The sequence below is a fragment of the Nuphar pumila genome, chromosome 4, assembly GCF_984573655.1.
Source record: "Nuphar pumila chromosome 4, dmNupPumi1.hap1.1, whole genome shotgun sequence".
NCBI classification, from domain to species: domain Eukaryota; kingdom Viridiplantae; phylum Streptophyta; class Magnoliopsida; order Nymphaeales; family Nymphaeaceae; genus Nuphar; species Nuphar pumila.
This window is the reverse complement of record NC_143252.1, coordinates 104,895,860-104,967,948: the sequence shown is the minus strand read 5'-3', so window position 1 is coordinate 104,967,948 and position 72,089 is coordinate 104,895,860. Positions and strand designations below refer to the sequence as shown.

Sequence of the window (72,089 nt, the reverse complement as noted above, 5' to 3'; positions counted from 1 at the left end):
TGAAGCCTGAGGCAAAACCAGTCAAGCAGAAGTTGAGAAAAATGGATCCTCGAATCAAGCAACAGGTCAAAGAAGGACTTGAGGATCTGCTTAAAGCAGGATTCATTCGAGCAATTGATTACCCGGATTGGTTGGCGAATATCGTAGCAGTTCCTAAGAAGAATGGGAAAGTGTGAATCTGTATCGACTTCCGTGATCTCAATAAATCCACTCCAAAGGATGACTATCCGCTCCCAAACATTGATCTCCTAGTCGATAGCACAGTCGGGCATGCTATGTTCTCCTTTATGGATGGATACTCCGGATATAATCAAATCAAGTTGGCCGCTCGTGGCCAATCCAAAACATCCTTTACCACGCCATGGGGCACTTTTTGTTATACAGTCATGCCTTTTGGGCTCAAGAATGCTGGAGCCACTTATCAGCGCGCTATGGCCGTTATTTTCCATGATCAGATGCACAAGACTATGGATGCATATGTCGATGATATTCTGGTAAAATCCAAAGAAGAGGAAGATCACATCGAAGCTTTCAATCAAGTTTTCAAGCGACTCATTCTTTACAAGCTAAGACTCAATCCACAAAAATGTGTCTTTGGAGTCGAATTAGGCAAGTTGCTAGGCTTCTTGGTCAGCAAGAAGGGGATAGAAATGGATCTCGCTAAGGCCAAAGCTATCATTGGCATGCCGCCCCCGACTAATCTCAAAGAATTGCGTAGCCTTCAAGGACGCATGCAATCAATAGCGATTCATTTCTAATTTGGCCATGAGATGTGAGCCTTTCAATCATTTGCTCAGAAAAGGAGTGAGGTTCGAATGGGGACCAGAGTGTCAGCAGTCGTTCGAACGCATCAAGAAATATCTTCTCAATCCTCCTGTTTTAAAGCCGCCAGAATTAGGGAAACCCCTATTGCTATACATTTCAGTTAATCAAGTTGCTTGCGGCGGATTCTTGGCGCAATACGAAGAAGGCAGCTTGATAGAACATGCCATTTACTACGTGAGTAAGACCTTTATTGATTATGAGAAGAAATACTCTCAAATAGAGAAGACATGCCTAGCTCTGGTATGGATGTGTCAGAAATTGAGACATTATCTATTGGCGTCTGAAGTCAAGATTCTATCTAAATTAAATCCTCTCAAGTACATTCTTGAACAACCATTTCTCAGCGGATAAATCGCCAAATGGCAAGTCCTATTAATGCAATACGACTTGGAATATGTCTCTCAGCAATCTATCAAAAGCCAAGTAATTGCAGACCAATTAGCAGATTTTCCTCTAGCTGAGGATGTTAAAGCTGAGGATGATTTTCTTGATGAGCGGATCTGCAATATTCAACAATCCCCAATTTGGAATTTATTCTTCGACGGTTCCAAGAATATGGCAGGCATAGGAATCAGAATTCTGCTAATTACACTAGAGAAGGAGATGATTCCCTTTTCTCTTAAACTGGATTTTCAGTGCACTCATAATATGGCCGAGTATGAAGCTTTGATACAAGGTCTGAAAATTCTACAGGATTTCAATGTCAAAAGAGTGCATGCTTATGGCGATTCTTTGTTAATCGTCAATCAAGTTCTGGCCGAATGGCAAGTGAAAGATCAGAAATTACTTCCTTACCAGAAGATTGTCTCAGCTCTTGCCAACAAATTCGAAGAATTCCAACTTTTTCATATCAAGAGAGATTTCAATCAAGTTGCAGACAGTTTAGCCAATCTAGGATCCATCATGTCTTTCAGGAGCGGAGAATCTTGTCGCTCATTTAAAATTGGAAGACTCGATCAACCTGCTTTCGTCCCAGTAGAACAGATAAACCAGGCTGAGCAAAAGAAGAAGCCCTGCTATCATGATATCAAGAATTTCATTAAAACTGGCGAATTTCCCCCAGAATTATCAAAGAGAGAACAGCGAGCAATTCAACGCATGTCTGCTCGATATTTTATTCTTGCCGACATCCTTTATCGTCGTGGATTCAGTTCTGAGTATTCCAGATGTTTGGACGAAGAAGAAGCCAAAGAAGTTGTGCAAGAAGCACATGAAGGCGTTTGCGGTGGTCATGTTGGCTATCAGACCCTCGTCAAACAAATCATCCGAGCAGGATATTATTGGAGAACTATGCAACAAGATTGCTATCGTTTTGTAAAGAAGTGCGTTCAATGTCAGATGCATGCGCCTTCCATTCATGCGCCAGCGACATATTTGCAATCTGTCGTCTCACCTTGGCCATTTTCCATGTGGGCTTTTGATGTTGTAGGCCCCATCACTCCTTCAGCCTCCAATGGTCATAAATATTTTCTTGCCGCAACAGAATATTTTACTAAATAGGTAGAAGCAGTCACTCTACGCACAGTAGAAGGTCGACACATGGTTTCTTTCATCCATAAGAATATCCTTTGTCGTTTCGGTATACCGCATGATATTGTGTCGGATAATGGCAGTCATTTCAAGAATGAGAGAACGAGGACATTCTGCTCAAAGTTCAAAATTCATCATCATTTTTCCGCTCCTTATTATCCTCAAGGGAATGGTCAGGCAGAGGCCACCAACAAGATTTTGATTCAAATCCTGGAGCAAACTTTAGAAACGGGCCGTGACTGGCATGAAAAGATTCATGATGCATTATGGGCATACAGAACCACCATTCGAACTCCAACGAATGCTACTCCGTCAGAACTTGTCTACGGAACTAAAGTAGTACTGCCTCTACATGTTCAGAAACCTGCTCTGAAATTTGCATCACTTCTAGAATTACCTCTTGATAAGTATCAGCAACAGCGACTGGTACAGCTTGATTTGCTCGATGAAAGAAGGCTCAGAGCAGCAGAGCATGCTCAATCCTATCGCCAGAGGATAGCCCGACAATATGCAAAATCTGTCCTTGAGAGAAAATTTCGGGTCAATGATCTAGTACTCAGATCAACAGCTTATCTCAGGCACCGCCCGGGTGGCAAATGGTCGCCAAATTGGGAAGGTCCTTATGTTGTCAAAGAGGCACTACCTCGCAATTCATATCGGCTCATCAATGCTAATGGAATAGAATTACCAGATCCCATCAATGCTCGACATTTGAAAAAATTCTATACTTGAACAATTCTCTATTCTTTGTAATTCTTCCAAATTTTCTTCAATAATGATCAAAATTCTTTTTCCCAGTTACACTGGGGCATTTTAAAATTTTGTCTTTATCTACAAATATTCCGTATGCAGGCAGGATAAACAAATCTCTCATTTCACGCACTTGTGCACGCATGTGCACCCATTTACATTCATGTGCATTTGCATGCATTCATTCGCATTCATTTGCATCAATTTGCGTTTGCATCGATTACCCATTCAGGATAAGGGATAAATCCTGAGACCCCGACAGTTGAGTCATCGTGAGGGTGAAGACTGAAAATTTTCCATCAAAATCAATTAGTAATTCTTCAGAATCCAGTGTTGTGCTGGTAATTTTTCAAAAATCCAGTGTTTGTGCTGGTAATCTTCCAAAACACAGTGCTCGTACTGGTAACCATTTAAAATCCAGCACTCGTACTGGTAACCTTTTAAAATTCAGTGCTCGTACTGGTAACCTTTCAAAATCCAGCGCTCGTACTGGTAATCTTTCAAAACCCGGTATTCGTACTGGTAATTTTTCAAAACATAATGCTTGTATTGGCACATTTTCAAAATCCGGTGTTTGCACTGGTACACTTTAAAATTCAGTGTCCACTAATTTAGTTTTCCTTTGGGATTCGAGTTCCGACTCGAATCTTTTTTCCTTCTGGTTAACCTAGTTTTCCTTTGGAATTCGAGTTCCGACTCGAATTTCCTTTCCTTCCACACCGGTCTAAGTTTGCCTTTGGGATTCGAGTTCCGACTTGAATCTTCTTTCCTTCTGGTTAATCTAGTTTTCCTTCGGAATTCGAGTTCCGACTCGAATTTCTTTTCCTTCCAACCGGTTTAGTTTTCCTTTGGGATTCGAGTTCCGACTCGAATTTCCTTTCCTTCTATTTGATCTAATTTTCCTTCAGGAATCCGAGTTCCGACTCGAATTTCTTTTCCTTCTAACCGGTTTAGTTTTCCTTTGGAATTCGAGTTCCGACTCGGATTTCTTTTACTTCCATAATGGACCTGGTTTTCCTTCGAAGATTCGGGTTCTGATCCGAGTTTTCCTTTCCTTCAGAGTTGGTCTAGAAGATCCGAATCCTGACTTGAATCTTCTCCTAAATCCAATTCAGAACTGGTCTAGAAGATTCGAGTTCCGACTAGAATTCTCTTTCAAAATCCAATTCATCTAGTTTTCCTTGAAGAGTTGAATTCCGATTCGAATCTTCCCTCAAAAACGCCAATTTCAAAAATTCAAAAATTCAAAATTCCAAATTTCGACCTTCTGGTCACTCAATACCAATTCCAACAATTTCTCTTGCGAGAGACCCTTTTTATAGGGAGAGTTCGAGGGAGCTCGCTCTTTTCGCATGCTATCCAATTCGTTCACTTAGCCCCTTTTTAGGGAGAGTTTGAAGGGACTCGTGTCTTTGTGAACCGTTTGCAAAACAAAATTCCAAATTTTACACAAGGAATCCTTTTTATAGGGAGAGACTCGACGGAGACTTGCTTTCCTTGTGGTCCCATAATTTCAGACTAGGCCATTTCATCATGAAGAACCCTCTTTTCAGGGAGAGTGTGATGAACTCGTTCCTTCATGACCAATTTACCAACCTCACCAATTCTGGCCCCCTTTCCATAAGAGAAGCCTAATGTTAGGAAGTTTTGACGAAAGCTTAATTTCTCTTCGAAAGTTCATTTTGCAAACACCTTCTCTTCAGGGAAGAGAGGAGTAATTCTCAATTCTAATTTCTGAATCTTCTCCTTTGGGGAAAGGAGAAGAGAATTTCTGTCATGGATGTGTTGCGTTGTGCTTCAAATGCTCGCTTTCACAAAGGATTTCAAGAAAGTTTTGCCAATTTGTCATTAAATATTTGTTGATTTCAAAAATCTTTATTGCACAAAATTATTACCTCAGAATACCCTCAGTATTACTTCCGAAAGGACAAAGCTTTCGCGAAAAAGGATTCAAAGTTCAAAATCTTTCTATTGGCCAACCAAAAGGATGAAGAATAAATCCGCGATATGGCCAGCAAAGAAAATTCAATGTTGTTGCAAAGCCATGAGTGATCGATATTGATCGCAGTCAATGGCACATTTTTAAAGACCATTCTTGAAAAATAAAGCAGTCGAAATATCCTGGGTGATACAGAAAAATCCACTCAATGTCCATATCTCCTCAATCACCTAAACTGCAATTAAATATCTGCAAAAAGGGATCTCTCAATTGTCGTCAAGATGAAGGCAAATTAAGCGAGTCGACCCCCGGGGCCAAAGAAGATTTGGATCATCTCCAAGATGACGGAGTTTGTGACGGATCCTTCCAGGGAAAGTTCAGATCACCGTCAAGATGAAGGCGAGTGTGATGAGCCTACCGACAAACCCTAAAAGATATTTAATTTCTGCTATCATCAAGAGATTCCCAACCAATGAGCCGATAATCGTCAAGATAATTCTTGAGAGAAAAGAAGGATCAGAACATCTCTGAGATGAAGGAGTTTATGACGTACCCTTCCAAAAAAAAAAAGAGAGAGACAAGTCAGGACATCTCCAAAATGAAGGAGGATGTAATTCCCGAAAAATCCAAGAGAGCTCCAGTCTGCTAAAAAGAGAGTGCAGAAAGATCATCATGAGAAAAGAATCCCAGGATATCAGACTGCCGAATCTATCAAGAATCTTCTTTAATTTTGTGAAATTCTTTTATCAATATTCTTTCACCAATAGCTCTCGCAATATCAAAAATACTTTCTTTTCCGTCCATATCAAGGAAATTGATAGCTTCCTTGAAAGAAAGCCAATCGCAAGCAATTTGAATTCGAATCTTGATTCTACGGAGTTAAGCCCAGTCGGAGTTAATACTTCAGGTAGAAAAGAGGGAATACTTTCAAAACAAAGTGCATCATTTTCAATTATTTTGAATCAACAACAATTTTCAACAATTTGACAATATTTTCTGGCTATCCTGGCGTGAAGCGAGAGCTTGAGGTTCATCTTTGGCACATCCTGACATCAGTTGTTATCCCTTTTAGGACTTGATAACGGGAGTTGTCAAGATTCCTTCCCTTCTTTGGTATAATCTGAGCGCACGGGCTCTCAGATTCGCACACTTCCCTGTGTCCCCACTGTCCCACCATAGACAGTCCAATTTTGGCTTGAGGTTAATCCACCAATTTCAGCAAAAGGCAATTTCAAAAGCTATTTAGTCTCAGCAATGAGACGCCCAAAAACAAACCCTTTTCAAGCTTTAGGGACCCCAATTTGCTTCCTTTTGCAAAACCCCTATCGGATTCATTGTGCGGAAATCCGAAGGTTTCATCACGGTCTCTTCTTTCGAGGATTCCGTCCATTTTCTACCCGATCAGGTTAAGGGTACAAACCTGAGCCTCCTTTGATGAGGTATTCTATTTTCTACCCGATCAGGTTAAGGGTAGAAACCTGAGCCTCTTTTGATGAGGTATTCCATTTTTTTACCCGATCAGGTTAAGGGTACAAACCTGAGCCTCCTTTGATGAGGTATTCCATTTTCTACCCGATCAGGTTAAGGGTACAAACCTGAGCCTCCTTTGATGAGGTATTCCATTTTTTTGCCCAATCAGGTTAAGGGTACAAACCTGAGCCTCCTTTGATGAGGTATTCCATTTTTTTTGCCCAAGCAGGTTAAGGGTACAAACCTGGGCCTCCTTTGATGAGGTATTTCATTTTCCGCCCGATCAGGTTAAGGGTACAAACCTGGGCCTCCTTTGATGAGGTATTCCATTTTCTGCCCAATTAGGTTAAGGGTATAAACCTGGGCCTCTTTTGATGAGGTATTCCATTTTCTGCCCGATCAGGTTAAGGGTACAAACCTGAGCCTCCTTTGATGAGGTATTTCATTTTCCGCCCGATCAGGTTAAGGGTTAAACCTGAGCCTCCTTTGATGAGGTATTACATTTTCATTTCCCGGTCAGGTTAAGGGTTAAACCTGAGCCTCGTTTCTACACGAGGTATTTTCTGTCCCATCTAGGTTAAGGGCAAAACCTGAATCTCACTTCATTTTGAAATAAAATTTTCTTCTTATTCTCCATTTCATATCTATCATCATTACTTGGATTAATTCCTTCATACCCAGTTAGATTTATCTAACTGGGGCATTTTTATGGTTCAAATTTGGCGTGTTTTCTTTGCCACTAAGCTCGGTTTTCAACCGGCTTAGCAGCAAAGAGGGGCATCTGTAAACACCCCAAATTTTCACTCTCATCCAGTGTTTGTCCATTTCATAAGTCATTACAGATCATTGCATATCATTGCATGTATTCTGCATTTCATTTCATCACATCTCATTGCATTGCATAGCATTGCATGTCATTGCATTTCATTTTCGAGATCCAGCACTCCTGTTTTCAAAACATTCAATCCAGATTTGAATTTTAAAGCTTTTATTTCAAAATCAATTTCAAAACCTGGTTTTTATTCAACACTCTGTCATTTTCCAACCCCATGACTTTATATTTCGAAATATTTTCTCAAGGAAACAATCTGGATTCATTTCAAAATTCAAATTTTAATCGATTCACAGATGAGACCCATTGAGGTGGTGTCGCTTCTGAATTTCTCTATTCATCAAATTTCTCAAAATTTTGAAAGTTTCAGTCCGATCAGGACTTTGTCTCAGAGTCCTGATCCGGTCAGGAGTCTGTTTTGAAGTCTGTTTTACTTCCATTTTTAATCTTTTCCGTTTGTTTTCGAAATTTAGGTCATTTTACAGAGTTCAGTTAGTTCAGGATTCTATTTTAGAGTTCGGTCGAGTTAGGAGTCTAACCCTGACTGTGTTTTCTGACTTATTTCATCATTTCTTGATAAAATCTTTTGAAAATTCTTTCATTTGGCTTTTAAAATCTAAAATCTCAGAGTCCTAAGAGTTCAGGACTCTAACTCAGAGTTCCGGTTCGCTTGAGACCCTATTTTCAGAAATCTTGAAGTTCAAATATCGATTTTAACCCCTTTTCAAAAACATTTTCAGCGTTTATTTCAAAATTTCTAAAATTCGATGTGGGCCCACTCAGTTGGCACCATATCCAGAGGAATTCTAACTCAGTTAGAACCCTATGTCATTTCAAAATCCTAATTTTAAAGATTACTTTTGAAAATCCTTTTGAAAACTCCTTCAATTTCAAGTTTTAAAATCATCTTTTTGTAAAAACTCAAGTAGGGCCCACTCGGGGTGGCGCCATATTCGAGTCAGTCAGGGCTAGACTAGGGTTAGTTGATGTCTTGGTTAGTGTTAGAGGTTTAGAAGAGTCAAAACTATTTTGAAAAACTCATTTTTTGAAAGTTAGTTTTTAAAACTAGTGTTTTTAAAGGTTTTTAAAGGTGTTTTAAAAACCCAATGTGAGAAAATGCCAAGTGGCACCACATTTGGGGGATTCTTAGGTTTAGCTAGGGGTTAATTAGGATAATTTAGGCCAAGGGCATATAGGTAACTCCACCCAAAAATCGCCCCCCCCCCCCCCCTTTAGAGTCCAAAATTTTCAAAATTGTCAATTTTTAAACCTAATTTTTTTATTATAAATAGATGCATAAAGGGGGTCGATTTATCCATCTCTCTCCTATTGGATTCTTGGAGCTTCTCTCTACTCTCCAGCCCTTCCTCCATTGCTTCAAGCACCAAGGTAATATTTTTTATATTTTTTAGTTTTGTTTAATACTTTTTCATGTTTTAAATCAATTTTAGCCATTGGTGTCATCCCCTTCATGGATTAAACCATGGATTCAACCTCAAGAACCATCAAGAATCAGCAAGAACAATCCAAGAAGGTGATCTAACCCTGTTTTGGATGATTTACAGAGATTTTAATCCATTAGAATTGATTTTAATATGATTCTTTACCTTATTAACCAATAAAATATATGATTTACCCTTTTTAATGGGTTAAATCTATGTTTTAAAGGTGATGTCAAATTTCAGCCATTGATTCCCTGTTTTTATTTTATTTTCATGGTTTATTCATGTTTGTTTTACGTTTTATAGCATAGAAATAAGTTTTATTTACTGTTTTATGGTTTATTTTATTTATTTACATTAGTTAATGCATGGTTTTTCAAGTTTCTTAAATTTCTGTGTGTTTTAGGTTTAGAACAGTAAAGATAATGTTATTTCGGGTTGAAGTTCTCATTATTTATTTCTGATTTTTTTATATGTGATGCATTCATGAGCTATTGAGTTACTGTAGAAAAATCAGAGGTTTTGGATCTTGGGAACCTTGTCAAACAAATCAGACATCAAATCGGGTTTTTAAAGCTTTAAAATCGTGGTTAAAATCAAGAAGGTAACTTGCTGTTATGATATTTCTCTCATATTATATCCGATTTTAGATCTGTAAAGTGATATGGATTCACATTGAGTAGATCCGTCTTCTGTAAAATTTTCAGATTTTTTGATTACTGTTTAATATTTTTCCCCTTTTAGAGAATCTGTTTTTAAATTTAAAACTCGTTAGGGTTTACCAAAACCCTAATCAGACTTGTGTTAGTCATAAATCCCAAACCAAAGATCTGGTTCTAGATCTGTAAAAAGTGAGTATTGTTATTTTTCTGTCTACTATTCACCACTAAAATTGCAGAGATTTTTGTTTAGGATTTCTATTTATGTCTGTATTTTCAATTTGGAATAGCTGTTTTAATCCCTGTTAAGAGTGATATATTTTAGCTCAGATTGCCGGAAGGGTTTCTCCCTAACCGGAGATGATTTTTTCGATCTGTAAATTGGGAAATCTTTGTTTTTTATTCCTAGTTAGTCTCTGTAAAATTTCATAAATTTCCATGGAGATTTGACCCCTGGTTCAGGTCTTGGATTGGAACTGGTTGGTGAATTAGGTCAAAAATAGCATATTTTAGGGTTTAATGCAATTTTCGGATTAATTTAATTTCAAAAAATTATTTTTATAATTCCAATTCGACATTAAGGTTATAACAAGTGCAGGTACCAATTTTTATGGATTTTGGAATCCATTTGATGGCTGAATTAAGCAAATTGCAAAACCGGGTTCCTGAAAGATCCAAAAACACTGCTAAAATCACAGTTTTTGTGATATTATTGGATTTTCGTGCATGAGCATATATTTTTAGGATTTAATCATGTTCATAATCATATTAGGATGCTTTAGGTTTAATTTTGTGCTCATTTGATTTCATTTAGTGCATAAAACCTAAGTTTTTATCAAAATCTATTTCTAAAAACCCTGATTTCAAGGCCATAGTCTTGCTATCAGGGGCAATTTGGTCATTTGACCTAAATTTCGAAATCCCTAACCTTAATTTTCATGTGTTTAAGTATGTCATATCATATTTTAGCCTAGTTTATTTGCATTTGAATTTCCAAAACTTGCATTTTATCAAAATATCTTTCTAAAAACCCTAATTTCAAGGCCATAGTCTTGTTATTAGGGGTATTTTGGTCATTTGGACCCCAATTTCGAAATTTCATATCTTATCTTCCTTATTTATTTTATTTTATTTCATACTTTATCACTTTTGATTTAAGGGAATCAAGGAAAAGGCTTATATCTAGCAAAATCCAACAATTTCCTGATATTGTTGGATAAATCTAGAAAAGCCAACATATTTTCATTAACCAAGTTTTCTAGTTTTGCAGGTACATTGAAGACTTTATTTTTCATGTATTTAAATTTCAATAGTGATGTAAATTAAATTAAACTTTGGAATAAGAATTTACATTTCCTGCTTAGCTTAGGCAGCATTGCATATAGTTTTTTTTTTTATAATGTTAATGTGTGATGGATGATGATTCATGCATATTTTTACAAACTCACCATGGTCTACACGAATGGCACATGCACTAGCTTTTATGAAGTTTATAAACTTGGTGGAATTTGTATTTATGGCCATAGTCAGAATACGAATGATACTCAGATTTATAATCTTCACATTAGCCACATTCAGCCTACACTCTTAGACTAACTTCAAAATGCACTGCATTTCTCAAAAATACAAAAAGTATTTCTCAATTCCTCAAATCCATATTCATTCATTTCATGCATTTGTCAACTCCAATTCAAAATCCAAGTCAAGGAAATTGAATTCCTCAAAATCTCCTAAGTCTTATAGCAAAATCGATTTTCCCAAAAGCATTGAATTTCAAAGAATATTTCAAGTATTTCCCAAGTTCCAAATTCGATTTTTCTAAGTTAGAATTTCAATTTCCAAGTTTGAATTCAGAGAAACCAAGTCTCTCAGAATCGATTTTCACTAAATGTCAAGGATTTCTCAAAATCGATTTTATTTCTCTCAGAAGTATATTTCAAATCCCAATTCACGATTTTCCAAGATATTTCAATCATTCAAAGCAAACATCATGTTTTCAAAATGTGCATTTTCTGAAAATTCATAGCACATGCCTGATTCTATGTGCATTTAGAAATTAGAATATGATTTAGACAAGTTGAATAGAGTAGAGCATAAGATTGATCCTTGGTTCAATTACCCCTGTTAAAGGTGGCAGGAACGGTTGAACCTCGTACCGACAGGCGAGTCCCATTCTACAGAATTTTCCCGCATTTTAAAAACGGAGGCGAGTTATTTTCAAAGATCTTTTTCAAAGGTCAGTTTGACTTGCAAAAAGTAAAAATTTTGCGATGATAACAATTTGATGCTTGAATAGATCAAATTGCAAAACAGGGTACCTGAAAGATCCAGAAACACTGCCAAAATTGTGATATTTGTGATATTTCTTGATTTTCGTGTATAAGCTCATAATTTTAGGGTTTGTTTATGTTTATAATCATGTTAGGATGTTTCATTTTTTATTTTATATTTATTTCAATCATAAATCCTAAGTTTTTACCAAAATCTCTTTCAGAAAACCCTAATTTCAAGGCCATAGTCTTGCTATTAGGGGCATTTTGGTCATTTGACATAAATTTCGAAATTCTAAACCCTAATTTTCATGTTTTTAATCATGTCATATCATATTTGGTTTAATTTATCCTCATTTGAACTTTAAAAGTTGTATTTTACAAAATATCTTTTTGAAAACCCTAATTTTAAGGCCATAGTCTTGCTATCAGGGGTATTTTAGTCATTTTAACCCCAATTCCGAATTTTCAAATATTATTATCATTATTTATTTTATTTTATTTTATTTCTTATTTCATTAAGTTTATATCAGGGAGTCATGAAAAAAGGCTTATATCTAGCAAAATCCAGTAATTTTTAGATATTATTCGATAAACCTAGAAAAGCCAACATATCTTCACTAACAAGTTTTCTAGTTTTGCAGGGACATTGAAGACTTTATTTTCAGTCATTTAAATTCAATTAGTGATGTAAATTATAATTAAATTTGGAATAAGAATTTCAATTTCTGCTTAGAATAGGATTTGCATTGCATATAGTTTTAAATTTTGATATATAACTGCAATGTATGCCAATTCATACACATTCTTTACAAATTCACTATGGTCTACACAAATGGCACGTGCACTAGCTCTTAGGGAGTTGACAAACTCAGTGGAATTCGTATTTATGGCCATAGTCAGAATATGAATGAAACCCAGATTTGTGATCTTCGTATTAGCCACATTCAGCCCACACTCTTAGGCTAACTTCAAAATGCACTGCATTTCTCAAAAATACAAAAGGATTTTATCAATTCCTCAAAAACAAGTATTTCAAATCCATATTCATTCATTTGCAAATTCCAATTCCAATTCCAATCCAGAGAAATCAATTTTCTCAAAATTTTCTAAGTTTTATACAGAAATTGATTTTCTCAAAAACATTGAGTTTTCAAAGGATATTTCAAGTGTTTATCAAGTTCAAAATTTGATTTTATAAGTTATATTTTCAATTTCAAAGTTTGAATTCAAAAAAATCAAGTTTTTTTAAAGTTACTTGAAATTTCTCAGAAATCGATTTTCACAAAACACTTGAATTTCTTCAGAAATCGATTTTCATTTTCCTCAAAAATATTCTTTCACCATGATTCACGATTTTCCAAGTGACATCTTTTCCAAGTATTTTTCTAACTTTAAAGCAAACATCATGTTTTCAAATCTGCATTTTTCAAGAAAATCATAGCACATGCCTGATTCTTTGTGCATTTAGGAAATAAAGCATGATTTAGACAAGTTGAGCAAAGCTAAGCACACAATTGATCCTTGGTTTAATTACCCCTGGTAAAGGCGCCACGAACGGTTGAACCTCGTACCGACAAGCGAGTCCCATTCTTCGGAATTATCCCGCATTTTAAAACGGATGCGAGTTATTTTCAAAAACTTTTTTAGAGGTCAGTTTGACATGCAAAAGCAAAAAAAATTGCGATGATAACACCCATCTACACACAGGTGAATCTAAGACATTTGGGAGCCACCTAAAGAAAATGGTAACTCATTAATATATAATATTAATTTTATAAGTATTGTGACAAACTTGTTAACTAAATCTTTTATCATTTAACTTCGTAGGAAGCAGAAAAAGGAGGCATTGTACCATATAAGGATGTGTTTGTTGAAACACATAAATGGAAGACCACGGGAGACTTCGTATCAGAGAAGGCGAGAACGACAATGGTATGTATTTATTCTATTAATAATCATTGCAATATGCAAGTTATCATAATGTTATCATTAATTATTAATGCATACTTTAAACATTATTTTGTAGGAGGCATATGAGCAACAGATGGTAAAGCGATATGACAATGAAGCTACTCAACATCCATCATTTGATCCTACAACATGGGTGACTGCAGCAGGTGAACCCAAAAAGAGTCGTGTGTTTGGGTTTGAGAGTAATATGAACAGTTCACCTGTTATTGCTTCTTCCAGTTATGGCTCACAGACTTCTTCTGTCGACATAAGCTCCAAGCAACAACCTATTCTTTCTGGTGATGATGTACGCCAGATTGTTAAGGACACAATGCGTGACTGCTTTCATGAAATTGTCGTTGACGTTCTCTGAGCTGAGTTCAACAGTTTTTTGCTGAATAGGGGAACTTCGATTGCAGGTCCCTCTTAGGTATGAAAGTTTCATGCAATATATTGCATGTCGTTAGATTTCATGTAACTTTGATTGCCTTAACATATTCAGTTTTTTTTACTGCCTTAGAACACATATGAGCATGCTATAATCACATATTCAGTTTTTTGACTGTCGTAAAACACATATGAGCATGCTAGAATCACATATACAACTTTTTAACTACCTTAGAGCACATGTGAGCATGGTAGAATCACGTATAGAGTTTTTCTGACTGTCTTAGAATACATATGAGCATGCTATAATCACATATTCAGTTTTTTGACTGCCTTAGAATACATATGAGCATGATCGAATCACATATATAACTTTTCGCCTGCCTTAGAGCACATATGAGCATAGTAGAATCACATATAGAGTTTTTTGCCTGCCTTAGAACACATATGAGCATGCTATAATCACATATAAAGTTTTTTGTCTGCCTTAGAGCACATATGAGCATGATAAAATCACATATAAAGTTTTTTTGACTGCCTTAGAACACATATGAGCATGCTATAATCACATATTCAGTTTTTTAACTGCCTTATAATCACATATTCAGTTTTTTGACTGCCTTAAAACACATATGAGCATGCTAGAATCACATATAGAATTTTTTTACTGCCTTAAAACACACATCATTCATGATAGAATCATATATAAAGTTTTTTGCTTTGCCTGCTTTAGAGCACATATGAGCATGATAGAATCACATATAGAGTTTTTTTGACTGCCTTAGAACACATATGAGCATGCTATAATCACATATTCAATTTGTTGACTGCCTTAGAACACATATGAGCATGATCAAATCACATATATAGCTTTTTGTCTTCCCTAGAGCACATATGAGCATGGTAGAATCACATATAGAGTTTTTTTGGCTGCCTTAGAACACATATGAGCATGATATAATTACATATAGAGTTTTTTTACTGCCTTAGAACACATATCATTCATGATAGAATCACATATAGAGTTTTTTGTCTGCCTTAGAGCACATATGAGCATGATAGAATCACATATAGAGTTTTTTTACTGCCTTAGAACACATATGAGCACATGATATAATCACATATAGTGTATAATTTATTTCAATATATTTTGTTTATCAATACTGACTGTTCTTTTCTTGTGTAGGTTGCTAGCGATAATCAGTGCAACGGAGCTGAAGGGACAGATCAAGGCAATGAACAAGAAGATGCACAAAATCTTGGCGATGATTAGATTAATGTATTGAATTTGTTCTATTTTTTTTTGTTTCAAAAATGTAATTGTTGAATTATAAATAATTAAACTGGAACGATTAATTGTTTTAGTTTTCTTTTATATGAAATTTTATGTGTACTTTATTTTTTATTTACAGGAAATATAAATTGTACAAGAAATATAAATTGTAGCGTTCTCGATATTTAATTTTTAAATAATTTTTTTTATTTTTTTCTTGTTTGCGACGGATTAATGATGGATATATCCGTCGCTATACATATAATTTAGCGACGGCTATAAATTCGTCGCTAATCCGAGGTCGCCGTTTAGTACCAGCGGATTTGCGACGGAATCCGTCATTCGTTATTCCGTCGCAATTAGCGACAGAATTGGCGACAGATTTATTCCGTCGCTAATTAGCGTCAAAAAATTCATGACGTAAGCTATCCATCGCTACTTCGTTGCTAATCCGTCGCTAAGCCGGTTAGCGACGGAATGAGGTCGTTGCTAATCCACTGCTTTGTTGTAGTGATAATTTTACTAGTGGTTGCTAATACATTTATATTAGCAACTGCTTTCTCAAGTAACCTTCAATGATCTACTGCAACCACATTAGTGATTGCTATTGGGTAAGCAATAACAACAATACTTTTAGTGGTGGCATTTTCTAAGTAGCCTTTGATAATCTACTTGAGTCATATTATTGATTGATATTGAATAAACAATAACCATCACACTTTTAGTGACTTCTAGTATCTGTGCATTAGCAATCACTTACTCAAGTGACATTAGATAATCCACTTCAGCCATATCAGTGATTGTTATTATTGGGTAAGCAATAATGGTCGTACTCCTAAATGACCTTTTAAAATGATCTATTGCTTTTGGGTAAGCTGATAATGAAAAGAAAATAGCAGCGACTTAAAAGTCATTGCTATTAACATTTTTAACAGCCACAATGTAACGTCACCGCTGTTTACCTTTTTAACAGGGTATGCATGATTTTCTATTATTAGTTCGATTCTTAACAAATATAAAGATATATAACGGAGTACCTTGCATGGTTGGCTGCTCTCCAAAATTGAACTGGAGTGGGGCTTGAAGATTTGACCACTGCTTCAGGTTGCTTTATCATGTTGAAATGGCCTTATCATGGTAAGCAACACCAGCGTTGAAAAAAAAGAATATATAAGCCCACTGTTATGGCTGATGTAAGCGATTCCTTGGCTAAGCTAGGTGCTTTGGTAAAAGGACATGTTATTAACTTTTTGCTCTACATGGTGACGAGTTGCTTAGTGATTAAACAAGTAGTGATTGTTAATGCACTGTAGCACTTTGAAGTTAGAGTTTGAATGTAATAAATCATTTTGTTTCTAATACATTATGTGTATATGTATCATTTTTCTATGCAAGAATAAAATATATATATACATCAGTATCACCGATATCGTTGATAATTTGAAAATATCCCAATAATATCAACATTTTGAAATTAGCCTAAAATATAAGCAAAATATCACAATATTTTCAAAATAGCGAAAAAAATGTATAGAATATTTGGGTTGATAAACAACAATCAGCCCAAAGGTCAGCTTGTGTCTGATCTTTAGCTTGTAGTATACTATATGCCTTTACGTAACATTTTGTCTCACCTCTTCCAACAGCTCCACTCAAGTGACCAATAAATCTTTAAAAAAAAATGCTTTAAATGGCTCAAAAACTGTGCAATAAAAATATAATTTATTTAGGTATATAGGCAACCCTTAGAAGTGGCTGTTATAAAGAGCAAAAAGGGCGACACTTTTATGTGCATTCAATAACATAATATATATATATATATATATATATATATATATATATATATATATATATATATATATATATATATATATATATATATATATATATATTATGTGTGTGATAGCATTTGCTGTTATTTTTTATGAAACTGACCTTATAGATGCGACTGATATGTTTTTTTTAGTGGTAATCTACTCTTAGAACATGCAATTAAGACATATAGACATGTTTTTATAAGGGTTTAAAAATCAACATGCTATAATGTGCGATACTTTTCCAGGTCATAAAATCGTGTTTTTCCCTTGAAAAACATGACTCAAATGCTAGTCTCCAATATTTTGGATATGTTAAATCAATCTATGAGGTCGGATTGGATCAAAACAGCCTGTGCCATAGAGATCCAGAGGTGTATGTATCTTTAAACATTTTGTGTGTATTAAGTTCCTTATATTAACATTAGTAGCATTCAAAAATTGAAAAGATCAAAACACTTTTACAAGTTGTGGCATTTATTAAATACTCATTCACAAACGTTGAAACCAGTTTTTTCAGATTAACAAAAATATTGCAATAAATTACCAAGGTTTTATGTTGGAAAATATGCTGAAGTGTAGAATTTAATAGAATGATGAAATACATAAAAAAATATTATACACTTAAATAAAGTGCCAACATTGTGATAAAATCGCAATGTTATTAACATATTAGTAGAAATTTTGCTACTTTGAAGAATTTAGTAGTTTTGAAAATATATCATAATCCTAAATATTATAAAAGCAGAAGAAAGGGTATCAGGTGCAAAAAAAAATAGATGTTTTTATAACTTTTCCTTAATTGACACTCTTGTCATGTAAATTGAGAATGTAATTAAAATTTTATAAGGTTATTTGCATAAAGTTTTCATAAAAGAGGAAATGTTACTGAAATGATACAATGTAAAATTTCAACAATTAATGAGTTACTATTTGTAAATTCTCTCTCTCTCTCTCAAATGTCTTTCCCCTTAACAGCTATAAAATAAATTTATTTTGTATTGTTTCAAAATTATCAATATGTTTATGACAGCTAATCGAAAAGCCCTCGTGCAATATGATTGCACAAAAATTGTGCAATTAGGCAACTGGTCGCCCTCCATCAGGTCTTGGGCCCCACACCTGACAGGCCTGTCCCAAGATGGAGGGTGATTAGGTGCTTAATACACAAATATTTGTGCAATCATATTGCACCTGATCTTTTCATATTAGAAAAAGGATTGTCAAAGTAGTAATCAATATAATATTCTAGCATGATATAAGCGATATAATGATCTTTAATAATAATTTTCATCAAAAGTGTGCCATGATATAGTGCTCACCATGGGCCCGTGACGCAGCACAAGTAGGGTCGGTGCAATGTATTGTAAGACACAGAACTAGGGGGTGTCAATGGGTCGGGTTTGACCCAGACATGACCTGTACCAAACCTTAAAGGGTCAAGGTTTGGCGATAAATAAGAAGGTCTAATTAAAATCCTGGTCGAACCGGAAGGGTCAGATTAATATATGGAGTCAGGTATGGTTTGTGAAATTTTATATCAAATCCAAGTCCCACCTTAGTTCCAACTAAGATCCACAAATTTTTAATATAGAAAAGATATTATTTTACCATGTATGGATCAGGTCTGGTTCATGTAATCCTTATAAGATCCAGGTATGGTTTCTCTTATGGTGGTTCTGATTGAACCCGAGTCCAGACCCGATGCTATCATCTCAAATCAGGTCTGGGTTTGGTTCTACTTGGGTCCGAACAAAACCTGATCCATTGACACCCTACCTGGAACCATGATTGACACTCGTCTTGGTGGGCCCTGGCAATCGCTGATAAGGTCGATGGCTGCTAGGATTATCAATGGGTCGGGTTTGTCTTGGATACTTGATCACACTCAACTGGAATATCAAGATAGGAACACAAAAATACTGACTTGAATTTTATTGGGGTTGATCTTGTTACGACAATGAAGCCATACATGATACTTCAAGTACAAGGTTTTGATGATGAGCAAGTGGAATCAACTGCATTTCAGCTAAGGCTATGAAGAAATTGAAGAAATCAGTGAAGAATCTTTGAAGACTAGTGTGCAAATGTTTAATTCATTAAAAGTCTTAGATTCTTGTAAGAGCCTTACTTAGAGTGCATATTTAGGTTGCATTTCACCTTAAAAGTCTTTAGAAAAACTTTTCTAAAAAGAACCCTCATGAAAATCTTTTTAGAAAACTCTTTTCTTAAATTTTCATGTTTATTAGTCGACTAATAGACTTACCAGTCGACTAATCCTTTCGCGCCATATTTTCCAAAAAGTCATTTTTGTCAAATTAGTCGACCGAAGGTTTTATCAGTCGACTGGACAGAATGTCTGTTTTCTGGAAAATTAGCAGCAGTCGACTAATGGTTTTATCAGTCGACTGAACAGAACATGTGTTTTCTGAAAAATTTAGCAGCACTCGACTAATGCTTTTTATCAGTCGACCGAACAGAATGTTTGTTTTTCAGAAGTTTTTAGCAGCAGTCGACTAAAAGGGTTTTCAGTCTACTGATGATATTATCAGTCGTCTAACTTTTCTCAAGTCGACTAAGTTTTAAAAGTTCAGTTTTTCAAACGGCTCGATTAACAGATCAGTCGACCGACGATAACAGTCAGTCTACTAATAACTAACTATTAGTCGACTAACTGATGTTTCAGTCGACTAATTTTGTCGTTTTCCTGAAACTTCAAAAAGGTGTGTCTTTTCATTTTTCAAACGTTTTGATGGTTCAAATAGACAATTTTGACACCCTTTCATACTCTCAACGTATGGAATCTTTGAACTATAAATTGAGTGCATTTTACACTCAAATACAGAGAAACAACAAGAATTCAATCGATTTGAATCATTTACTTATTGATTTTCACTCCTATTCTTTCAAGTATTTGTTTTCTCACTCACGTGATATTTTCACTTCAGTTTTTCACTCAAATCACTTTGAGAAATAGTGAATTCGTGAGTAGAGTATTTCAACAACCTCAAAAGCCAATTGCATCTCATTTGCATTCAAAAGGAAGGCTCATAGGTTGTATTGTAAGTTGTTATTTCTTTTGTGTAAAAAGAAGGACTCCTTGGTGTAAAGGAGTTGTTTGCTTTCAGTAGGGTTGTTACTGAAAGTGGGACCGGTTATGGTCTGTGTGATCTTGTAGTTTACAAGGTTGATAGTGGAAATCTCAAGCGGGTTTTGCTTGGGGACTGGATGTAGGTCGGGATAGACCGAACCAGGATAAAATCTTGTGTTCTTTGTGTGTTTGCTTTGAGACTTGCAAAATCATTCAATATTCTGCAGAAATTTTTAAAAGCACTATTCACCCCCTTTCTAGTGCTCGTTGCCTCGATCCTAGTGCACTTTCATTTGGTATCAGAGCACAGGTTTGCTATTACTTTGATTTGACCATCATCTAGCCTGGCAACTACAACATCTCAGCACAAAGAAGGAAGCTCCTCTGTTCGTCCTCCTCTCTTCGACGGAACAAACTATGGATACTGGAAAGTAAGAATGACAATATTCTTGCAATCCATGGATCTAGATATTTGGAGAGTTGTTTCAGAAAAGTACCAAACTCCATCAACTGATTTCAGCCGATGGACCGATGAAGAAAAGAAGACTGCTTCACTTAATGCCAAGGCTATGAATGCATTATATTGTGGCATTGACAAGGTAGAATTCAATCACATCTCTCAATGCTCTACAGCTAATGAAATCTGGCATACTCTTCTTGTGACACACGAAGTACGTCAAAGGTAAAAGAATCTAAAATTGCTTCTTTAGTTCATAAATTTGAATTGTTCAAAATGAAGCAAAATGAATCTATATCGGACATGGTAACTAGAATGACCGATATAACTAACACTTTGAAATCCCTTGGAAAAGAATATTCACAAGTGGATTTAGTCAGAAAGATTCTAAGGTGTTTAACTCCTGAATGGGAGAGAAAAACCACTGCTATTGAAGAAGCAAATGATCTCAATACTCTCACTCTTGAAGACTTAGTTGGTAACCTAATGACATATGAGGTCCAACTTCAAGACAGACAAGAATAAGAGCCTAAGAAGAAATCTCTTGCTTTTAAGGCTACTTCTGACTCAGAAAATTCAGAAGAAGATGAAGATATTTCCCTCATCACAAGGCAATTCAGAAGATTCATCAAAAAGGGAAGATTTCAAAGAAAGGTAAAGAAAGCAGATTCTTCCATTCCCAATGAAGTAAAGTGCTTTAACTGCAAAAAGGCAGGACATATCAAGAAAGATTGTCCTCTTCTCAAAATCAAGCCCAATGACCAATTCAAGAAGAAAAAGGCATTTCAAGCATGTTGGGATGATAATGACTCCTCTTTTGATGAAGAATCAAATGAAGAAGTCGCCAACATGTGTTTTGTAGCACAAGAAGATTCGGTAAGTCAATTTGACTATGATGAGTTATTTGAAGCATTTAATGATTTATATGCTAAATTTAAGAGTCTTAGTTCTAAAAATAAAGAGTTAAAAACTGAAAATTTAACTCTTGACTCTCAAAATAAAGTGTTACTTCAAGAAATATAAGATCTCAAGAAGGAAAATTCTTGGCAAGCACTTGAGATAAAAGAAATTGGAGTTAGAACCAATCTCTTACAAAATGAAATATTTAGTCTTAAAGAAAAGTCAAATGGTCTTCTTTCTATAGTGACCAAATTCACAAATGGTCAAGAGAATCTAGAAAAACTTCTTGGTTCTCAAAGATGCTGGGTTAATAAAACCGGATTGGGATATAGCTTCTTTGATACTCAAAATAGACCAAACTATGTGGTGAAAAATCAAAGACATTATTCTCAACCTTTTGTTCATAAAACTAAACTTTCTAGTTCTAATAGAAATGCATCTAGATATGATTATTCTAGAAATGTTTATTCTAAATCTTTTTATAGAAAGAATATCTATTATCAAAGGAAACCAAAATCCAAATGGATATGGGTTCCTAAGACTAACTCTCATGGACCCGAAAATAAAAAGAGGTCAAATGCTCTGTCTTCTATTTTTGTTGTAGGTACACAACATAAGGAGCAAATGGATATTGGACAGCGGTTGTTCCAAACATATGACTGGAAGGCCGGAGTTATTTTCCACCCTTCAAAATAAGGATGGAGGAACCGTCACCTTTGGTGACAATAACAAGGGAAAAGTAATAGGTATTGGTAATATTGGTAATCCAAAATTTCTCTTGATTGAAAATGTTCTTTTAGTAGATGGTTTAATGCATAATTTATTATCTATTAGTCAATTATGTGATAAAGGTTTGCATGTTTCTTTTGAAAATGAATTATGCTTAATTTCTAATTTTCAATCTAAAAAAATCATTTTTAAAGGTAAAAGAAGGAACAATGTGTATGAACTATATCTAGATGAATTACCCACTTTTAATGAAAATGTCTTATTTTTTCAAATGAAATTCAATGGTTATGGCAGAAGAGACTTGGACATGTTAACTTTAAAATTATTTCAAAGTTATCCAAGAATGATCTTGTAAGAGGCCTACCTAGAATACCATATAAGAAAGATCACTTATGTGATGCTTGCCAAAGGGGTAAACAAATCAAGAGTTCTTTTAAAGCAAAAGATATAGTTTCAACAAAACGTCCTCTTGAACTTTTACATTTAGATCTATTTGGACCATCTAGAATTCAAAGTTTGAATGGTAGCAAGTATGCTTTTGTTATAGTAGATGATTATTCTTGGTTTACATGAGTGATTTTTCTAAAAAGCAAAAATGATGCTTTTTCGGAATTTTCTAAACTTTGTAAAAGAATTACAAATGAAAAATCTACATCTATAATGAAAATTCGTAGTGATCATGGTGGTGAATTTGAAAATGAATCTTTTCTAAAGTTTTGTGATTTACATGGTATATCTCACAACTTTGCTTTTCTTAGAGCGGCTCCACAAAATAGAGTTGTTGAAAGAAAGAATAGAACTTTGCAAGAATGTGCTAGAACCATGCTTCATGATAAAAATTTACCAAAATACTTTTGGGCTGAAGCAATAAATACAACATGTTATGTTTTAAACCGTGTTCTTATTCGACCAATTTTACATAAAACATGTTTTGAATTGTATTATGATCGTATACCAAAGATCTCATATTTCAAAAATTTTGGTAGTAAATGTTTCTTGTTAAATACCAAAGATAATCTTGATAAGTTTGATTCAAAATCAGATGAATCAATATTTCTTGGATATTCTTCTAGAAGTAAAGCATATCGTATTTTCAATAAAAGAACATCTTGTATTGAAGAATCTTTACATGTTGCATTTGATGAGAATTGTGAGCAAGTTATGCCTCTAAGCGAAGAAGAAGAAGCAATACTTCAAGAAGAACCCTTGATAGAGAGTACTTCTCAAGAAAATATTCCTCTTCAACTGGTTTGAAAAGAAGTTCCTAATCATCCACATGAACAAGTTATTGGTGAAATAAAGAGTGGTGTCCAAACTAGAAGGCAGTTAGAAAAATATATTGCAAATGTTGCTTTCATATCTAATTTAGAACCAAAGAATATCAATGAGGCTTGTGTTGATGAATTTTGGCTTTTGGCCATGCCTGAAGAACTTAACCAATTTACTAGGAATGATGTTTGGTATCTAGTTGATAGACCAAAGGATCATCCGGTAATTGGAACAAGATGAGTCTTCTGAAATAAGCTGGATGAAAATGGTGAAGTCATTCGTAACAAAGCAAGGCTAGTAGCACAAGGCTATAATCAAGAAGAAGGCATAGATTTTGATGAAATCTATGCACCAGTGGCTCGATTAGAGTCAATTCGAATGATGCTTGCATTTGCTAGTTACATGAACTTCAAGTTATATCAAATTGATGTTAAGAGTGCATTCTTAAATGGACACATCAATGAAGAAGTTTATGTAGAGCAACCTCCAGGCTTTGAAAATGAGAAATATCCAGAAAAAGTCTACAAATTGAAAAGAGCTTTGTATGGACTCAAACAAGCACCAAGAGTGTGGTATGAAAGACTACGAAATTTTCTAGAACAATCTGGTTTTTCCATTGGTCGGGTAGACTCCACTTTATTTATTAAACATTTTAATTCAGATATTCTTATTGTGCAAATTTATGTTGATGACATAATATTTAGTTCTACTAATGATTCTCTTTGTAAAGAATTTGCTAAAGCTATGCAGGAAGAGTTTGAAATGAGCTTGATGGGCGAATTAAACTACTTCCTTGGACTTCAAATAAAGCAAACTGAAGAAGGAATCTTCATTAATCAGGCTAAGTATACAAAAGAACTTCTCAAGAGATTTCGGATGGACTCATCGAAATCAAGAAGGAATCCTATGAGTACAACTACTTCTCTTGATAAAGATGAAAATGGTAAAAGTGTAGATACTAAGCTCTACAGAGGTATGATCGGATCTCTATTATACTTAACTGCTAGTCGACCTGATATTATGTTTAGTGTTTGTATGTGTGCAAGATTTCAAGCTAATCCAAAGGAATCTCATTTAATTGCAGTAAAACAAATTCTTCGTTATTTGAAAGATACTTCAGATTTCGGTTTGTTTTACCCAAAATCATCTTCCTTTGATTTAGTTTCATATAGTGATGCAGATTTTGCAGGAAGTAAATCTGATCGCAAGAGTACTAGTGGAACTTGTCATTTCTTGGGAAATTCCTTAGTCTCTTGGTTTAGTAAAAAGCAAAATTCAGTATCACTCTCAACAACTGAAGCAGAATATATAGCGGCTAGTTTAGCATGTTCACAAGTACTTTGGATGAAACAGACCTTAAAAGATTTTGGTTTGAATTACTCCACAACAACTATTTATTGTGATAACACTAGTGCTATAAATCTTTCGAAAAATCCTATTCAGCACTCAAGAACTAAGCATATTGAAGTTAGACATCATTTTTTAAGAGATCATGTGTTAAAAGGAGATATTTCGTTAAATTTTATTTCCACTAAAGAACAACATGCTGATATCTTCACTAAACCTCTTAAAAATGAAGATTTTATGAGAATTAGGAGAGAACTAGGTATTTGCTTGTTTTTGGATTTATAAAAATGCTGATTTTTGAACAAAATCGCACTATATTAGTCGACCGATAAAATTCTAGTCGACTGGTGTTTTAAATTTTAGAATGTATCGCACCATATTAGTCGACCGATATATTTCTAGTCAACTGATGATATTTTTAGAATAAGTTGCACTTTTTAGTCGACCGATAAAGTTTTAGTCGACTAAAATATTTTTTAAAAATGTTTTAAATGAAGGGACCCGACACCCCTTGGATTTCTTTTCACCCATTTTTTTTTAAAAAAAAAAAGGCATCGTTTCACTTCGTTTTCGTACATTTTCGTTTTTCTTAAAAACGAAACCCTTAAACCGAAAACCCTTCTTTCTCTTTTGCCTCTCTCTCTTCCGAAAAACCCTCGGAGTGTCGTTCGATTCCATCTTCGCCGGGATTTTCTTGCCGTAACAGGGAGACGCCGGAATCTTCTGGCCGTGATCTTGAAACGCCGGAATCCTCTTGCAGTGACTGGCGTATCTTCAAAACACGTCAGAACTCTCTTGCCGTGACAGTGTATTGCCGGAATCCTCTTGTGGCCGACCTCTCCTCGCCGTCAACCACCGCATCGTCTTTCGTTTTTGAACGCCGGAAAGCTTTTTCCCCTTGTCGGACATCATTTGGAAGCCGACATTTTTTTTGGTAAATTTGTTTTTTTTTAACCATGCCTCGTACGAAGTCTGCATCTGCAAAAGGTTTAGGTTCTCCTCCTCCTACACCTACTTCAAGACATGGTTTTTCACTAAGATTACTTCGCAATCCTCTTCTCTATGATACTTTTGGATCAATTTCTGCACTACCTATTTTACCAGGCCGAAATGTTCTATTTCACTTGTTTTCTCATTACAATATAAGAGAATTATTTTCTGGAATTTCACATCTTTTTTATGCTTGTGCAGATACCCTTCACTATCCGTTTCTTATTCACTTGTTTTACACGAATTTACAAATTGATCATGAAACTAGAATTTTGTCCTCTCTTGTTCGTGATGTTGAAATCAAGTTTGATTCGAAATTACTTGGAGAAATTCTTGAAATTCCACCTTCAGACACTCTTTTCAACACTATTGAATTGAATGATGAAAGAGTTTTTGAACAAATTCTTCTTACAGGAGCACCTCACTGCCCTCCTTTCAAAAATACTAATCTTCCAACTCGTGCACGCATTGCTGGACGAATCCTTGCCCACAATGTTCTACCCAAAACTGGTTCTTTTGATTATTATTCCACAGATCTATCTACGACTCTTTATGTTTTATTTGGAAATATTTCTGTCAACTGGGCCAATGTGTATTTTACAAACTTGTGGAAACAAAAACCATTTCTTCCTTATGGTTGTCTTTTAACCCGTATTTTTAGACATTTCAAAGTTCCTTTAACAAATGAAAAATACATTGAGCAAAAAGTGTTCTTTGATCAAACAATTTTTAAAAGAATGAAAATTAAATATCTGCCTCCTTTAAATGTTGATCAAACTGAACCATCTGATCCTAATGAACCATCTATTTCTGAACCTTCACCTTCTGCGACACCTTCATCTCATGCAAAAAGAAAGAAATTTTCGACAAATCAAGACCATGATGAAGTTATGCAGAGACTGGAAGCTTTGAAGCTGCATCAACACACTTCTCGTGAAGATGTGACTCAACAATTTGCTTCAATTCAGAAGGATGTAACCGCCATTAAGGATTTGCTAAACTCTCTTTTCTGATCTTTGTTGTCTAAACTTTCATACTTTATGGGTTGTAATATTTTTAAACTTGTATCTCTATTTTGCTTATGCTATTTCTGCCCTCACTCTTTTTTTATTCTGACAAAGGGAGAGAAAAAGATGATAGCAATTACATTGCAGGAGATCTTGCATGAGAAATGCAAAATTAAGAGAAAAAAAAGCTTTGAATGAATGTATTTCTAAATGCATGAAGAAATGATGAATGAAAATGCAAACCAATCAATATGTGATATATGTGCTTTAAATATGCTATATGTGCTTTAAATGTGCTAACTTTTAATGTTTTGCAGCATATTGATAGGGGGAGTAAAATCTCCATCTATGCATCTAAATGCTTCATCTTTGATTAAGTTTGTCATCATAAAAAAGGGGGAGATTGTTACGACAATGAAGCCATACATGATACTTCAAGTACAAGGTTTTGATGATGAGCAAGTGGAATCAACTGCATTTCAGCTAAGGCTATGAAGAAATTGAAGAAATCAGTGAAGAATCTTTGAAGACTAGTGTGCAAATGTTTAATTCATTAAAAGTCTTAGATTCTTGTAAGAGCCTTACTTAGAGTGCATATTTAGGTTGCATTTCACCTTAAAAGTCTTTAGAAAAACTTTTCTAAAAAGAACCCTCATGAAAATCTTTTTAGAAAACTCTTTTCTTAAATTTTCATGTTTATTAGTCGACTAATAGACTTACCAGTCGACTAATCCTTTCGTGCCATATTTTCCAAAAAGTCATTTTTGTCAAATTAGTCGACCGAAGGTTTTATCAGTCGACTGGACAGAATGTCTGTTTTCTGGAAAATTAGCAGCAGTCGACTAATGGTTTTATCAGTCGACTGAACAGAACATGTGTTTTCTGAAAAATTTAGCAGCACTCGACTAATGCTTTTTATCAGTCGACCGAACAGAATGTTTGTTTTTCAGAAGTTTTTAACAGCAGTCGACTAAAAGGTTTTTCAGTCTACTGATGATATTATCAGTCGACTAACTTTTCTCAAGTCGACTAAGTTTCAAAAGTTCAATTTTTCAAACGGCTCGATTAACAGATCAGTCGACCGACGATAACGGTCAGTCTACTAATAACTAACTATTAGTCGACTAACTGATGTTTCAGTCGACTAATTTTGCCATTTTCCTGAAACTTCAAAAAGGCGTGTCTTTTCATTTTTCAAACGTTTTGATCGTTCAAAATGGACAGTTTTGACACCCTTTCATACTCTCAACGTATGGAATCTTTGAACTATAAATATGAGTGCATTTTACACTCAAATACAGAGAAACAACAAGAATTCAATCGATTTGAATCATTTACTTATTGATTTTCACTCCTATTCTTTCAAGTATTTGTTTTCTCACTCACGTGATATTTTCACTTCAGTTTTTCACTCAAATCACTTTGAGAAATAGTGAATTCGTGAGTAGAGTATTTCAACAACCTCAAAAGCCAATTGCATCTCATTTGCATTCAAAAGGAAGGCTCATAGGTTGTATTGTAAGTTGCTATTTCTTTTGTGTAAAAAGAAGGACTCCTTGGTGTAAAGGAGTTGTTTGCTTTCAGTAGGGTTGTTACTGAAAGTGGGACCGGTTATGGTCTGTGTGATCTTGTAGTTTACAAGGTTGATAGTGGAAATCTCAAGCGGGTTTTGCTTGGGGACTGGATGTAGGTCGGGATAGACCGAACCAGGATAAAATCTTGTGTTCTTTGTGTGTTTGCTTTGAGACTTGCAAAATCATTCAATATTCTGCAGAAATTTTTAAAAGCACTATTCACCCCCCTCTAGTGCTCGTTGCCTCGATCCTAGTGCACTTTCAGATCTGTCAAGTAACATGTGAGTAGGGCTGGTAAAAGAGCATAACTAAACGCGCTTTAAGTGTTCAAGCTTGGCTCATTCTTGTGGCGAGCTGAGCTGAGCTGAGTTCGAGCTCATAATCAGACCTAGCTAGTTAAAAGAGTAGATCTCAAGATGGTTTGTTTACAAAAAAAAAAAATCATTGTTGTAGAGCTGGAAGAAGTAAGATTACAAAAAAATTATATGTAACATATATCTAAAATATATTTCTTACTACCTAACGAGCTTATAGGAGTCGAGCCAAGCTGAGTTTGAACGTACTACTTACTAGCCGAACACCAGCCACGAGCGGTTTGGCTTAATTCCTAGTCTTACATGTGAGTTTGGATTGAGCTATGAGTTTTGCCAAATATCTAACCCATGAAAAATATGTTTTATAGTATCTGAGTGTTTTCTTATATAATTTCATATATGGAAAATATCTTTTTTAGCTCATATTAAAAGTATGTTGTCTAATTGGTTGGAGTGACCGGATCGGACCCTTGTTGTCAAATCCAGGTACTATGTATCTGAATCCAGTTTGGGTCTGAAACAAATAGGGTTTGGTCCAGTTGGGTCCAAGACGGACTCAGGTAGAGGTGTAGCTGAATCTAGGTTTGAATCAATAGGCTCCAGTACCACAGAGGCTCATCGTAATCGACTCCAGGACTTTGTTGTGAGATCCAAGTGTGATACGAATTTGAAACAGAATCCATTGTATAGGGTGCGTATGAATTCATTGGATTCAGACCCGAGGATCTCTAGTCCGCTACCCAATTGGACTGGACATCATTGATTTTTCTCCCCAGGAGAATGACCTAAAATGAGGATCTCAGATCCTCGGATCAGAGATTTGAGCGAGTGGAATCAAGACATGGGCCCCACACTTTAATTGCGTGTCCATCCATGGCGTTCAAACTAGGGCTGGAAATGGATCCGATCCCAATCCGTCATGTTAATTTTTTGATATGGATTCTTTAATTAAAATCCGAATGTGCATACAGATCGGATTTAGATCAGTTCAATAATTCAGATCAACATTTTAAGTCGGATTTGGAGTTGATCCAAATTAAAATCTGACCCGATTGATTTTTTTACATGTAAATAGCTTATTTTTTTTGTTCTATTTTTTCTAGAACCAGCATGTATTTTGGATTCAGATTCAACTTTACCTCTTTGGATCTGATCTGGATCTACTGTTTACATTTCAGATTTGAATTCGGACCTGATAAGACAGCCCAAATCCAACCCGTTTGCACCCATAATTCAAAGCTTTCCTAAGAGTTCAATTAGTGTGACAAATCTGGCGAGAAATTGCCTGAAAGTTAAAAATGACAATTTCTTGCGATAGTTTCAATTTCTCATGATTTTTTTTGTCAGAAACATAAATATCGTGTTATAAACATGATATTTATATTGTATCGCTTATTTTATCATAAAAAACCATGTTTTTTATTTGTATTTTTATAAAAATTTTAATATATTTTTATTGCCAAAATTTTGCCAAAAAACACGAAATTTAAAAAAAAAAAACCTATTTTTTGTGAGTTTTTTGGCTGCCGATAATTTTTTTTGATTTTAACATCTTTTTTTTATAGGCAAGCTGGGGTTAGGCAGATACCTACCAGTTATACAACGATAAGAATGGGATTCGAACTTGCAAGTAACGTGCACTAACTGCTCCTACCAGACAACCGGAGCACCCTGTCGCTATGAGTCCGATGTAATATTGAGTCAAGCCCGATTAGACCCATACCCGAACTGTTTGGGTCCCTAAATTGAATGCCGGATTTTCTATGACCATCCCAACGTCTAATGAAGGCCCATACCCATTCCCGTGTACTTGTGGTTCAATATTTTAATATCCTCAAAGTTCTTAGTAGACGCAGGATGACCACAAAAGATCCCATTAATTTGGGATCTTCCACGTAGTGTGGAAACAGATCCACAGCCCCCCCCCCCTTAGGGATGCCAGTGGACCCTGGCGGTCTTCACATCTGCCTCCATCTCAAAATCCTGTCTTCCATCCCGGCCTCTATTTCCGTTTCATATCTTCCATTCCTGGTCCATTGTCATCCCTAAATAAGAATTGAGGACGGGCCAAGGCGGGGATGGAGACGGGGGCAGAGGAAGGCGTAAGTCCATCACCGCCTCCATCTCTGCACCGGTTTTGATTTTAACTTCCATCTCCGGTCCAAACGGGTCAAGGCAGGTCCCCTCTGTCCACTGCCATCTATAGCCCCCCTATGTAAGAACCCTGAATATCCGGATATTGAAAATTTGAAAGTTCCCCGAACTAGCAGGAGAGATTGGAATAAAAAACCAGGATATCGTGCTGCTTTGCAATTGGGCCTTAAAAGATGGAAAGTTCCAATTGGGCCTTAAAAACCAGGAGACAATTATTGAAGGAAGAGTCAGGCATGGCCCAACGTTTGTGCCGCTCGAGGAAACCTCAGGAAAGCCAAACACCAGATTCAACGACGCAATTTGGTTGGAAAGAAAGGACAGAAGGTAGAAAAAAAAAAAAAGGATCTCGGAAGATCTTTGGATTCTCCTTGTTCTCACCTTACGGAAAAAAAACTCGATACCAATATTGTCCTCGTGTCTGGCCCGTTAATTACTAATTCGCCATTCTTACTACGATTTTTTCCCAATAAAATTAGCAGTTAGGTACGACCCGGCACCATTAGAGAAAACAGATGAAAAAACAAAAAGGTCAGCTTATCTGCCGTGTTTTGATCCACCATTTACAGGTTATGTCACTAATGCGTCAAGCGGGGTCCTACATGTAGGAACATGTAAAGAGGCCAATGAGGCTTGGGCCTAGGGGCCCTGGGCCAAAAAAAAAAATTTAGGGGTTCATTTTTAAGGTCAATGAGTATTGTTTAGGTAGTTTATATAAATATTTTATATATTTTTATTTAATATAATATAAATATTTGGAATATTATATTTATTTAATGTGAATGCAAATTTTATTGTTATTTTGATTATTTAAAAAAAATTCGAAACCCCCCCCCCAAACTCTTACTATTAATAAGGGGCTCATTTTTTTCCTCCGCCTCAGGCCCCATAAAGCACAGGTACGGCTCACACAACACGCCAAGCAAATATGCTATGTGACATGTCATTATGTGCGTTCACATAATTTGTAAATTTAATATTTTTTTAATAACGGGGAACCCTCCCCAAAGCAAGGAAAACCCTAGGTGGAGCCAGTGTGACAAATATAGCGAGATTTATGAAAAATCTCAGAAATTGCCTGAAAGTTTAAAAATTACAAATATCAAAATGGATTTTTTCCAACATATTTGTTTTCCACAACAAAGCCTCATTAATATTCGGTTATATTACAATAACGCTAAAAAGAAAATAATCCGCCATAAAAACAGAATCTGAAAAAATAAATCCCTAACCTTGAGTGGGCTAGGTCCAACTTCTACCGTTTTTCACCATAAAAAGAAAATTTCTTATCCAAATTCTCTAGTGCTTAAGAGTATTAGGGATGTCAGTGGACGGGGCAGGAGTAGCGGACAAGGTTTTCACCCCTGCCCCGTTCCAAAATCCTGCCGTCCATCCCCGCCTTCACCCTCACACGGGTTATGATTTTAACCTCCCTTCATCCCTGTAACCCTGTTTCGTGTCCTCCCATCCCCAGTCCAGATGAGGTGGGGGTGGGGCCTCATTTTCGCTCGGTTTATTACCATCTCTAAACAAGGATTAGGGACGGGGCAAGGCAGAGACGGGGCAGGGAAAAGTGTAAGTCCATCCCGGCCTTCGTTCCCGTTTCATGTCATTCATCTCCGATCCAAACGGAGTGAATCGGAGCCCCGTTTCCCCGGTCCACTGCCCTCTCTACTCTTCCCCAGCTGAGTACGGCTTGTTTGACAGGTGCATTTCTGATATTTATGAAGAATGCTGAGGCATTTTCCGTGGGAGCCATACTATAAAAGGGGGTCCTCGGCCTCTGTCGTCGCGTGGGCCGATCGAGAAGGGAGAGGGAAACGCCGAGCGGCAAAGTCGGAGGGAAACCCCAGTTTCTCTCTCACTCATTTCCGTCTTCCCTCTCCTTAATTTCCTTCTCTCCGATCTTCCCTTTCTCCTCTCCATCATCTCCATGGCCCTCTCAGAGAACGCTCGGCAATCGTTCCTCCCTAGCTTCCTCTACTCCTCTTCGGCCTTCTCCTCCCTCAAGGCCCTCGAGAACCCTGGCCTCGCGTCGTCGTTGATGCCAGCATCGTCTTCGATCTCCGCCTCACAGAAGCCGCCAACCTCCGGCAGATCGTTCGTCGTCCCCGCGCCGAGCGAGCCCAGGAAGATCGAGATGTACTCTCCGGCCTTCTACGCCGCCTGCACCGCCGGGGGGATCCTCAGCTGCGGACTCACGCACATGTCCGTCACGCCGCTCGATCTCGTTAAATGCAATATGCAGGTAAGGGTTTTCATTATGTTTTCGTGATATTATTTGTATCGGTTAGGGTTTTGTTTGGTCGATTGTTAAATCGATAGTCGGTTGTGCGTATTTAGTAGTTTTTATCAGATCGCGTGACAAATTTATTCTGTTTCGTGGATATCTGATTTATGTTGAGAGAGAGAGAGAGAGAGAGAGAGAGAGAGAGAGGGTTTTATGGTAAATGGGGTTTTCGTATTTTTTGGTTTTATTTTTAAATTCTGACTGTGCAGATGTGATATACTTGCTTGATTTTATAGGGATGAGCTTTTCCAGCGGTCGATTCTTCTATGAGTGGGTTTTTATAAGGCTGAAAAATTAACGGTCCAAGATCTTTATAAAATTTCAGAACTCCAAATATCATTTTTTCATGAAAAACACATGAACCAGGTGTCTATTGCCAGGAAGTTGGCAATGCGGAACACATCTATGTGATAGAATCGCCAAAAAAAAGAACACCACATATATATATATATATATATATATATATATATATATATATATATATATATATATATATATATATATATATATATTAGGTCACGTTATGACCCTCCTAAAAATCATAGTTCTAGGTGTTTTATGCTAGTTATGAATCGTTAGATGTGTTTATCATAAGAAGCAAGCCTTGTTTCAAATTGATTTGATGGAAAATATGAATATTTTAACATCGAATTTTAATAATATATCAGCCATAGATTATTTTACTTCTTGAAAATGCACATATGAGCATAAACATGCTTAATCAAAAACATGTTTTCTATTGAATAAGCAATGATAAACGCATCTAACTGTCTAGATCTCGCATAACACCTAAAACTATGATTTTTTGAGGGTCCTAACATGACCTAACGGAAAAGGGGCATCACAATCCCCATTCTCTATACAATGTTCTAGATGCACGAATATGTATTTATGTTGATGGGTCCCTTAGATCAGATTTTCTTTATTCCTTTTCTTTCATTTGGGCGAATCACTTTCTGCTTTGTGATTAAAGCTATACGCATCTGATTCCTTTTACATTCAGACACATATAGCAGGAAACTTCGGGATTATGGATTTTCACATATTTTTGAGTCCTCCTTTGTGAATTTATTAATCTACCGATTTTCCGTATTTATTCACATTAACTGATATAGTTCTTGCGATTTTTTTTACTGTGGAAGAATTTGGTTTATTCCCTCCTTTTGTTTTTCAAAGCTGCAATCTTTTATCGATTTCTATATGTAAAATTTCAGATTGATCCTGCAAAATACAAGAGCATCAGTTCTGGGTTCGGTGTGCTGCTTAGAGAGCAAGGTGTTAGGGGGTTCTTCAGGGGATGGGTGCCTACGCTGCTCGGATACAGTGCCCAGGGTGCATGCAAATTTGGATTCTATGAGTTCTTCAAGAAATACTACTCTGACATCGCAGGTCCTGAATATGCTTCAAAGTATAAGACATTGATTTACCTTGCGGGATCTGCATCTGCTGAGGTGATAGCTGATGTTGCACTTTGCCCGATGGAGGCAGTGAAAGTCCGTGTTCAGACTCAGCCAGGATTTGCCAGAGGTTTGTCAGATGGATTACCTAAGTTTGTTAAATCTGAAGGGGTCCTTGGGTAAGGTTTTTGATTTACATAGTTCATTTTTTTTGTTTGTTATATGAATTCATGCTAATTATTCTCGTATCTTGTCATGTTGGCAGGCTTTACAAGGGGCTTGTTCCTCTCTGGGGGCGTCAAATTCCATGTAATAAAAAGATCCCCTTTATTTAAATTTATTATCCTCTTCTCGTTTTGCTTTTATATCATTGTTATTGGAGATGGTGGAAAATTGGATATTTTCAAAAAGGCAAAAACTTTTTGATGAACTGGTTTCTTGGTTTGGTGAGACGCACTTAAGTTTCACAATGATCAGATCTAATTGGTTTTATCAATTATATCAGTCTTGAAAATTTGCTAGCTTTTCATTTGACTGTGTAAGTTGTCATGATTTTCTTGTGGATGGTTTCATGTATTTTCAAAATTTTACCTCTATGAAGTTGTCAGTCTTGAGGTTCGCCAAGGAAGATTATTTGTTATCATTCGTTTGTGTTTTTATTGTTGTTTGGCTAGTTCTGGTTTCTCTGTATTTGATTTTTGGTGTCAATTTTGAGGTGATCATCATATAGCACGTAATTTTAGTGACACATTTTGGTTTCTTTCACTCTATTTATGTGATTGAGGATTTTAAACAGTCACGTCTATTATCTTTCATTGAACATATTATTATTTGTTTTTTCAATAAGACTCATATACTACCTTAAACCTTCACAAGCCAATGGCTCAGCCTGTTTCAAGGGGATACTATTAATCAGGTCAGGTCCAAATGTGGGTGTTCTGACTGTGATAGCTTTTTTAATCTGATAAGCATTTCAAATTTTGCTCCTTATGTGCTATTTATTTAAACAAGCCATTTTCACTTCGGATGGTTCTGATCTGAAAAGTGGATTAGTTGGTGGGGCTTTCTTGTTTGTGCTCAAGTATATGGTTGCCTATGTAACCAGTGATGAGTGTGATAGCCTAATTCTGTGCCATTGAAAGCTGATCTGGATCTTTAGATGGTAGGCACATGGAGTTGGAGGAAGTTATGACTACACTTAAAAAATCAAAACTCCTGGTGTATCATATTTTACTGACTATGCCATTCCCATTGTTATGTATAAACGCTAAACTTCTAGACATGGATACATGTGCATATATCGTTTTAGGAACTTAAAAATGTGGGGTGCTGATTTTTAGAGGATCCCAGTTCTCACAGGAGAACTGCTGTAGAAGTTCTGGTTCAAATTAAATGGTGCAACTAGTGAATCATATCTATTGTTGGAGGAGGTGTTGGATCTCCAATTGTTTGATATTGGGTGTAGAAACTTGCACGACAATTACTCACCATTGTAAGCAAGCTTTTCCTTGGCAAGTGATGTTCTTGAAAAGTGTTGCTATTGATGTTATCTCAGATATGTGTTCTTATGGACATTTCGTCTGTCCTTTTGGATTACACTCTATCCTTCATTGTGTTTGTTCATTATGGTTACATTTATTTTTTTTTTCTATTTTTTCCCCACATCCTCCTTTCCCCTCAAATAGATCTTATAGATTTCTTTATTGAATTGATCTTTAGTTGAAACTCTGGAGATAAAACATTGTTTCAGCAAATTTGGCCGAATAAGATATTCAGAACTCTGAAAATTTGGTGTGATGCAAATGCTACAATCAGTCAAATTAATTTGTTGGTTGTGAGCCAAAGATTGATGGTGGTTTGATCTCATTGAAGGCATAGAACTTTTACTGTAATTGAAGAAATCAGGAAGTCATAAATGTTTCAATCATCAATCCTCTAGTGCATTTTATGTTTTTGATCCAAGATTATTGCTCTATTATTACTGCTGCACGTCCGATATCGATTATGGGTTCAGCCTGAGATGGTGAAACCTGGGTTTTAGATTTGGCAATGGCTCTGATGATATTTAGATGTATGCTCACAAGATGTTACCTGTGTTGCAGATACCATGATGAAGTTTGCTTCTTTCGAAACCATAGTGGAGATGTTCTACAAGTATGCTATTCCCATACCTAAAGATCAATGCAGCAAAACAACGCAACTGGGTATCAGCTTTGCTGGTGGCTATATTGCTGGTGTATTCTGTGCTATTGTTTCCCACCCTGCTGATAATCTAGTATCTTTCCTCAACAATGCTAAGGGAGCAACAGTTGGGGATGTAAGTCTTCTCTTTAGTTCTCTTTTGTGTATCTCAGTTGATAGATTTTTTTTGGTAACTGAATAATGGAATCTGGTGTATGCTGCAGGCCGTGAAAAAGCTTGGTCTATGGGGTCTATTCACCCGTGGGCTTCCATTGCGTATCGTCATGATTGGAACACTCACTGCCTCTCAGTGGGTAATTTATGACGCTTTCAAGGTTTTCGTTGGCCTGTAAGTTCCAAACGTTCTGCAGAAGTATTGCAAAGTTTCATTTGTTTTTGCAGTTTTTCGTCAGTGTCTAAAACCAAGATATGATGTACAGGCCAACTACCGGTGGTGTTGCTCCTGCTGCAGCCCCTGCCAAAGAACTTGCAAAGATGTGAGACCAACTTGGACGATCGAAAGAGCAAGTGTTTAGGAGAGTTAAAAATAATTCTAGATAACCGACTCCATTCTAATAGGTGTGGAGCTGTAATTTTTTTTTCAAAGATGCATATTTTTTGGGTTTGTTTCAGGGGTGGTTTTGATCTCATCCTTCATAATTAGAGGGTTGATTAAACCTCGGTTGCCTCTGCAATTTAGAAGGTAAGCCTCTCGGTGGGTCCTCCTTGAGAGTGAGGAAATGTATTTTTTTGTTAACCAATATGTAGCTGGTGATGGCCGGTTCTAGGATTGTTTTGATGTTCCTCATAAAATTGCCCTTTTTCCTATGCTGTAATAATTCTTGGTACTTGACTGTTGGCCCCCTCCCTCCTTATTGCATTAGGGAGAGGTGATTCTGTCATCCTGGCATGCGCGACATTTGGAAGCATCTATTTTTTAGAGGGAGGATCAGGTAAGAGACACCTCAGACGGTAACAGTCAGAGGCACCTTGGATGCCGTTCATCTTCAAAACGACATCCATCAAACAGAGAATAAAGCTCATTGTGGGTTCATTTTTAAATCATTCAGATGCCATCCAGCCAAAAGGTGAGGCTCGTCCAAATGATGAGCATATCATCCGTACAGGTTTGGATGCTGTTTATCTTGAAGTCAACGGCATCCGAAGGTGCTGTGACGGTATTACCAGATACCATCTCCATGTGTTTTATGGTCGCCTCGTCCCTACTGTTGATTTCTCAGTCACGCTATTGTCTTAGACGTTGTCAGTATGGGTATCGGCTCTGAATTTTTTTGGAAACCCATTCATCTGCCGATATCAATATTCAACTGAATCGTTTCGTATCAGCCAATAATAAATTATTGCGTGTAACACGTACGTGTTAAAATTATTAAAATAATATTTAAAATTACTTTTTTTTTGTATTTTTTATATTTATTAAAAAATAACCGATTCAGGGGTGAAGCTTATCGAATTTCTGCCATACGATGCGTATAGGCCGATACGCATGAGTCTGGATGTTGGATGTCAGACCATAAAGGCCACAAGACAAGGAAAATGAGTGGCCTTTGGTTCCAAAGGCATTTATGGTAAAAGTTTTTTTTTGGAAAGGCAAACTGGGGTTAGGATTAAAGTGGATCCTGTCAAAAGCTGGGTGACGTTTGTGGTTAGTTTACAACAACAAAACCCACCCCTGTACACAGAGGTGGTATGGTATCCCATGTGGTAAGCTGGGTCCTGTGCCAAGTTGAAGGCCCAGGTTGCCCTCACTTGTACTGTAGCTACAGTACAGAGGGAGGGGTGGGTTTTGTGGTAAGTCCGATCAACGATCCGTAAAAAAGGAACTCTTTCTCTACTTGTCTGCTACTCACTGCTAAAATTTTAGAATTTTCTGATATGAGTTTTTATTTTTCTCTGGATTTGAAACTAAAAGTATCTATTTTGATAGATTTTATATTTGTTAAATTCAAGTACAGATTGCTGAAACTATATCTCCCTAACCGAAGATGATTTTTCTGATATGTAAATAGGTGAATATTTGTTTTTCTGTCTATTAGTTATCTGTAAAATTTTATGAATTTTCATGTTGATTTGACACCTAATTTGAATCTGACACTGGGACATGTATGTGCCCATAGGTAAAAATAACATATTTTAGGCTTTTTGTGCAAATTTTGAATTGAAATAATGTTAAAAATAATTTTTTATATATCCAGTTTAATTTCAGGGTTATCAAAAGTGCATGTGTCAATTTTTATTAATTTTGGAGTTCATTTGATGCTTGAATCGATTATATTGTGAAATAGGGTGCTCGCAGGATCCCGAAACACTGGAAAAATCATATTTTTTATGTTATTTTTAATTTTATTTATATAAGTTCATGTTTTTAGGGTTTTTCATGTTTAGAATCATGTTAGGACACTACATATTGGCTTTAATTTGAGTCTTTTTGAACCTTAAATTCAAATTTTTTCCAAAATATTTTCTAAAAACCCTGATTTTAAGGCCATAGTCTTGTTTTCAGGGGTATTTTCATCATTTTTCCTTAAATTTCGAATTTCAAAGTTGTTTATCTTTATTATTTCTTCAATTTTATTTCATATTTCATTGTGCTTATCTCAGGAAAATCATGTAAAAATGATTATATCTAGAAAAATCCATTAATTTTCAGATATTACTCGATAAATCTAGAAAAGTCAACATATCTTCACTAACAAGTTTTCTAGTTTTGCAGGGACATTCAAGGCTGCATTTCTCATTTTTATTTTTCTATATTTAAATTCAATTAGTGATGTAAAATTGTAAATAAATTTGGAATAAGAATTATATTTCTGCTTAGAATAGGATGCATTGCATATAGTTTGCTTTCGTATAATTTCAATATCTGTTGTATGATTCATGCACATTATTTTAAATCTACTATGATTGACATGAATGGCACGTGCACAAGATTTTAGGGAGTTGACAATCTCGGTGGAATTCGTATTTGTGGCCATAGTCAGAATACGAATGAAACTCAGATTTGCGATCTTCGTATTAGCCACATTCAGCTTACACTCTTAGGCTAACTTCAAAATGCACTGCATTTCTCAAAAACTCAAAAGGATTTTCTCAATTCCCTCATAAAGTATCTTTCAAATCCATATTCATTCATTTCAATCATTTTAAGCAATCATATGCTTTCGATTCAATTCAGAGAAATCAATTTCCTCAAATTTTTCTAAGTCTTTCTCAGGAATTGATTTTCGCAGAACTTTGAGTTTTCGAATGATATTTCAAGTATTTCCCAAATTCAAATCATGATTTTCCAATGTTTTGACATTCTCAATTTCATTTTCAAAGTTTATAAATCAATTTTCTCAAAGTCTTTGAAATACCTCTGAAACTGATTTTCTTGGGATTCTCAAATCCTCTTTAGAAATCGATTTTCTAAAAAAAAAAACAATTCCAATCTCAAAAATCGATTTTGTCAAAGTTTTAGTTTTCTTGAGAATCCATTTTCCATTTCAAAAATCATTTTCCAATGCAATTCCCGATTTCTAATGAAATTCATGATTTCTCCAGAATCATTACTTTTCCCAAGTATTCCCAAGCATTTTCCCAAGCAAACATCATATTTCTCAGACTGTGCATCTTTTCAAAACTTTATAGCACATGCCTGATTCTCTGGAAAAATAGAACACGATTCAGATAATTAAACTTAGTTAAAGCACACTATTGATCCTTGGTTCAATTACCTCTGGTAAAGGCGCCAGGAATGGTTGAACCTCGTACCGACAAGCGGATCCCATTCGATGGTTTTTTTCTGCAAATTTTCAAAATGGAGGCGAGTAATTTTCAAAACCAATTTTCAAAACTTTGGTCGAGTTTGACTCGCAGAATCGTTTCTCTCACTCGCAGAGGGATGAAAAAATTTTACGATGATAACAGGTTTGGCGTCCGTGATGGGACCTGTCTTCGCCTAATCAATTGTGTGCCTTAGTTCAGTCCAATTATCAAAATGGTGTTCTATGGAATATCAACTGTTACTTTCTGATATCATATGAACCTAAGAGCCTAGACTTGAACCCAGCTGACATGGATTGCATGTAGACTAGACATGGTTTGGTAGGACCAATTGAGGAAGAAATTTTCATGCTCGCATAGACCTAGGTCTAATATAACCCTCCTCAATCTAGGATTTGTATGCAAACAATGTTTGCTTGTTCAAAATTTTCAAAAATCTTTATCTCTTTAGGTTTTAGAGCCCTCTGTTTGTTTGCATGTGCTCATATTTCAGAAACTACCCCACCTACTTCTACCCGGTCTTCACGTTGTTGGGCTTTCTTCCAGAACCATTGTTCGGGACAAAGCCCCACAACTGGGCCACTTATTTGGGCAAACGCCTCCCTGCCACGTACCAAGAGCCATAGTCCAACGTATATCGACAGGCGCTCATGGATGTTGGGAAAACACAAGCCTAGAAACAGAGATAAATTTTTATGCCATGTACATCAAGCCTCGGTTTGAGTATATCGGCATAACATGATTGGACACAGCTGATCTGAGCCTAGAATCAAGATTAGGGTCTTCCAGGTTTTTCAAAATTGATGCATTTAGAGTCAGCTTTTTAGAGAATGTTGTATGTGCATGATGTGATTGAATGTATTAATTTTCCTCTTTATTTTCCCATATTTTTCCCAATTTTTCAAAAGTATTGGACGATTTTTCAAAATGCCTCATTTTGCATCTTTTTATTACATATTTCCTATTTTCTCAAAACCCTGGATAATTTTTCCAATTTCTCAATTTTTTCTCAAAACTCTAGGTGATTTTCCACCGTTTCGTTATTCTGGATCTCGAATTTTCAGCTTCATTTTTTTATCCTACCTGCAATTTTTTAAAATTCCTATATTTTTCTAAGTCTTATTCCAATTTTCTCTGTTTTTCAGTCTGATGGCATCCAATCAGCTCGATTCTGTCTTTCCTGAGGGTCACATCTCCTACGATGTGCGACAAAGTCTTCCCAAGCATCGAACTCTACACACCGGATCCTTCATTCCCCGGTGGTATTATTTTTAGCTCAAGAATTTCTCTCGTATGTTTTCGGACCATTTGAGCGATTGTGGGTTAGAACTGACATCCGCAGTGGGGAAGCAGCCAAGAGAATTCCTGGATTTTCCAAGCATTTTATCAAGTCTATTCTAGAAAAAGGTGAGACATCTGCATCAAAGTCGATAACTGCCCTATCTAATGTATCGATTCTGGACTTAGCACAGGCTTCATCCAAGCATCAACAAGTGTTGGATGATTTATTACAGAAGATCAAAGTGAAGCCCAACACTACTCCTGAAGATATGACCCAGATCATCAATCAGGCCATGACTAATGCTTCGATTACCTTTTCAGATAAGGATTTTTTGAAGCTTCATGCATTTCACAACAATGCTCTGTATGTTGTGATTCAAACCAGAGGAATGATCATTCCTCATGTGCTGATCGATGGAGGCAGTAGCCTCAATATATGCCCTGAAATGACAGCTAAAGCTTTGGGCATTAAAGAAGAAGAATACATCCTGAACCCAATCACCATCTACGAGTTCGATAATCATGGCCAAACAGCAAAAGGAAAGATCTTCCTGGAAATCTTCATCGACTACTCCGTTCATTCAGTCCTTTTTCATGTGGTCAATGTGCCACCTTCATACAATCTGTTGTTGGGTCGAATATGGATCCATAATGCAAATGTAGTACCATTCACTCTTCATCAGTGTGTTAAGTGATCAAAAGGTGGTATGATCACAACAATCTTGGGAGAAGATCCAGAATAGAGACTTTTGCAACCCATGATTCTCAGACCCACTTTCACTGCCGACATCCCTAGTATTAGGGAAATTGATGAAGTCAACCTTGGGAAAAGTCTGAGGATATTACAGATGGCAGAATCACCAAAGCATACTGTAGCCTTGGCTCGATGGAAAGGACCACAATTTTTTAAGATTGGAGGTCATCTGGATTACAGCACTGTCAAAGATCATCCTCTATTTCCATAATTTATGAAAGCCAATAAGGGGTTCAATCTATTATTGAAACATGGTTACCATCCTTTCAATCAATTTCCCTAATACTAGGGATGTTGGCAGTGAAAGTGGGTCTGAGAATCATGGGTTGCAAAAGTCTCTGTTCTGGATCTTCTCCCAAGACTATTGTGATCATACCACTTTTTGATCACTTAACACACTGATGAAGAGTGGATGGTACTGTATTCACATTATGGATCCATGTTCGACCCAACAACAAATTGTATGAATGTGGCACATTGACCACATAAAAGAGGACTGAATAAACAGAGTAGTTGATGAAGATTCATAGGAAGATCTTTCCTTTTGCTGTTTGACGATGATTGTCGAACTCGTAGATGGTGATTGGGTCCGGGATGTATTCATTTTCTTTAATGCTCAAAGCTTTAGCTGCCATTTCAGGGCATAAAGTGAGGCTACTGCCTCCATCGATCAACACATGAGGAACGATCATTCCTCTAGTTCGAATCACAACATACAGAGCATTGTTGTGAAATGCATGAGGCTTCGAAAGATCCTCATCTGAAAAGGTAATCGAAGCATTAGTCATGGCTTGATTAACGATCTGGGTCATATCTTCAGAAGTAGTGTTGGGCTTCACTTTGATCTTCCGTAATAAATCACCTAACACTTGCTGATGCTTGGATAAAGCCTGTGCTAAGTCCAGAATCAAGACATTAGATAGGGCAATTATCGACTTTGATGCAGATGTCTCACCTTTTTCTAGGATGGACTTGATGAAGTGCTTGAGAAATCCTGGAATTCTCTTGGCTGCTTCCCCACTACGGATGCCAGTTCTAACCCACAATCGCTCAAATGGTCCAGAAACATTCAAGAGAAATTCTTGAGCCAAAAATAATACCACCGAGGAATGAAGGATCCAATGCTGAGAGTTCGATGCTCGAGAAGACTTTGCCGCACCTCATAGAAGATGTGACCCTCAGAAAAGACAGAATCCAGCTGACTGGATGCCATCAGACTGAAAAACAGAGGAAAATTGGAATGAGACTTAGGAAAATACAGGAATTTTGAAAAATTGCAGGTAGGATAAAAAAAATGAAGCTGGAAATTTGAGATCCAGAAGAACGAAAGGGTGGAAAATCACCTAGAGTTTTGAGAAAAAATGGAGAAATTGGAAAAATTATCCAGGGTTTTGAGAAAATAGAAAATATTTCATAAAAAGATGGAAAATGAGGTATTTTGAAAAATCGTCCAATATTTTTGAAAAATTGAAAAAAATATGGGAAAATAAAGAGGAAAATGAATACATTCAATCACATCCTGCACAAACAATTATGCACATACAACATTTCCTAAAAAGCTGACTCTAAATGCATCAATTTTGAAAGGGCTGTAGGACCCTAATCTTGATTCTAGGCTCAGATCAGCTATGTCCAATCATGCTATGCCGATATACTCAAGCCGAGACTTGATGTGCGTGGCATAAAAATTTATCTTTGTTTCTAGGCTTGTGTTTTCCCAACATCCATGAGCGCCTGCCGATATACGTTGGACTATGGCCCTTGGTACGTGGTAGGGGGGCGTTAGCCCAAATAAGTGGCCCAGTTGTGGGGCTTTGTCCCGAACAATGGTTCTGGAAGAAAGCCCAGCAACGTGAAGACCGAGTAGAAGTAGGTGGGGTGGTTTCTGAAATATGAGCACATGCAAACAAACAGAGAGCTCTAAAACCTAAAGGAATAAAGATTTTTTAAAATTTTGAACAAACAAACATTGTTTACATACAAATCCTAGATTGAGGAGGGTTATATTAGACCTAGGTCTATGTGAGCATGAAAATTTCCTCCTCAATTGGTCCTACCAAACCATGCCTAGTCTACATGCAATCCATGTCAGCTGGGTTCAAGTCTAGGCTCCTAGATTCATATGATATCAAAAAGTAACAACTGATATTCCATAGAACACGATTTTGTTAATTGAACTGAACTAAGGCACATAATTGATCAGGCGAAGACAGGTCCCATCACGGTCGCCAAACCTGTTATCATTGTAAAATTTTTTCCTCCCTCTACGAGTCAAACTCGACCAAAGTTTTGAAAATTGGTTTTGAAAATTACTCGGCTCCATTTTGAAAATTTGTGAAAAAATCCATTGAATGGGATCCGCCTGTCGGTACGAGGTTCAACCATTCCTGGTGCCTTTACCAGGGGTAATTTAACCAATGATCAATAGTGTGCTTTAACTAAGTTTAATTATCTGAATCATGTTCTATTTTCCTAAAATGCACAGAGAATCAGGCATATGCTATGAAGTTTTGAAAAGATGCACATTGTGAGAAATATGATGTTTGCTTGGGAATACTTGGGAAAAGTAATGATTCTGGGAAAATCATGAATTTCATTGGAAATCAGGAATTGCAATAGAAAATGACTTTTGAAATGGAAAATGGTTTAGCAAGAAAATTAAAACTTTGAGAAAATCGATTTTTGAGATTGGATTTTTTTTTAGAAAATCAATTTCTAAAGAGGATTTGAGAATCCCAAGAAAATCAGTTTCAGAGGTATTTCAAAGACTTTGAGAAAATCGATTTATGAACTTTGAAAATGAAATTGAGAATGTCAAAACATTGGAAAATCATGATTTGAATTTGGGAAATACTTGAAATATCATTTGAAAACTCAGAGTTATGAGAAAATCAATTCCTGAGAAAGACTTAGAAAAATTTGAGGAAATTGATTTCTCTGAATTGAATTGAAAGCATATGATTGTTTGAAATGAATGAATATGTATTTAAAATATACTTTCTAAGGAAATTGAGAAAATCCTTTTGAGTTTTTGAGAAATCTTGTGCATTTTGAAGTTAGCTTAAGAGTGGAGGCTGAATGTGGCTAATACGAAGATCACAAATCTGGGTTTCATTTGTATTCTGACTATGACCATAAATACGAATTTCACCAAGATTGTCAACTCTCTAAAAGCTTGTGCACGTGTCATTCATGTCAATCATAGTAGATTTAAGATAATGTGGATGAATCATACAACATATATTGAAATTATACGAAAGCAAACTATATGCAATGATCATATTCTAAGCAAAAATGTAATTCTTATTCCAAATTTATTTATAATTTTACAGCACTAATTGAATTTAAATAAAGAAAAATAAAAAATAGAAATGCAGCCTTGAATGTTTATGTAAAACTAAAAAACTTATTAGTGAAGATATGTTGGCTTTTCTAGATTTATTCGGTAATATCTGGAAATTACTAAATTTTTCTAGATATAAGCATTTCCCCACGATTTTCCTGAGATAAACATAATGAAATATGAAATAAAATTGAAGAAATAATAAATATAAACAACTTTAAAATTCAGAATTTAAGAAAAAATGATGAAAATACCCCTAAAAACAAGACTATGGCCTTGAAATCAGGGTTTTCAGACAATATTTTGGTAAAATTTTGGATTTAAGGTTCAAAAATACTCAAATTAAAGCCAAATCGAATATGCAGTGTACTAACATGATTCTAAACATGAAAAAACCCTAAAAAAATGAACTTATATAAATAAAATTAAAAATAACACAAAAAACACGATTTTGCTAGTGTTTCGGGATCTTACGGGCACCCTATTTCGCAATATAATCGATTTAAGCATCAAATGAACTCCAAAATTAATAAAAATCGACACATGCACTAATGATAACCCTTAAATTAAATTGGAATTATAAAAATCTATTTTTAACATTATTCCAATTCAAAATTTGCATAAAAACCCTAAAGAATGTTATTTTTACCTGTGGGCATGTACCTATCTCAGTGTCAGACCCGAATTAGGGATTAAATCACCATGGGAATTTATAAAATTATACAGATAACTAATAGACAAAAAAACAAAGATTCTTCTTTTTACAGATCAGAAAAATCATCTTCGGTTAGGGAGATATCATTTCGACAATCTGTACTTGAATTTAACAAATATAAAATCTATCAAAATAGATACTTCAGGTTTCAAATACAGGGAAAATAACAAACCACATCAAAAAATTCTAAAATTTTAGTAGTGAGTAGCAGACAAGTAGAGAAAAAGTTTCCTTTTTATGGATCATTGATCAGATCTCCGATTAAAGAGATACAATCAACACAATTCAACTTAAGGTTTAAATAAAACATAACGAGTTCTGAGAAGTTGATCCTACTTTCTGTGAGAGGAGAAATAGCAGACAGTGACAGAAAATCACAATAAATAATAGATTTTAATACGAAGCTACTGTAATTTATGGATTGCAAATCGAACCTCGAACGACAGAAATATTGCATCTGCAACTTGTACCTGAATTTCAATAGCGATTTTAAATAATTGGAATCATGATTCGACTTTGTATTTTTCTGACAAGGTTCCCGAACACAAAACCTTTTGATTTTTTTACAAAGACTTACTGACAAATCTGTGGACTAAACATAAAAAAATCAGAAATTTTTGACGAAGATTTAAACATGAAATAGCATGAATATAAAATCTATCAAAATAGATACTTCAGGTTTCAAATACAGGGAAAATAACAAACCACATCAAAAAATTCTAAAATTTTAGCAGTGAGTAGCAGACAAGTAGAGAAAAAGTTTCCTTTTTATGGATCATTGATCAGATCTCCGATTAAAGAGATACAATCAACACAATTCAACTTAAGGTTTAAATAAAACATAACGAGTTCTGAGAAGTTGATCCTACTTTCTGTGAGAGGAGAAATAGCAGACAGTGACAGAAAATCACAATAAATAATAGATTTTAATACGAAGCTACTGTAATTTATGGATTGCAAATCGAACCTCGAACGACAGAAATATTGCATCTGCAACTTGTACCTGAATTTCAATAGCGATTTTAAATAATTGGAATCATGATTCGACTTTGTATTTTTCTGACAAGGTTCCCGAACACAAAACCTTTTGATTTTTTTACAAAGACTTACTGACAAATCTGTGGACTAAACATAAAAAAATCAGAAATTTTTGACGAAGATTTAAACATGAAATAGCATGATTTCTATAGACCTAGAATCAAAACATACAAAAATCTAATAAAACACTAAGAAAACTGATTTAAACATGGAAACTAATAAAAAAATACATGAACAGCCTAACAAAACTTAATTTAATGCTTGAATATATGAAATAAACACCAATATAATAGGAAAATTAAAAAAATACAGAGAATCCATGGCTAAAATTGATTTACCCTTTGAAAATATGGATTTAGCCCATTTAACGGAAAAATCTCAAATTTCATTGGTTAAGAACGTAGAAAACGTACCTCTAAACGATTCTAACAGATTAAAATCCTGGAAAACATCCTCAAACTGAGTTAGATCATCTTCTTGATTCGTTTTTTGGGTTCTTGGATGAAACCCATGCTTAAATCCATGAAATAGGAGGCGCCCATGGTGGAATCCATGGTAAAACACTAAAAACAAATAATAAAAATTATGAAAAACCATTAAAGAGTCTTACCTTGGGGGTTGCAACTGCTAAGGAGGAAGAAGAGGTGCTGGAGAGGAGAGATAAGCTACAAGAAAATTTAAGAGGGAGAGTAATAGGGGTCGACCCCCCCTTATGTGCTCTATTTATATAAATTTTTAGGTTTTAGTTATAGAGTTTGGAAAATTTCAAACTCTTTACTAATTAGACTTCTTAGGGGGGGGGGGGAGGGGCGATTTTCATGAGAGATTAATATCCTACCCCTACCCCTAACTACCTATTATGAGTCCTAATTAAACCCTAAAATACTCCAAATGTGGCACCACTCCTTGTGGGCCTCATTTGGGTTTTTGAAAACCCTAATTTTTAAAGTTTTAAAATCAAAGTTAAAAACAAAAGTAAAAATGAAAGTTTTAAAAACAAACTTTGACTCACCTAGACATCTAACCTAAGTAGGACACTGACTAACCCAAATCTAACCCTGACTTCTGCAAATGTGACGCCACCCCGAGTGGGCCCCACTTGAATTTTAAAAAAGAATTTTTAAACTTGAAAATAAGAGGGTTTTCAAAAGATATTCAAAAGTAGACTTGAAATTGAAAGTTTTGAAATGACACAGAATTCTGACAGGGTCAGAACTCGTCTAGATATGACACCAACTGAGCGGGCCCCACATCAGAGTTTTGAAAATTTTGAAATAAAGACTGAAAATAGCTTTGAAAAGGGGTTAAAATCAACAACAGAAATTCAAAGATTTTGAAAATATAGTTCTAAGTAGACTAAAACTCCAGACCAGAGTCCTGAACCAATTAGGACTCTGAGATTTTAGAATTTTGAAAACCAAATGATGAAGTTTTTGAAAGATTTTATCAGAACTGGTAAAATAAGTCAGAAAATATAGTCAGAGTTAGAATCCTAACACAATCAGAACTCTGAAATAGAGTCCTGAACCAACTAAAACTCTGCAAAATGACCTAATTCTTTTGAAAAACAAGTTAAGAAAATGAAGATGAAGGTAAAACAAGATTCAGAATAGAGTCCTGATCAGATTAGGACTCTGAGACAAAGTCCTTATCGGACTGAAACTCTAGATTTTGAGTCTTTTCTGAAAAACAAATGAAAGATTTTGCAAAACCAGTGTAAATAGCTACAAGCAGTGAAATCAAGACAGAGTCCTAATCCAACTAGGACTCTAGGAGCAGAGTCTTAATTTGCCTAGGACTCTCAGAATTCTAGATTTTCTGAGAAAATAGATGAGAGGATTTTAAAAAATAAGTAAAAATGAGGTAAATATTGAAGTCAAGTTAGATTCCTGGTTCGATCAAGACTCTAAGGAAGAGTCCTAATTCGATTAGAACTCTGAGAATTTTAGTTTTCTGTAAATAAAATGATGAGATTTTAAAAAGAACTTTTGAAAACCAGTGAAAATGAAGTGAGAAAATGAACTCAAGATAGAGTCATGATTCGATCAGGACTCTTGAATAGAATCCCAGAATTTGGGAACGCTGTGATAAAAGTGTAACAATTTTAAAATTTGGAAAGATAAATGAAGAGATTTTGGAAAGATTCTCTCAAAATTGAAATCAGGGTCAGAGTCCTAATCCAACTGGGACTCTTTGAATAGAGTCTTGGTTCAACTAAAACTCTGAATTTTTTACTTCTTTTTGAAAGATTTGGTTAAAAACAGGCAGAATAGCAATAAAAGATAGAGTCGTAATCCGACTGAAACTCTAGAAAAAGAGTACTGATCCGATTAGAACTCTATAATTTTGGCTAAAATGGAAGATTTTGAAAATCAGATGAGAAGGTTTTCGAAAACAAGTGTAGAATATAAGTAAATGGTAAAATCAGGATAAAGTCCTGATTCGATTAGGATTCTAGGAAAGAGTCATAATTTGGCTGAAACTCTAGGATTTTGGCCAAAGGAAGGATTTTGAAAGGTTTTCTCAAAAACATGAGAAAAAGGTAGAGTTCAGATCTGATTAGGACTCTGAAAAAGAATCTTGATCCCATTAGGACTCTGAGATTTTAACCAAAAAAATAAAGAAATTGAAAGGGGATATGACTACCACTGATTTAAAACCAAAATAGAATTTTGAAAAATGTTTAAAAATATGAAAAGACAGAGTCCTGATCCAACTAGGACTCTGTGATTTTTGAGAAATTTTATAAATGAAAGAATCTAGATGTGACACCACCTAGATGAGTCTTATCTGAGGATTGAAATCAATTGAAATTGAGTTTAAAACAAATCCAGATTATTTTATGAGAAAAACACTTCAAAATATAAGATCCTAGGGGTTGACAAATGGTAGAATGTCGATTTAAAACCTAGGTATTTGAAATTGATTTCGAAAGAAAAGTTTTAAAGCTTGAATATGGATTTAATATTTTGAAAACTAGAGTATTGGATCTCGATAATGAGATGCAATGTAGTGAGATGATATGCCAAATGCATGCAATGATATGCAATGACATATGAAATATAAACATTGGATGAGAGTGAAAATTTTAAGTGTTTACACAGGCCATATCCCCGAAATGAGGAGTGATAAGGTGAGTATAAAAAGCATGCTGTAATTCAATCCTTTCCCAACCCAAAGCAAAAAAACCTTACCTTTCTTGTTAGACCTGTCACTTCCCTACACATGCATAAGGAGGCAAGGCAACTCACTCATCATCTGTTGGTTGAGGGCTCTTAGGGTGTTCTGTATGATTCTGTGGTCTGGGCACAAATTTTTATACATCATATGGCACCTGATTCTAACTCGAATGTTGCAAGTTCAAAATCCTACAGTTAGGATGAATAATAACTTGTGGGTGTCTATTTACCTAACCTAGAGTGGGGTGAGCAATCTCACCACAAAACCCACCCCTCCCTCTGTACTGTAGCTACAGTACAAGTGAGGCAACCTGGGCATGGGATACCATACCACCTAGGTGTACAGGGGTGGGTTTTGTTGTTGTAAACTAACCACAAAGAGACCCAGCTTTTGACAAGATCCACTCTATGCCTAACCCCAGTTTGCCTTTCCAAAAAAAAAAAAACTTTCAGCATAAATGCCTTTGGAACCACAACCACTCATTTTCCTTGTCTTGTGGCCTTTATGGTCTGACATCCAACATCCAGACTCATGCGTATCGGCCTATACGCATCGTATGGCAGAAATTCGATAAGCTTCACCCCTGAATCTGTTATTTTTTAATAAATGTAAATTTTTTTAAAAAAAGTAATTTTAAATATTATTTTAATAATTTTAACACGTACGTGTTACACGCATTAATTTATTATTATTTTTGGGTTGATACAAAATGATTCAATTGAATATCGATACCGGCAGATGAATGGGTGTCCAAAAAAATTCAGAGCCGATACCCATACTGACAACGTCTAAGACAATAGCATGACTGAGAAATCAACAGTAGGGACGAGGCGACCATAAAACACATGGAGATGGTATCTGGTAATACCGTCACAGCACCTTCGGATGCGGTTGATTTCAATATAAACAACATCCAAACCTGTACGGATGATATGCTCATCACTTGGACGAGCCTCACCTTTTGGCTGGATGGCATCTGAATGATTTAAAATGAACCCACGACGAGCTTTATTCTCTGTTTGATGGGTGTCGTTTTCATGATGAACGACATCCAAGGTGCCTCTGACTGTTACAGTCGTGTCTCTTACCTGATCCTCCCTCTAAAAATAGATGCTTTCAACTTGAATGTCGCTCCTCACCCTATTGCTTTCCTTCTTGGATTTAAATCATGATTTTTCATGTTTTAACATTCTCAATTTCATTTTCAAAGTTCATAAATCGATTTTCTCAATGTTTTTGAAATACCTTTGATACTGATTTTTCCGAGATTCTCAAATCTTCTTTAGAAATCGATTTTCTCAAAAAAAAAAAAATTTCCAATCTCAAAAATCGATTTTCTCAAAGTTCTAGTTTTCTTGAGAATCCATTTTTCATTTCAAAAGTCATTTTTCAATGCAATTTCTGATTTTAAATGAAATTCATGATTTTCTCAGAATCATCATTTTTCTCAAGTATTTTCAAGCAAACATCATATTTCTCAGAATGTGCATCTTTTCAAAACTTCATAGCACATGTCTGATTCTCTGTGCATTTTAAGAAAATAGAACATGATTCAGATAATTGAACTTAGTTAAAACACACTATTGATCATTGGTTCAATTACTCCTGGTTAAGGCGTCAGGAACGGTTGAACCTCGTACCGATAGGCGAATCCCATTCTACAGGTTTTTTTTCACAAAATTTCAAAACGAAGACGAGTAATTTTTAAAACCAATTTTCAAAACTTTGATCTAGTTTGACTCGTAGAATCGTTTCTCTCTCTCACAGAGACAAGAAAAAAATTTGCGATAATAACAATCTGTCAGTTGTGAGGCTCAAGACCTGATGGAAGGCGATCCGATGAGTAAGACACAAATTTTTCTGCCATCATATGGCACCTGATACAGACTCTTTAGGAAACGTGCACTGCTGCTACCAACCACACTGGTGAAAAGATCATGTGCAATATGATTGCACAAATATTTGTGCAATAAGCACCTGACCACCCTCCATCTTGGGGACAAGCCTGTTAGTTGTGGGGCTAAGGCCTGAATAATTGCTGAAGTTTTCCTAGGTAGTTTGTGCCTGGTCCGAAGATTGCGCATTAGGGGAAGAAAAATATGATTGTGAAATCATGTTGAATGTTTGAAGATGATTTTGATTAACTAAAAGATGGTCATATAAACAGTTGTTTACTGGCTAAATAAGTTACTCAGATGGTCATTTAGCATTATAAATGATATGAAATGGATCGAGTTGAGAATTCCAATTGGGACTTCCGGGGCATTGTTTGGCCTGGAAAGCAGAGGCTCTTTGATGAAAAACCGTAGTGGCATTGGTACTCGATACATCTGTATTTTTATCAAATATATTTTTTGATTTTTTACTCATCGAAACCGCCCCAGGCGCAGAGACCTAACCATGCTGGCTCAGCTTGCCGTGCTTACGGTTGCTGTCCTGTCAGCATAAAACTTCAAGAGCTTACCCCTCGACCCCTGGGAGTCACCAAGCTTTGGCTTACACAGGTGTAACACCCATGGGATTTGAACCTAGGCTGCTAGAAACCATGAATAGAAGTATCAAATGTTGAAGAGACTCATCTCAGTTATTTGAGAAACTCATTCAGTTTTTAGTATAACCCATTTTTATTATATCATAAATGAATATTAAACTCATCTTTGTGAGCATCTCTGCATACGAACAGTAATGTCATAGAAAAGAAGAAGTTTTCAATGACATACCTATTGTTGGAACTAAGGCTGTCAATGCATCGGGTATGACCTGATTCCAATCCTGATTAGATCTGATTGGGCATGGGTTCGGGCTTAGTGTTTTAGGCCTGGTTAGCCAATCAGATTAGACCTAAATGATTCGATTAGCAGATGAACTCGAGTTTGTTTTATAAATTTTGAAACCAGATATTTTAGGGGGCTAGTTTGTGCTGTCTGAACCATGAATACCAGATTTTGTCCCGCACAAGTCAGGTCCAGCCAGACCCACTGCCAGAAGGTCAAAGTTGGGTTCAGGTCTCCATACTCGCTTCATGGGTCTGGGTTTGACTGGTATTAGCCTAGCTGACAGAACCAAAATATTTTGTGTTTATTTATCCATCCAATCCCTTGCATTCCAGAGGATCCAGATTGACTTAGAGAACCTTGTTTGACTACTAGTCTAGGCCTACCACTGGTTGGATCTGAATCGAGCAAGGCTGAACCCACGCCCGTCTAGCATGTCAGAGATGCTTGTTTGGTTGCACCACTAGGACGTTGAAACCAGATCCATTTTACATATTCCAACCGGATCTGCGCCACATTCTATGTAACTCACGTATTTTCGAAAGACATTGATAATGGACTTGTGTGGATCCATAGTTGATCAGATATGGATCCCAATTTGGATCCACATGCTCCATGTTGGTTGGATTCACCCGAAGGTTTTTAACTGTGAGAATGGATCCTGAACCACCAGATGCTCTCGAAGTCTGGTATGGCTCGATTCCAACCTGAATCAGATGCGATAGAGGACATGCCCGGTTTGATCACGATAAGATGATCCAAGTAGTAAATTGAATTGGATGCACAGGAAGTGAGCTCTGTCACAGTGACACACCAATTAGGGGGCATGTCATGGCTGACACGAGTTGGGCATACGACACACTGACACGACTCTGATGCATATGGACATTTTTTTTCATATAGGAACGGAAAAACCACCCCCAAGGAGGGTAAACCCGGGCACGCCCCTTGACCCTTGACCCCAGGGAGCCGGCTTATGCAAGGGGGATAATGCCCGTGGAATTTTAATATTTTTAGTAAACATGATGGCTAGTAAAGTTGTGCAACAGCAAGCTGAATCGAGCCCGAGCTTGGGCTGTTTGAGCATGGCTAGAAGTTTGCAAACCCACACTCAATCTCAACCGAGCCAAACTTGAGTGAGCTTGCCCAAGCTTGAGCTCAGCTTGGCTAAGCTCATGTCAAACAAGGAAATCACTACTCCAAACATGTTTACGGTTTTTTTTTACTCGATGAAACCGCCCAGGCACAGAGACCGAGCTACGCTGTCTCAGCCTGCCATACTTACGGTCTCTGTCCATGTTGGCATAAAACTCCAAGGGCATACCCCTCAACCCCAGGAGTCACCAAGCTTCAGCTTCCGCTTCCGCAGGAGGGTCACGCCCATGGGATTTGAACCTAGACCGCCTGCCAAAAGGTCTAGGCCCATCCCACTATATATGCCAAACCCCTTTCATCATTTTGTATGTTATATACTAATATACTGAAAACAAGGTTAAATAAGCCTCAATAGGCTTAAACTGGTCTTTGAGCTTAGGTTCGTTTATCTAACCTATGTTTAAGCATAAGCTCGGTTCCTTTTTAAGATGAATAAGCTCGAGCCCTGCTTTAACCTAGCCAAGCTCGACCGACTCAGCACGTTGTGCACCCCTAACCAGAAGCAGTTCTATGTATGGCCCTAGTTCTTTCTTAACCAATGTATTTTTTCTTTTCCTAAATGTGCCTTGCAAAATAAACAAAACTAGGGATATTATCTTGGAAGAAAATTACATCAAACTATTAGTTTCCCATAGCCTCACAATAAGGGAAGGCAGTGGGACCAGGCTCTGCTGATCTAATCCAGATACATTTCGAATTGGGCAGACTTGCCCGTTGTCGGGCAGTTTTGAGATCCAAAAATCCTGGCCCAAGTCCTATCTAGAACTCCCTTCCATATGGATGTGTGTGTAGGGTGGACATTGGGTCGGATAACCAAAGCTAACATGGGCCAGGTTAAGATTGCCTGTGCAGTCCAAATCAAAATTAAACCCGGTCCATGCTATAATTCAGTTTGGGTTCAAGTCAGTCCGGATCGGGTGCAATATGATTGCACAAATATTTGTGCATTAAGCACCTGATTGCCCTCCATCAGGCCTTGGGCCCTACAACTGAATGAACAAATATTTGTGCAATCGTAAAAAAGAATTCAACAATGTCCGGCCCAGCCCAACTTGAGTTGTCTGGGTTCGATAGGGCCCGAGAAAAAACCGATAAGAGCCCATGTTCAGTCCAAACCCAGAAAGGGTTGGGTCAAGTTGTTGGATGCTCAGGCTTGAGGCGGTTGGATTTCCTGGTTACCTGAATATGCTGGCAAATCTTTGCAAGTACGGCTGGGAAACAAGACGAGCAGCTTGCTGAACAGCTCACTGAGCCAAAATTTACAAGCCGAGCTATGAGCCAGCTCATTTAAGTATACAAGCCAAGTATGAACAAGGAGAGCTTGGCTCGTATGAGCTCGTTTTATATATTATTATATTTTATACATATATTCTATATAATACTATATATTATACATATTATGTAGGTTTTATACATGGAAAAAAATCTTCAGAAACAATTTTTTTAAGAGAATGATCCAACTCGTAAAGCTTGGGTCTTTATGAGCTCAGGCTCAGCTTGGCTCATGACAAGTTCACAAGCCAAGCCCGAGCAGGGGTGTACTGTTAATGTGCCGAACCCAAGCAGGGGTGTACCCTTAACGACCTGAGCCCAAACAGGCCAAGCTCGGCTAGTTTGCCAGCCCTACTTGCAAGCAAACACTAGATTGCTGAACGCATCAGCAGACCTTTAAATGGCAACAAGACCAGTAGTCGAGCTAAGAGTTGCCATCGATGGGATACCATTTTGTAAGAGCAGATCCAATACTCGGGCCGAGTAGTTAAAAAAGTACTACTCACACAACATAGAAAATCACTGAACCCGGTAGGGAAAATCTCTACATGCTAATCTGCTCTCCTTTTTTGCTCGTTTGAGGGCACGCTTTTGACACTCAAGAAAAAAAAATGACAAAGAAGAAATAAACATAGAAGTTATATATTTATATAAAAAAAAGAATCACTATATATGAAACCATGAACCGTAGTGATGAACAATGGAGAAACCATGCATGTTCTTGGTCTAAAAAAGCATGCCCCCTTTGACAACCTTATTCCTAACTAAGAGCTTCAATTGTTACTAGAAACAATAGACAGATAAATGAAATAAAATAAACAATAAAAACGAAGGAATGAAAAGGTGAGTGTTCAGTTGCAATTTTGGGGCAATCTGATATAGGGTTAAGTATATCATACATTTGCATTCTTTTTGAGGGTAGCTCCATTGACTCTTATTTCAGTCTATCCATGCATAAAGTAGGGTGATAAAAAATAACACTAAAACCATAGTAAAAAATAACACTAAAACCATAGTATATGTGGTTAAGTTGGCCACAATAGGTAGAACCACATATAATGACATATTTCATTTCTTCTTGTTGAGAAATCTGTGTGTTTGTGTGTATTTTTGCGTGTGTGAATTGTTTCTGTATCATTTTTAAAATTGAAAATACTCATTCATCATAATGTGAAAAAGGGCAAATATTTTTGTCTAAAAAAGGCAAATATTTTGAAATTTGATTATAAAATTTATTATCATAATTTGATAAAATTGAACAGGAGTTAATAATAAATAATAACAAAACTAACTCTTTGTTTGGTAGTTTTTAATAAAATAGAGGTAATATCAAGAAATTTAAAACCTAAGATCTATTTTTGAAATTAAGAGTAAAAGATTAGTTCAAAACTAAATTTTCTCTACAATTAAAACCAAACCAACGTGGGTGTTTTTCTTTTTAAAGAAAATCTGGTGTTTGGTAAACCCCACCAGATATTATTCAAGGTACCAATGGGGTTTTGAACCTGGTCCCAACACAGGGAAACGTGCACTGACAGCTCCTAGTAACCATGCGAGGATGTGAATGTAGGTGTTGTTTGTGTAAGACAAAAGTCCATTTCTTGCAGATGGATTCAATCTCTCCACCTAACTTTACATTTTTATGCATATAATTGCCTTCCCCTCTCTCCCTCATATTCCGTCACCTGAGTTCTGCTACCCTACCCCCATTCCAAAAAAAACCCCATTTTTAACGTGTCTCTCTCTCTACACATAAAACCATAGAAAAACAAAACTCCAGCCGAAATTCATCATTCTCATAAATACCATTGTCAACCCAAATATCTTTCTCCCTTTAACAATGAGAATTATTGAATGAATTGTTTCTATGTATTTATAGGTCTTTCGTGATATGATACCTAAAAGAAAATATGATAGCAGAAAGGGAGCCAAATCTCCATCTTCAAATACTTATTCAGTTGTGATAAAATGTATACTGAAATAAGTTATGTGTGTATACGGTATTACATGTGCGTGTTTATGCTGAATTACAATTAGCCATGAATACAAGTTGATGAGAACTAGCCAGATCATTGTAAAGAAGAAGAGTTATTCGATCATGATTTTTTTATGGACACTTTGTTGATAAGTATTAGGTTTACATGTTTGTTTGTTTATTTATGTATTAGATAGCCATTCATGTTAGGTTTGCATGTTTGTTACATTTGTATGTAGATTTATTTAAATCTAACATGAATATGCCACAAATGTTAATTATATAACATATACAAAGATTCATAAGCAAAATTAAAAAAATACACAAATGAAATATGACAGGAAGAATAAAACTACCAAAGGCTATTTACTTGACCACATATTTCTTGGTGAGTCCCAAAAGTGATAGTTCTCTTAATTTTTTTATCAACTAATAGAAACTAGCTGATTATAATTAATTGTTCACAACAAATGGTTGTCTCTTATGCTTCACGATTATGGGCTCATTCTTTCTTGGAGAACCAACACTTGTTGTATTCTTTTAAAGAATGTGACAAGGTATCTATTAAACAACATTATATACTTACATTTACATTTACACTACATGCGATGTGCGCTTATGACTTTAACTCAATTTATATTATAGATCTTAATTCCTCTCAATTGAAACAATAAACACTAAAATCCGTGAAAGATACTCATTAAAAAAAACATCAGGTTGTACAATTCTACATATCTGGTTGGATCTTCACATGCTTTGATCCACGACTCCCCACAAGTGGCCCCAAAGTTGAAGTTGGACGACTCTTCCTTGCCACAACATGCTTTCAATGCAGTCTCAAATACTGGCAATTCAGCAAGAAGAAAAGTTAAGAAAAAAAATTCAACAATGATAATAATTCATGTTGTTTTAAACAAAATAAAGGAGAGGAAAAACATTAGCATACTACAAACTAGCAACACAATACTAGGCAGAGATGGAGCTTGGATCATTACATGTTTAAATTAGACAGAGTCAAATCACACTTTGGTGACCTTGCTTTGTCAAACCAGTCAAACCAATTAAATGTGTAACACCCCAACAATTTGGAGATGAAATTTTGGATTTTTTTTTGAAATAGCGGAAGTGACGAGTCCAAGTGTCAGACAAATTACAGATAAGACAGAGAAGTACTGAATCATTTCATTCATTAATTGAAAGTGTCAACTACATCTCATAAATGAAAAATACTAATCAACTAATCAGAGTCTGAACAAGAAATACTGAAAAAAGAGATCTCTTGGCCATATCCAAATGCAATGCCACGATGCTCCGATTTACTCACTACCTGAAAAAGATTCAAAGTAGAAGGGTCAGACTGAAAGTGTACTAGGATCGAGGCAACGAGCACTAGAGGGGGGGTGAATAGTGCTTTTAAAAATTGTCTGCGGAATATTGAAGGATTTTGCAATTTGAAAAGCAAACACACAAAGAACACAAGATTTTATCCTGGTTCGGTCTATCCCGACCTACATCCAGTCCTCAAGCAAAACCCGCTTGAGATTTCCACTATCAACCTTGTTAACTACAAGATCACACAGACCAAAACCGGTCACACTTTCAGTAACAACCCTACTGAAAGCAAACAACTCCTTTAAACCAAGGAGTCCTTCTTTTTACAGAAAATAAGTAACAACTTACAATACAACCTATGAGCCTTTCTTTTGAATGCAAATGAAATGCAATTGGCTTTTGAGGTTGTTGAAATACTCTACTCACGAATTCACTATCTCTCAAAGGGATTTGAGTGAAAAACTGATGTGAAAATATCAAGTGAGTGAGAAAACAAATACTTGAATGAATAAGAGTGAAAAGCAAGAAGTAAATGATTCAAATCGATTGAATTCTCGTTTTTTTTAGTGTAAAATGCACTCATATTTATAGTTAAAAAATTTCATACGTTGAGAGTATGAAAGGGTGTCAAAACAGTCCATTTTGAACGATCAAAACGTTTGAAAAATGAAAAGACACGCCTTTTTTGAAGTTTCAGGAAAACGACAAAATTAGTAGATTGGAACATCAGTTAGTCGACTAATAGTTAGTTATTAGTAGACTGACAGTTATCGTCGATCGACTGATCTGTTAATCGAGTCATTTGAAAATCTGAACTTTTGAAACTTAGTCGACTGATAATATCATCAGTAGACTGAAAAACCTTTCAGTCGACTACTACTAAAATCTTCTGAAAAACAAACATTCTGTCCGGTCGACTGATAAAAGCATTAGTCGACTGCTGCTAAATTTTTCAGAAAACACATGTTCTGTTCAGTCGACTGATAAAACCATTAGTCGACTGCTGCTAATTTTCCAGAAAACAGACATTTTGTCCAGTCGACTGATAAAACCTTCGGTCGACTAATTTGACAAAAATGACTTTTTAAAAAATATGGCGCGAAAGGATTAGTCGACTGGTAAGTCTATTGGTCGACTAATAAACACGAAAATTTAAGAAAAGAGTTTTATAAAAAGATTTTCATGAGGGGTTCTTTTAAGAAAGTTTTTCTAAAGACTTTTAGGTAAAATGCAACCTAAATATGCACTCTAAGTAAGGCTCTTACAAGAATCTAAGACTTTTTAATGAATTAAACATTTGCACACTAGTCTTCAAAGATTCTTCATCAAATTCTTCAATTTCTTCATAGCCTTAGCTGAAATGTAGTTGATTCCACTTGCTCATCATCAAAACCTTGTACTTGAAGTATCATGTATGGCTTCATTGTCGTAACAATCTCCCCCCCTTTTGATGATGACAAACTTAATCAAAGATGAAGCATTTAGATGCATAGATAGAGATTTTACTCCCCCTATCAATATGTTGCAAAACATTAAAAGTTAGTACTTTCAAAGCACATATATCACATATTGATTGGTTTGCATTTTCATTCATGATTACTTCATGCATTTATAAATGCATTTATTCAAAGTTTACTTTTTCTCTTAATTTTGCATTTCTCTTGCAAGATCTCTTGCAATTTTAATTTAATGCTATCTTTTATCTTTTTCTCCCCCTTTGTCAGAATAAAAAAGAGTAAGGGCAGAAATAGCATAAGCAAAATAGAGATACAAGTTTAAAATATTACAACCCATAAAGTATCAAAGTTTAGAAAAGACAAAACATAAAGATCAGAAAAGTGAGTTTAGCAAATCCTTGATTGAAGTAATCTCTTTCTGAATCGAAGATAGTTGTTGAGTCACATCTTCACGAAAAGTGTGTTGATGCAGCTCCAAAGCTTCCAGTCTCTGCATAACTTCATCATTGTCTTGACTTGTAGGAAATTTCTTTCTTTTTGCATAAGATGAAGGTGTCGCAGAAGGTGAAGGTTCAAAAATAGATGGTTCAGTAGGATCAGATGGTTCAGTTTGATCAACATTTAAAGGAGACAGATATTTAATTTTCATTCTTTTAAAAATTGTTTGATCAAAGAACTCCTTTTGCTCAATATATTTTTCATTTGTTAAAGGAACTTTGAAATGTCTGAAAATATGAGTTAGAAGACAACCATAAGGAAGAAATGGTTTTTATTTCCACAAATTTGTAAAATACACATTGGCCGTGGCCAAAATAAAAAAAAGTAACAATTTTGTAAATTGAGCCAAAATAATCAAAAGTGAATAAAAAAAGGGATAATGAAGGGTGTCTGCACAGGCATAAAAAAGATGTGAAATACCTGGAAATAATTCTCTTATGTTGTAACGAGAAAACAGATGAAACAGTACATTTCGGCCTGGTAAAATAGGTTGTGCAGAAATTGATCCAAAAGTATCATATAAGAGAGGATTTCAGAGTAATCTGAATGAAAAACCATGTCTTGAAGAAGGTGTAGGAGGAGGAGAACCTAAACCTTTTGCAGATGCAGACTTCGTACAAGGCATGATTAAAAACAGATTTACCAAAAATGTTGGCTTCTAAATGACGTTCGACAAGGGGAAAATGCTGTCCGGCGTTCAGAAACGAAGGAAGATACGGTGGCTGACGGCGAGTGTCAAGGCTGCCACAAGGGAATTCCAGCAATGGCTGAAGATACACCGTCACGACAAGAGTGTTCCGGCGTGTTTTGAAGATGCGCCAGTTACTGCAAGAGGATTTCAGCGTTTTAAGATCACGGCCAGAAGATTCCAGCGTCTCCTTGTCACGACAAGAAAATCCCGGCGAAGATCGAACGACACTCCGAGGGTTTTTCGGAAGAGAGAGAGAGAGAGGAAAGAGACCAAAAAGGGGTTTTCGTTTTAAGGGTTTCGTTCCTTTAAAATAAAAATGAAAAGGTGTGAAAATGAAATGATGCCTATTTTAAAAAAAACGGGTGTTAAAAAAACTCCAAGGGGTATCAGGTCCCTTTATTTAAAATTTTTAAAAAATTTTAGTCTACTAAAACTTTATCGGTCGACTAAGAATGTGCGACTTATTCTAAAAACATCAGTCAACTAGAAATATATCGGTCGACTAATATGGTGCAATACATTCTAAAAATTTTAAAGCATCAGTCGACTAAATTTTTATCGGTCGACTAATATAGTGCGATTTTGAGATTTTGTTCAAAAATTAGCATTTTTATAAATCCAAAAATGAGCAAATACCTAGTTCTCTCCTAATTCTCATAAAATCTTCATTTTTAAGAGGTTTAGTGAAGATATCGGCATGTTGTTCTTTAGTGGAAATAAAATTTAACAAAATATCTCCTTTTAACACATGATCTCTTAAGAAATGATGTCTAACTTCAATATGCTTAGTTCTTGAGTGTTGAACAGGATTTTTTGAAAGATTTATAGCACTAGTGTTATCACAATAAATAGTTGTTGTGGAGTAATTCAAACCAAAATCTTTTAAGGTCTGTTTCATCCATAGTACTTGTGAACACGCTAAACTAACTGCTATATATTTTGCTTCAGTTGTTGAGAGTGACACTGAATTTTGCTTTTTACTAAACCAAGAGACTAAAGAATTTCCTAAAAAATGATAAGTTTCACTAGTACTCTTGCGATCAGATTTACTTCCTGCAAAATCTGCATCACTATATGAAACTAAATCAAAGGAAGATGATTTTGGGTAAAACAAACCAAAATCTGAAGTATCTTTCAAATAATGAAGAATTTATTTTACGGCAGTTAAATGAGATTCCTTTGGATTAGCTTGAAATCTTTCACACATATAAACACTAAACATAATATCAGGTCGACTAGCAGTTAAGTATAATAGAGATCCGATCATACCTCTGTAGATCTTAGTATCTATACTTTTACCATTTTCATCTTTATCAAGAGAAGTAGTTGTACTCATAGGATTCCTTCTTGATTTCGATGAGTCCATCCCAAATCTCTTGAGAAGTTCTTTTGTATACTTAGCCTGATTGATGAAGATTCCTTCTTCATTTTGCTTTATTTGAAGTCCAAGGAAGTAGTTTAATTCACTCATTAAGCTCATTTCAAACTCTTCCTGCATAGCTTTAGCAAATTCTTTACAAAGAGAATCATTAGTAGAACCAAATATTATGTCATCAACATAAATTTGCACAATAAGAATATCTGAATTAAGATTTTTAATAAATAAAGTGGAGTCTATCCGACCAATGAAAAAACCAGATTGTTCTAGAAAATTTCGTAGTCTTTCATACCACGCTCTTGGTGCTTGTTTGAGTCCATACAAAGCTCTTTTCAATTTGTAGACTTTTTCTGGATATTTCTCATTTTCAAAGCCTGGAGGTTGCTCTACATAAACTTCTTCATTGATGTGTCCATTTAAGAATGCACTCTTAACATCAATTTGATATAACTTGAAGTTCATGTAACTAGCAAAAGCAAGTATCATTCGAATCGACTCTAATCGAGCCACTGGTGCATAGGTTTCATCAAAATCTATGCTTTTTTCTTGATTATAGCCTTGTGCTACTAGCCTTGCTTTGATACGAATGACTTCACCATTTTCGTCCAGCTTATTTCGGAAGACCCATCTTGTTCCAATTAGTGGATGATCATTTGGTCTATCAACTAGATCCCAAACATCATTCCTAGTAAATTGGTTAAGTTCTTCAGACATGGCCAAAAGCCAAAATTCATCATCACAAGCCTCATTGATATTCTTTGGTTCTAATTTAGATATGAAAGCAACATTTGCAATATATTTTTCTAATTGCCTTCTAGTTTGGACACCACTCTTTATTTCACCAATAACTTGTTCATGTGGATGATTAGGAACTTCTTTCCAAACTGATTGAAGAGGAATATTTTCTTGAGAAGTACTCTCTATCAAGGGTTCTTCTTGAAGTATTACTTCTTCTCCTTCGCTTAGAGGTATAATCTGCTCACAATTCTCATCAAATGCAACATGTAAAGATTCTTCAATACAAGATGTTCTTTTATTGAAAATATGATAAGCTTTACTTCTAGAAGAATATCCAAGAAATATTGATTCATCTGATTTTGAATCAAACTTATCAAGATTATCTTTGGTATTTAACAAGAAACATTTACTACCAAAAATTTTGAAATATGAGATCTTTGGTATACGATCATAATACAATTCAAAACATGTTTTATGTAAAATTGTTCGAATAAGAACACGGTTGAAAACATAACATGTTGTATTTATTGCTTCAGCCCAAAAGTATTTTGGTAAATTTTTATCTTGAAGCATGGTTCTAGCACATTCTTGCAAAGTTCTATTCTTTCTTTCAACAACTCCATTTTGTGGAGCCGCTCTAAGAAAAGCAAAGTTGTGAGATATACCATGTAAATCACAAAACTTTAGAAAAGATTCATTTTCAAATTCACCACTATGATCACTACGAATTTTAATTATAGATGTAGATTTTTCATTTGTAATTCTTTTACAAAGTTTAGAAAATTCCGAAAAAGCATCATTTTTGCTTTTTAGAAAAATCACTCATGTAAACCGAGAATAATCATCTACTATAACAAAAGCATACTTGCTACCATTCAAACTTTGAATTCTAGATGGTCCAAATAGATCTAAATGTAAAAGTTCAAGAGGATGTTTTGTTGAAACTATATCTTTTGCTTTAAAAGAACTCTTGATTTGTTTACCCCTTTGGCAAGCATCACATAAGTGATCTTTCTTATATGGTATTCTAGGTAGGCCTCTTACAAGATCATTCTTGGATAACTTTGAAATAATTTTAAAGTTAACATGTCCAAGTCTCTTCTGCCATAACCATTGAATTTCATTTGAAAAAATAAGACATTTTTCATTAAAAGTGGGTAATTCATCTAGATATAGTTCATACACATTGTTCCTTCTTTTACCTTTAAAAATGATCTTTTTAGATTGAAAATTAGAAATTAAGCATAATTCATTTTCAAAAGAAACATGAAAACCTTTATCACATAATTGACTAATAGATAATAAATTATGCATTAAACCATCTACTAAAAGAACATTTTCTATCAAGGGAAATTTTGGATTACCAATATTACCAATACCTATTACTTTTCCCTTGTTATTGTCACCAAAGGTGACGGTTCCTCCATCCTTATTTTGAAGGGTGGAAAATAACTCCGGCCTTCCAGTCATATGTTTGGAACAACCGCTGTCCAATATCCATTTGCTCCTTATGTTGTGTACCTACAACAAAAATAGAAGACAGAGCATTTGACCTCTTTTTATTTTCGGGTCCATGAGAGTTAGTCTTAGGAACCCATATCCATTTGGATTTTGGTTTCCTTTGATAATAAATATTCTTTCTATAAAATGATTTAGCATTTCTAGAATAATCATGTCTAGGATTATAAGCATTATAAGTTTCATGATTAGATGCGTTTCTATTAGAACTAGAAAGTTTAGTTCTATAAACAAATGGTTGAGAATAATGTCTTTGATTTTTCACCACATAGTTTGGTCTATTTTGAGTATCAAAGAAGCTATATCCCAATCCAGTTTTATTAACCGAGCATCTTTGAGAACCAAGAAGTTTTTCTAGATTCTCTTGACCATTTGTGAATTTGGTCACTATGGAAAGAAGATCATTTGATTTTTCTTTTAGACTAGATATTTCTTTTTGTAAGAGATTGGTTCTAACTCTAATTTCTTTTATCTCAAATGCTTGGAAAGAGTTTTCCTTCTTGAGATCTTCTATCTCTTGAAGTAACACTTTATTTTGAGAGTCAAGAGTTAAATTTTCAGTTTTTAACTCTTTATTTTTAGAACTTAGACTCTTAAATTTAGCATATAAATCATTGAATGCTTCTAACAAGTCATCATAGTCAAATTGACTTACCGAATCTTCTTGTGCTACAAAACACATGTTAGCAACTTCTTCATTTGATTTTTCATCGAAAGAGGAGTCACTATCATCCCAACATGCTTAAAATGCCTTTTTCTTCTTGAATTGATCCTTGGGCTTGATTTTGAGAAGAGGACAATCTTTCTTGATATGTCTTGCCTTTTTGCAGTTAAAGCACTTGACTTCATTGGGATTGGAGGAATATGCTTTCTTTACCTTTCTTTAAAATCTTCCCTTTTTGATGAATCTTCTGAATTGCCTTGTGATGAGGGCAATATCTTCATCTTCATCTTCTTCTGAATTTTCTGAGTCAGAAGTAGCCTTAAAAGCAAGAGATTTCTTTTTGGGCTCTTCTTCTTGTCTGTCTTGAAGTTGAACTTCATATGCCATAAGGTTACCAACCAAATCTTCAAGAGTGAGAATGTTAAGATCATTTGCTTCTTCAATAGCAGTGGTTTTTCTCTCCCATTCAGGAGTTAAACACCTTAGAATCTTTCTGACTAAATTCACTTGTGAATATTCTTTTCCAAGGGATTTCAAAGTGTTAGTTATATCGGTCATTCTAGTTACCATGTCCGATATAGATTCATTTTGCTTCATTTTGAACAATTCAAATTTATGAACTAGAGAAGCAATTTTAGATTCCTTTACCTTTGACGTACCTTCGTGAGTCACGAGAAGAGTATGCCAGATTTCATTTGCTGTAGAGCATTGGGAGATGTGATTGAACTCTACCTGGTCAACGACACAATATAATGCATTCATTGCCTTGGCATTAAGTGAAACAGTCTTCTTTTCTTTATCGGTCCATTGGCTGAAATCAGTTGATGGAGTTTAGTACTTATCTGAAACAACTCTCCAAATATCGAGATTCATGGATTGTAAGAATATTGTCATTCTCACTTTCCAGTATCCATAGTTTGTTCCATCAAAGAGAGGAGGACGAACAAAGGAGCATACTTCTTTGTGCTGAGATGTTGTAGTTGCCATGCTAGATGATGATCAAATCAGAATAATAGCAAACCTGCTCTGATACCAAATGAAAGTGTACTAGGATCGAGGCAACAAGCAGTAGAGGGGGAGTGAATAGTGCATTTAAAAATTGTCTGCAGAATATTGAAGGATTTTGCAATTTGAAAAGCAAACACACAAAGAACACAAGATTTTATCCTGGTTCGGTCTATCCCGACCTATATCCAGTCCCCAAGTAAAACCCGCTTGAGATTTCCACTATCAACCTTGTTAACTACAAGATCACACAGACCAAAACCGGTCACACTTTCAGTAACAACCCTACTGAAAGCAAACAACTCCTTTAAACCAAGGTGTCCTTTTTACAGAAAATAAGTAACAACTTACAATACAATCTATGAGCCTTTCTTTTGAATGCAAATGATATGCAATTGGCTTTTGAGGTTGTTGAAATACTCTACTCACGAATTCATTATCTTTCAAAGGGATTTGAGTGAAAAACTGAAGTGAAAATATCAAGTGAGTGAGAAAACAAATACTTGAATGAATAGAAGTGAAAAGCAAGAAGTAAATGATTCAAATTGATTGAATTCTTGTTTTTTTTAGTGTAAAATGCACTCATATTTATAGTTAAAAAATTTCATACGTTGAGAGTATGAAAGGGTGTCAAAACAGTCCATTTTGAACGATCAAAACGTTTGAAAAATGAAAAGACACGCCTTTTTTGAAGTTTCTGGAAAACGACAAAATTAGTCGACTGAAACATCAGTTAGTCGACTAATAGTTAGTTATTAGTAGACTGACAGTTATCGTCGGTCGACTAATCTGTTAATCGAGCCGTTTGAAAATATGAACTTTTGAAACTTAGTCGACTGATAATATCATTAGTAGACTGAAAAACCTTTCAGTCGACTACTGCTAAAATCTTCTGAAAAACATTCTGTCCGGTCAACTGATAAAAGCATTAGTCGATTGCTGCTAAATTTTTCAGAAAACACATGTTCTGTTCAGTCGACTGATAAAGCCATTAGTCGACTGCTACTAATTTTCCAGAAAACAAACATTTTGTCCAGTCGACTGATAAAACCTTCGGTCGACTAATTTGACAAAAATGACTTTTTAGAAAATATGACGCAAAAGAATTAGTCGACTGGTAAGTCTATTGGTCGACTAATAAACACGAAAATTTAAGAAAAGAGTTTTATAAAAAGATTTTCATGAGGGGTTCTTTTAGAAAAGTTTTTCTAAAGACTTTTAGGTAAAATGCAACCTAAATATGCACTCTAAGTAAGGCTCTTACACGAATCTAAGACTTTTTAATGAATTAAACATTTGTACACTAGTCTTCAAAGATTCTTCATCAAATTCTTCAATTTCTTCATAGCCTTAGCTGAAATGCAGTTGATTCCACTTGCTCATCATCAAAACCTTGTACTTGAAGTATCATGTATGACTTCATTGTCGTAACAGAGACTTCTTTGTCTGCGTAAGAAGTATTATATTCATATGTTGTGCTGAGTGCCCCATGTACAAATATGTGCAACAATTTAAATTCTGACTATCATGCAGTTTAGAAAAATTCTTCAAAAATTTAGGCATGCTTTCTAGGTCACTATAAAAGAAGGAAACAATGTGATATCTAAGTTCATTCACGTAGGCATGATTTTGTTTCTATCATTTCTACAGTTCTGAACTACTATTTATAACCTTTACACAGTGATTATTACTAGAACAATTCAACACTCTTTATGTTTATCTTACTGTTACCAGTACACACAAACATTTGACATCATATCAGACCTAAATCATATGGGAGTCTGTTATTTAGTAACCCATATGACTAGTCGTACAAATATCCAAAAGGGGACGATCCGTGACCGAGAAAAAACTCCCCAGTGGCTAGAAAATAGAATTAGGATACACCCTTGACACTTCTGCAGAAGACTCAGATCTACCACTTAGAACACATTGATAGTCCTGGCCCCCTAACTCCGTGGAGTGGGAACCGGGTGAGACACCTAGTTCTCACAAAACTCGAATGTCCATGGATCTTGTACCACCTACCCTCTCCAAGGTAGACCATGGGTCCGGTAACATACACCATCTTTCAGGTGTACCCAGAGCCCAGAGAATCTAGTAATCATACACCATCTTCCAGGTGTACCCAGAATCTTGAAGGCGTTATATTTATGTTTAATTTAACCTTTTCTTTATAACCATGTGAGAGTCATCGCACCACGAGGGGTCCGATAACATACACCATCTTTTAGGTGTACCGAGAGCCTTACAACTATATGGATTTTCATACAGTTTTACTCTTTGTTTAATTTCCTGTGAGAGCCATCGCACCACAAAGGATTTTCAAAATCCCAAACCCGTCTCAAGGTTCACATACATTGTATGCAGTTTAGAGACAGGGTGCCATGAACACCACCAAGGAGCGATATTTCACAGGACTCGGCTTGACCCTGGAGCCACAATCAATATTTAAACTTTAGCTAGGGTGCACACATCTGCAACCCACGAGCTATGCCAGCCTTGTGGCTTAATTCACCTGTTATATATATATATTCCTTTCTTGCGTATCTTCATTTAGAATCATAGCGACTTATCGCACCATGATGACTTCCTGAGTCCTTTCGCAACACGACCACTTTGTTACCTATATTGAGTCAGACCAACAATGTAGTACTCAACTTGCCACCAGAGGCTTGACAAGTAGAGTCAGGCTCACGGGTCCTGCCTGCCACACCCGTGTGAGCAGAGACCTGGTAGTTCCCCCCCAAAAAAGGGTTTTTCCCATCGCTACTAAACCCTAGATAGTGGTGTACGGTCACCATTGGGTCCCACATGACACAACACCCCTATGGTTAAAACCGCTTGCCACCCATAGTGGTCCAAAACATCATCGCAACAGGTTCAATCCCTGCGTCATAATGCCTCGGATTTCTGCCTGGAAATCATGTAAGGTAATGGCGAGGGTCCCACTGACCTCGGACCTCCCTACTCCTGCAGCCACCCAAGGCGGTGACCCACGGTCTGCTTCAGCTGACCACCAGGCATCGGTAGCAGGCCTACAACTTCATACCCTCGGCTGATAGAAGCCACATCCACTAGACCACTTATCTAATCTGGTGTGACAGTTGTAGCCTAGTTACGTCTGGAACCAATTCAGGCTCCCAACCAAGCGTTGGGTGCCCGCAACCAAGCATTGGGTGCCCCCAATGCCAGCAAAGCCGGTCTGGCCCAAACAAGGTAAGGCGAATACAACATTCGAAGTGTATAAACAATAAAATTGGACCCATAGTTTTCTACTGCTAAGCATAAAACCTCAATCCAGTGTGATATGAATCTGGGTTGGTTGTGGTTTAGCAAGTGTAAAGATTCTGGTTAGACCAGAATCATGTTTATCTACTACCAGCCATTTTCACCTGTCTATGCAGATGCCTTATGAAGACATTTGGGGTCAGTACTGATTTTGATCCAGAAAAAAAATGTTGAGTTGCGAATGAATTCACTGTTCTTTGACATTGCAATACAACAATCATCTTATTTAAACCATGTTCAACCGAATAGTGGGAATAACTATTTCTACCACTACATAATTGTTTTGATTATTTAGCATGAAGGTAATTGTTATCATCGCAAATTTTTTACTTTTTGCGAGTCAAACTGACCTTTGAAAAAGATTTTGAAAATAACTCGCCTCCGTTTTAAAATGCGGGATAATTTCGAAGAATGGGACTCGCCTGTCGGTACGAGGTTCAATCGTTCCTGGCGCCTTTACCAGGGGTAATTGAATCAAGGATCAATTATGTTCTTAGCTTTGCTCAACTTGTCTAAATCATGTTCTATTTCCTAAATGCACAAAGAATCAGTCATGTGCTATGAATTTCTGAAAATCCAAGTTTGAAAACATGATGTTTGATTTGAAATCAAAAATACTTGGAAAATTCTTGGAAAATAAACTCTTTGAAAATCATGAATCATGATTGAGATACTGTATTTGAGAAAGTGAAAATCAATTTCTGAAGAAATATAAGGATTTTGTGAAAATCGATTTTGAGAAATGTGAAATAACTTTGGAAAACTTGATTTCTTTGAATTCAAACTTTGAAATTGAAAATATAACTTAGAAAAATCGAATTTGGAACTTGGGAAATACTTGAAATATCATTGGCAAATCCATATTTTGAGAAAATCGATTTTTGAATAAGACTTAGGAAATTTTTGAGAAAACTGATTTTTTTTTTAATTAAAATTGAAATTTGCAAATGCATGAATTGAATGAATATGGATTTGAAATACTTGATTTTGAGGAATTGAGGAAATCCTTTTTGTATTTTTGAGAAATGCAGTGCATTTTGAAGTTAGCCTAAGAGTGTAGGCTGAATGTGGCTAATACGAAGATTATAAATCTGGGTCTCATTCGTATTCTGACTATGGCCATAAATACAAATTCCACCAAGTTTGTCAACTCCATAAGAGCTAGTGCATGTGTCATTCGTGTAGACCATGGTGAATTTGAAATATATGCATGAATAATACATTCATCAGACATTTAATATTTGCAGAATTAAACTATATGCAATGCAATCCTAGTCTAAGCTGAAATTTAAATTCTTATTCCAAATTTAATTTAATTTACATCACTATTGAATTTAAATGACTGAAAATAAAGTCTTCAATGTCCCTGCAAAACTAGAAAAAACTGGTTAATGAAAATATGT

At 35.7% G+C, this 72,089-nt stretch overlaps 1 protein-coding gene across 1 annotated transcript; it reads left to right on the top strand.

Annotated features, from left to right (window-relative positions):
• Positions 1 to 32,763: 32,763 nt before the first annotated feature.
• LOC149840409 (mitochondrial phosphate carrier protein 3, mitochondrial-like) lies at positions 32,764 to 37,680 on the top strand. The gene is made up of 6 exons (XM_090003155.1): positions 32,764 to 33,221; positions 34,478 to 34,839; positions 34,926 to 34,969; positions 36,763 to 36,977; positions 37,066 to 37,190; positions 37,282 to 37,680. The coding sequence occupies exons 1-6, from the start codon at positions 32,907 to 32,909 to the stop codon at positions 37,340 to 37,342; spliced, it is 1,122 nt and encodes a 373-aa protein (XP_089859281.1). The 5' UTR covers positions 32,764 to 32,906; the 3' UTR covers positions 37,343 to 37,680.
• Positions 37,681 to 72,089: the final 34,409 nt, after the last annotated feature.

Coding starts and splice junctions, on each gene's coding strand:
- LOC149840409 (XM_090003155.1), top strand. CDS start 32,907: ATGGCCCTCTCAGAGAACGCTCGGCAATCGTTCCTCCCTAGCTTCCTC. Junction 33,222..34,477: donor TCGTTAAATGCAATATGCAG/GTAAGGGTTTTC, acceptor GTAAAATTTCAG/ATTGATCCTGCAAAATACAA. Junction 37,191..37,281: donor TTCAAGGTTTTCGTTGGCCT/GTAAGTTCCAAA, acceptor TATGATGTACAG/GCCAACTACCGGTGGTGTTG.